The 64,517-nt window shown below is 39.0% G+C and overlaps 2 protein-coding genes across 2 annotated transcripts; both read right to left on the bottom strand.

Annotated features, from left to right (window-relative positions):
• Positions 1 to 37,030: 37,030 nt before the first annotated feature.
• On the bottom strand, positions 37,031 to 46,859 carry tnfsf13b (TNF superfamily member 13b). Its single transcript, XM_051711267.1, is given in 8 exon segments — positions 37,031 to 37,414; positions 39,994 to 40,156; positions 41,884 to 42,027; positions 42,030 to 42,051; positions 42,190 to 42,205; positions 42,774 to 42,861; positions 45,768 to 46,049; positions 46,623 to 46,859. Coding segments are annotated over 8 exon segments (918 nt in total). The 5' UTR covers positions 46,713 to 46,859; the 3' UTR covers positions 37,031 to 37,301.
• Positions 46,860 to 47,267: 408 nt separating this feature from the next.
• Positions 47,268 to 58,837, bottom strand: abhd13 (abhydrolase domain containing 13). Its single transcript, XM_051711266.1, has 2 exons — positions 58,693 to 58,837; positions 47,268 to 51,883 (listed from the first exon to the last, which is right to left on the bottom strand). Exon 2 carries the CDS (start codon positions 51,843 to 51,845, stop codon positions 50,832 to 50,834), a length of 1,014 nt encoding a protein of 337 aa, XP_051567226.1. The 5' UTR covers positions 51,846 to 51,883; positions 58,693 to 58,837; the 3' UTR covers positions 47,268 to 50,831.
• Positions 58,838 to 64,517: the final 5,680 nt, after the last annotated feature.

Raw genomic sequence — 64,517 nt, forward strand, 5'->3', positions numbered from 1 at the left:
TACAGCACCATAGAGAAGGAGTGCTTGGCCATCAAGTGGGTGGTCCTCACTCTCTGCTACTATTTGTTGGGATGAGCATTCACCCTCTGTTCAGACCATGCCCCGCTCAAATGGCTCCCCTGCATGAAGGATGCCAATGCCCAGATCACCCGTTGGTATCTGGCACTCCAGCCGTTTAAGTTCAAGGTGGTCCGCAGGCCAGGGGCACAGATGGCTGTTGCGGACTTCCTCTCCAGCAAAGGGGGGTGGGGGTGGGGGGGGTTGGCAGGCCAGACAGTTCGACCGGCCTGATTCGGATGGTGGGGGTATGTGGAGGCGAGGGCGTGGTCGAGCATTCGTCTGGGGAGAGAGGAAGTGGTAAGGGATTTCACCTGAGATTAATTGCTGGTAATTGCTGTTTCTTTGTTCGCAGTGAGAGATGGGGGAAATAAAAGGGGCCAGACCACAGAGTGAGGGAGAGAAACCAGCTGAAGCTTTGAGTGTATTGGCCACTGCCAGTCCCACTTTATATATAGCATTTGAGTGTTTGTGTGAAGTTTTACCATTACACAGTCAAGAGAATGTGTTTTTGTGTGAAGAATAAATCTACCATTGAGTTGGATTCACTGTCTCCCGCTTCCTCATTCCTTGAACTTTGTTACATTGGTGCCTGTGATGAGGAGGAGGGCAGGGCTGGGCTATGAGGGTGCATGGCCTGCATTGAGTCAACTAATCAGTGGGAGAGAGAGATAAAGGGGAGGCGGAGACGCCAGTTCGAGGGAGAGAGAGACACACGCAGCCGCTGTGTGCATCTATGTGTTTTATGTTGTTTTGAGTTGAGTTAATGTCATTAAAGTTTACGTTGACTGTTCTGCTGGTTCCCACTTCTTTCTTGGCCATCATTTACCTGTTACAGTGCCGAAGCCTGAGAGGGAGGAGGGATGCACTGTCGGAGAGCCCTTGCTGCTGTTGGAGGGTCGCAACGCTGAGGAGATATGATGTGGTGGTACTGGAGCGATTCGCTAGAAGGCAGAGGAGCCCTCTGACATCTGCCAGGAGGCAAGGTCCAGTACCATCGCCCGGCGTCGCAGAGGACCACTGCCCAGCTGGCCAAGGACCAGGCGACAGCATGTCTTTTGTGACTTTTTCTCTCTATCTCTCTCTCGTTCTGTCTCTCCCTCTTGCTCTTTCTCTCTTCCCTCTCCCTCCCCTCGTCTCCCTGGCCTGAATTTGGTGGTGGAGGAGTGTGACGAGGAGGGGGGCGTGGCTGGGCCGTGATGACACACAACTGGCGCTTAGATGACTTATCAACGGGAGAGAGATAAGGGGGTGCTGGAGACGCCAGTTCGAGAGACAGAGAGAGAGACGCACAAAGCTGTATGTGTGCGTCTTTGTTTGTTTTGCTCTTTATGTTATTTTTGAGTTCAGTTTGTTATTAAAGTTTTAAGTTGACTGTTCAGCTGGTTCCTGCCTCCTCCTTGCCCCATCTTAAGAACCTTGTTACAAACAGTATGACTTTTAATATAGTGCACAAGTTGTATGGAAGGATAACTTTTATGATACTTCTGTGGTGCCGTTGGTGTTTGTAGATTGACATGTTGGGCTCTTGCACAAGCGTCAGTCTTTGATGCCTTGGGAGTGAGAACATGTTGACATACAAGGTTTTCCACATTTTAGTCTTATCATTAGTTCATATGGTCTTTATGACTAATATCTGTCCAGCTTTTCATTTATTACCTCATGTAACAGGGCTGGCCAAGTTTTTGAACACAGAATAAGCTTTGTTGATGTGTAATTGTGGGTGTTACAAATGTGTGAAAAGTGTACTCAACTCAGTAAATTGTATTTACATAGTATTTATAATAGTATTTATAGAATAGTATTTTTGAAAAATATGTTTACATTTATGATGTACACTTACATGAGATGAAGACTCATATCAGTCTTAGTCACATATGCTGGGTGTACATTCATGAGCAGCACCATGTTGAGATCACATGACCAGCCGACTATTACTGGATTTATCTCAATAATCCCCTGCAATTGGATGCTTTCACTCATTAATAAATTAATCATGGCTGGTATCAGAAAGTAAGAGTTCAGTTCATGTTTGGAATGAGCATTTCTGAGACTTAGTTTGAATAAATGTTTTTTTTTTTTCATCAGATGGAGTTTTGAGTTCTGAAAGTTACAGTATTTGTCACAGTACAATGGACACTTATCTCAAGAGATCAAGGACATTTATATTACTCAGGAATTATCCCTTAAAAACTGCTAAAATGCTGAGCTGTATATATTATTCAGGCTAGCAATGAAATGTGCTCTTGTGTTTATTATCTGTTGGTTTCTGAATAACTGTCATTATCTCAACAGATCATGCTCAATAATCACCTGAGTAACTGCATGTTGTGCATTTTGGAAAAGTACAGCTTTACTATTAGAGAGTGCTCGTTATTTAAATAAATAACCTTTCCTCAATTCTGCCCACTCATTCTCATTTTTATTATCACTGTGGATTTACTGGACAATTACTTAATTTGCTTTTGCTTTAATGACTCATTTACCTTTTTACTGCTTTCCAGTGCCATACCAGTTAACCTGTTCCCAACAAATCTAACTCATATAATTGTTAACAATAATTATATATAGCCTATACATTTCATGACAAGGCCTAAAAATCAAGCAATTTTAAATTCAATAATATAGCTGCAAGTAGCGATGACGGGCCCAAGCACAACTGGTCCATTTCCTCCCGGTGGCTTTTGGAAACAATGCGAGGTGGACACATGCCTTTGGCATTTGACATTATTCTAAACAATTCTGAAGCAATTTGAGTAAATATAAGAGGACTATTTTAAAGTATGTTGTAAGAGCCACACTTCTTGCTGCCAGGTGGTGGTGCTATGACCGTGACATAAAATAGTCAAATCCATGTGATTAGCCCCAAGACTAAACATACATCTCAATTTTGATCTAAATCACATATTGCACACAGAAGATATGAGACACTTCCTGTTTCCCATTTTTCACCATTAATTTAACGCCTTGCCATGACAACACTGTTTGATATATCAAAATCTGTTTGCAATTTGGCATCTTCAATGTCTTGGCATAATGTTGTCTAAATGTGGTGACAATCTCATGAATCACCTAGGAGGAGTATTTAAAAGTTCAGAGATGGCAATATTCAAAAAATCCAAAATGTCCAACTTCCTGTTGGGTGGACCTAATGACAATAATTATAAAAGTTGTCCAGATTGATGAGAACTATATATGTACCAATTTTGGTGACTGTAGGTGAAAATGGGTGTGCTACAGAGGCCGTCTTACACACTCATTTTAAAGGGGGCACTACAGAAGCCGTCTTACACACCCATGCATGAACATTTGCCCAGACCTAATGGCCAACGACTGTGATGTGTGTGCAAAATTTCATGACATTTTAAGCTTGCCAAGTGCCTCAAAAACACCCAAATATAGGAAGAAAGGAATAATAATTAATGCATTGCCATGGCAACAGTATTTAAGATATCAAATATCCCTTTACAAATTTACATCAGCAGTGTCTTGACATTATTCTAAAGAATTTTGAATTAATTCATGTAAACATAAGAGGACTATTTCAAAGTCTGTTAAAAGTGCCATACTTCCTGCTGCCAGTTGGTGGCGCTATGACTATGACCCATAATAGCCACATTAATGTGATCAGCCCCATTACCAAACATACAGCTGAATTTTCATCAAAATCATACAATGCACACAGAAGATATAAGGAACTTCCTGTTTCACGTTTTTAGCCATAAATGTATTGCTTCGCCGTAGTGATACCATTTAAAATATCAAAAATCCGTTTGCAATTCAGCAACTACAATGTCTTGCACAACATTTTTATTGTTTTAAGCGGATGGTAAAACTTGGAAAATGAGTGTTGAATGCTCCTTAGTGTTTGTTTGTATTCACACACATACAGTTCACCTCTGGAATGCCTTTTGATTATTTTATCAAGACATTTCTCATGGTACACTGTTACACACACACACACACACACACACACACACACACACACATATACAGTATATGCCAATAAAAGAGGTGAATGAAGAGGGATCTTCATTTGTTTTCTGTGGGTGTTTTTATGGGAATGTGGATCTTTCAGATCAATTTGAGGAGTGCCTATGGTTTGCATGTTCCACATTTTAGCGAAAGTGTATCATGCAGTGTGGGACTCGCACTGGTCTTGGTCTCAACTTGGTCTCAACCCCTTAAAGTTTTGGTCTTGTTTTGGTTTCAATACACTCTGGTCTTGGTCTTGACTTGGTCTTGGTTTAGGTGGTCTTGACTACAACACTGATTAAAATGTATAAAAACATTATTAAAACATTTAAATATACAACTAAATATACATCCAAATGGATTACTTAGGTAAGAGGTAAGGTAAGTTTAGAAAAAAAATAAAAATCAGTTTGTCACAACCAGGCATATGAATGGTCCTCTGCAGCCACGTGTTGGTTATATATTGTAATTTCACTTAATATTAATTAAAAAGTTTTTTTTTTCTTACCAGGAGTTGGCAGCAATCTGCCCCTAACACATAGCATAATCTCAGTATATATAACTGAGCAATATAGATGTTCACTAAAGTGAATTTAACATAATTTTAACAACATTTCTTATTTTATATGCAAATTAATTGTATAGTTTAGTAATTTTGAGGTAAATCAGGCAAAAAAAAAAACAAAAAACAAAAAAAACAAAACAAAAAAAATTAGAGTTTTTAAATAATTGAAAATGGTGATATAATATTTGTAAAAAAGAAAAAACCTCATTTCGGTACAATCACTCTGTTAGTGTGTGGGATCAAAATTGACCCCCAGTACCTTTAAAGTAAAATATGAACAAAGAGAATACAAGGGTGAAGCAAGACAAGTGCCAGAATATACAAAGAAAATAATAATATTTAATGTGTTGCCATGGCAACACTATTTAACATATCTGGAATCCCTTCAAAAAAATGTAATCAGATGTGTTCTGACATTATTCTAAAAAAAATGTGAAGCAATTTGGGTAAATGTAAAAGGATTATTTCAAAGTCTGTTGTAAGTGCCACGCTTCCTACTGCCAGTTGGTGGTTCTATGACCATGACCCACAGTAGCCACATCCATGCGATCAGCCCCCAAGACCAAACATACAGATCAATTTTGATCTAAATAAAACAATGCACACAGAAGATATGCAACACTTCCTGTTTCCCATTTTTGGCTTTAATTTATTGCCTTGTAATGGCAGCACCGTTCAATATATCACAAATCCGTTCACAATTTAGGATCTTCAATAATATTGCCTAAGTTTGGTGCCAGTCACATGAATCCCCTAGGAGGAGTATTCAAAAGTTCAGGGCCTGCAAGTTTCAAAAAATGCACATTCAATCCAAAATGGCCAACTTCCTGTTGTTTTGAAAATTGTTTGGATTGATGAGAACAATATATGTAGCAAGTTTGGAGACCATAGAAGAAACTGACACCACCACTTTTGTCAAAATGTGGCACTACAGAACTCCCCAGCCACGCCCATGTGTTAACTTTGCCGAGGCCTAATGGCCGACATCTCTGATATGTGTGCAAAATATCATGAAAATTTAAGCATGCCAAGTACCTCAAAAACATGTGAATATACATAAAATTAATAATGACATGTATGTGTTGCCATGGCAACACTGTGTAAGATATGAAGATTCCCTTCAGAATTTTAAATCTGCACTGTCTTTACATTATTCTAAAAACAAATTAAGCAATTCTGGTAAATATAAGAAGTCTGTTAAACGTGCCAAACTTCCTTCCGCCAGTTGGTGGCACTACGACCGTGACCCACAATAGCCACAGCAATGTGATCAGCCCACAAGGCCAAATATTTGGCTAAATTTTGATGTAAACCATACGATGCATGCAGAAGATATGAGACACTTCCTTTTCCCATTTTTTGACTTTATCGCATTGCCATGGCAACACAGTTCGATATATCAAAAATCCATTCGTAAATTAGCATTGTCAATGTCTTGGCATGATATCGCCCACATTTGGTACCTGTAACATGAAATACCTAGGAGGAGTATTTCAAATTCCAGAGCATGCATTTTTCAAACAATCCAAAATGACTGACTTCCTGTTGGGCAGAGCTTATGATTGTCAGCCCAAAAGTTGTCTGGCTTGATGAGATCTTGTGTGTCCAAAGTTTGGTGATGGTAGCTCAAAAGGGATATGCTACAGAGCCCCCCAAACATGCCCATTTTCTAGGTGGCGCTATAGAGCCCCCACCCTGCAACTTTTTCCAGCCCTAATGGCAGACGACTCTGATGTGTGTGCAAACTTTCAAGAGTTTTCACACGTTAAGTACCCAAAAAGTACCAAAAACCTTGAAAAGAAGAAGAACGAGGGGTCCCCCTGTCACAGGGGGATGTAGGGCCCTGCAAAATGTAGCTCGTGCAAACTGGCAAACATGTGAGATATGTCCTGAGCAGGAGTCAGAGCACTTGGAATGTCAACAAGAAATTAGAGATTCATCAAAAGAACTTGATGAGCATGTTGATATAATTCCTGATCTATCCATTAAAAATGAAAGAAGCAATCGATTTGAATCTAGTTTCAATGTCTGTGTAGATCAGATGCTTTCAATCTACTTAGGTCTCTGAACTCCAAACAAAAATATATTTTCTATCAGGTAAAACACTGGTGCTTAGAGAAAGTTAGAGGTAAAAAGCCAGAGCCTTTCCATGTATTTGTTACTGGAGGTGCAGGAACAGGAAAGTGACATTTAATTAGAGCTATTCATTATGAAGCGACCAGATTATTATCCCAAATTGCAACTGCACCAGACAAGTTTCTGTTCTATTGACAGCACCTACGAGAATTGCTCAACTTGGGTGCCAAGACCATCCACAGTACTTTTTCGGGACAGATGTAAAATTGACTTACACACCTTTAGGAGAAGAAAAAGTAAATACAATGCATGTGGTATTTAGTGACTTGCATATACTGATTATAGATTAAATTTCTATGGTAACCGCAGCCTACTAGCCTATGTCCATGGTAGGCTTTGACAAATAAAGCAGACGGGTGACATCTCTCCATTTGGTAAAGTTAGTATAATTGCTGTTGGAGATTTTTTTTCAATTGCCACCTGAGAGGAAAACCATTGTATTTGCAAAATGCTCCAGTGGATTTGTGGAACAGCACATTTGCACTGTCAGAATTAACAATCACTGTTAGACAAAAAAACTCAGCTTTTGCAGAAATATTTAATAGATTGCGTACACGTAGCAAGAGTTCCCCACTATCACTTAATGACATAAATATGCTCAAAAGAAGGGAAACTGGTCAAACCTCTTCCGCTTTATCCATTTTCCCAACAAATACGCAGGTGGAAGGGCATAACATCAAAAAGACAATTGCATATTACCCAGACCACATTTGTGTAGAGGCTCAGGATTTTGAGAAAAATCAACAAACTGGATAAATGAAACTTAAAGAGGGACACTTTCCAAAGTATTTAATTCCTGTTTACCGGAAAAGTTGCTATTAGGTAAATGTGTGTGAGTCATGTTAATTAAGAATATTGACGTCACTGATGGGATTGTAAATGGTGTCTGTGGTACTGTAACAGATATGGCCTTTAATACAAACAACACAATTGTGAATGTAGTATTTGTCCAGTTTGATGATGATAAAGTTGGAAATACAACTAGAAAGCGTACACCACCACCTAGAAACATCATGAATTCCACTCCAATTACTTTAGAGGAAGAGCGAGTTAACAGCAAGGGTGGGTTGCGTAAGCAGTTACCATTGAAGTTGGCATGGGCTTGCACTGTACACAAAGTGCAAGGATTAACTGTCAATGAAGCAGTCATATCACTAAAAAAGATTTTTGCAGCTGGACAGGCATATGTTGCTTTAAGTCGAGTCAAGACTTTAAGTGGGTTGATCATTCAAGATTTTGCTGATAAAGCAATTTATTGCAAAAACAACACAATGCCACAGTTTGAACTTTATCATATTTCACCACATAACACCAACAACTCTTTTTCAATTTTCCTAATGAATGTTCAGGGTTTACACTGCCATTTGCTAGATTTAACGGCTTCACTCCAATCCTATAATTATAGCTGTATAGCTGTAACAGAGACATGGCTGCCTGCAAACATATCAAGTGAATCCACTTGCATTGAAGGCTACCACTTTCACAGTGCTCCACGTTGTTTTGCTTACAGTACATACAACACTCTGTTAAACACAGTATGACACCAAAAACATGGTGGTGTTGGCATATACTGTAGAACTGATATTGATTACAATATTTTGTGCATTCCCAATGTTAACATAAGAGTGCATAATATGTCAACTCAACAAACTTGATATAATCATAGTTGTTATTTACAGGCATCCACAATATTGCTTATCTTTGTTTCAAAAATATATTACCAAACTCTGCAATAAAAAATTAAACAATATCTCAGATAATATATTTTTGAATGAATGAACGTTGCATTTATATAGCACTTTTCTGACACTACATTCAAAGCGCTATACATAGTGAACAGGAGACTCTCCTCAACAACCACCAGTGTGCAGCATCCACCTGGATGATGCAACGGCAGCCATAGTGCGCCAGTATGCTCACCACACACCAGCTATTGGTGGAGAGGAGAGAGTAGAGTTACAGAGCCAATTAGTGGATGGGGATTATTAAGAGGCCATGATTAAGAAGAGCCAATGGGGGAATTTAGTCAGGACACCTGGGTTACACCCCTACTCTTTACGAGAAGTGCTCTAGGATTTTTAATGACCACAGAGAGTCAGGACCTCGGTTTAACATCTCATCTGAAGGACGAACTCCAATTTTTAATTGGTGATTGGAACCATGATGAATTGAAAACACACACAATGTCTACATTCATGGCAAACCTAGGCTATGTTCAGTGTGTCAAAGAACCTACCACTGAAAATGGAACATTGATTGATTATGTGTACAAGAAAATGACATCTAAATATACTACCATTGCACAAGTTATGCCAGAATATTTCAGTGCACATGAAGCAATTCACTGTACATTTTCACAAACATAACCGTGTTTCTATAACATATAAAATTGTGTAACTGAATACAGTGTCTGCCAAACACCATAATCATATCCATAAATTCTAAAGTGTAAGCTTTAAGTTTATTCCAACTTATATTGCCTAACAAATGTGTATGGTAACAGAGTAATGTTTATATTAAAATCTGCAGTATTATTCTGGTACAAATTTCATATATAACATGAACAAAACTTGGGTCTGACTACTTGGTGGTTGAGGCAAATAGACCACGAACATAGTATTAGACTGTGCTTATGGATCCTTGTTAAACCAATACCAGACCATAAAAGTTCTTGTGTTCTGTCCACAACAACATAAAAAACATACTCAAAACATACTCCTAAATATTTATGTTAACATCTGCAATGCTAGTTTGACAAAAATGGTCTTGGTAAAATACAAAATAGGTCTGACTACTTGTGTGTGTTTTCAATTCATAAGCATTTTTCATGGAAGCCAAATAGGTGTAATCAGGAGTGGATGTTGAGTAACTGCTTGAAGTCTGAGACCCATCATCCTAACCAGCAGAGAGTTATTACCACTTCCTATTTGGCATGCATTAATTCATTGCCATAGCAACCCCTTAATGACACATCAACAGACTGTATTCAGATTAATATTGCACCTTAATTTGTAGGGTTTGGTGACTACTTTTCAGGCAAATGACATAAACTCTCTGGTACCCCAGATAAACCATAAAGACATATCCATATAATCTCTACTTCAAAGTGTAGCATAACTATTTCAGTATAGATGGTGCTATAACTATGACTCGTAATTGCCATGTTGGTGTAATCAGGAATGGCTCATTGGTAACCACGAACAATTTGAAGCTGATCAGACCAAGCATGACCATGATATACTCACTTCCTGGCCAACTTCCTGTTGGGCGGATCTTAAGACTGTCAGCGCGAAGTTGTCCGGCTTGATGAGATCTATATATGTACCAACACTGTAGCTGAAAAAAGGTGTACTACAGAGCATCCCAAAAATACATATTTTAAAGGGGGCAAAACAGAGTCCCACGTCCCACCCATGTGAACTTTTGCCCAGCCCTTATGGTTAACAACTCAGATGTTATGAAAATTTAAGCATTCCAAGTGCCTCAAAACACACCTAATATATAAAGAAAGGAACAATAACATTCAATGTGTTGCCTTGGCAACATTATAAAAGATATCAATAAATCCTTACCAATTTCAAATCAGCATTGTCTGACATTATTCTAAACAAGTTTGAAGCAATTCAGGTAAAAATGAGAGTGCTATTCCAAAGTCTGTAAAAAGTGTGACACTTCTTGCTGCCAGTTGGTGGCACTATGACCGTCCCCCACAATAGTCACATCCATGTGATCAGTCCCCAATACCAAATATAAATCTCAATTTTGATCTAAATCACACAATGCACTCCGAAGATCTGAGCACTTCCTGTTTCTCATTTTCACAATAAATTGATTGCCTCGCCATGGCAACACTGTTCGATATATCAAAAATCCGTTTGCAGTTTAGCACCTTCAATATCTTGGCATGATGTTGGCCAAGTTTGATGCCTGTCACATAAATCTCCTAGGAGGAATATTTCAAATTCCAGAGCATGTATTTTTTCAAACAAACCAAAATGGCCGACTTCCTGTTGGGCAGAGCTAATACAAGCCAATGGAAAATATGTCTCTCCTGGTGAGAACAATGTCCCCGCCAAAACTTGTGAATATCAGACAAACACTGTGGCAACCACAACGATAAACTCATTCAGAAATGTTAGGGGGTGCTATGGAGTCCACTGTCCACACCCAAGACAAATGACAAAAGAATTATAAAATCTTGCCAAACTTTGACAGGTGTGCCAAGTTTCAAGAGATTTTGAGTATTCCAAAGGCATGAAATATAGATTTACGAACTAGGGGGCGCTGTGGAACCGATGAGGCACGTCTATGCTGAATTGCAATATCAAATCAAAAAATGTCCTAAGACAAATTTATGTGTAAACTTTCATACTTTCAATCCCACATTCCATCCAACATGGCTGACTTCCTGTTGGGCGGAGTCAAATACAACCAAGTAAACTTTGTCTTGTATGATGAGAGCAGTAACCATACCAAATCTTGTGCACATCTGAGCAAATTCATCCCAAACATTGCCTGCGTTTGGAGGCGCTGTAGAGCTCCTCAACCACACCCAAGCTTAAACACTACATACATTTACAGTCTGATGTGTGTGCCACGTTTCTTGAGTTTTCAAGCAAGATGAATGCCTAAAAAAACGGGTGAATGCGTTAATAATAATAATAATTGTGAAAAATAAAAGTGCCTCCGGTGCTCGGGCCCTAATAAAGAAAAATCTTTGGAAGAACAATAGGGCCTCACACTTTCAGTGCTTGGGCCCTAATAATCCTTAGAAGAACAATAGGGTCTCCGACTTTCAGTGCTTGGGCCTTAATAATAATCTTTATAAGAACAATAGGGTCTCCACACTTTCAGTGCTTGGACCCTAATAATATTCCTTAGAAGAGCAATAGGGCCTCCGCACTTTCAGTGCTTGGGCCATAATAATAATAATCCTTAGAAGAACAATAGGGTCTCCGCACTTTCAGTGCTTTGGCCCTAATTAAGCATATGTAATTTCAGTCCATGAAAATGTTCTTCTGTGAATTTTTCTGTCATCTCTCCACTCTCCCCCATATCGTTCCCTTAATGGTGTGTTTGGGAATTTAAATTTCTCAAGCATACACACAAAAAATGAGGCAAAAAATGAACAAAATGCTAATTTTTAAAACGCTAAAAGATCGAGGGAGCATAAATTTGAGTTACAAAGAGCAAAAATCATGCAGCTTTTAATTTTTTCATGAGAATGAGATTGTTGAAATATTTATTGATCTAAAATGTGATTTGTCACTATAAATGTAAACTGTGTACTGGAGAGTGCTTGTGGAACAGTTCATATTGTCAGTGTGAAATCAAAATAGTCCAGCGTGTACTTGTGTGTTTGAAGTGCACTCATTGGACCATTTGCACCATTTGCAGTGTTAAAAAAGCACATCTTCTATATATATTATAGAAAATATGCAGAATAAAATGGATGGTAGTAAAACAAACAAACAAAAAAAAAAAAAAAAAAAAAAACAATGCTAAATGCACAAATAAAATCCAACTAACCATATAATTGTGCACAGTTAGAATAGCAAAATAAATTGGCTTAATATTTAAAAGGGAGAGGAAAATGTTTTCCATATCTTTGGTTGTATTCCGGGTATAATGTGTTTTGTGCAATTAATTATTGTCTGCTAAGAGCAGGAAACCATCAAAATGTAAGAGATATTAAAAAACTAAACACTAAATAATTGTTGATAATTGTGAGCCCATGCAGGTTATGGTAATATTAATACATAAAACAGAAGGAAATTTTTGTTTACTTTTGGAAAGTAAACTATTTTGTTTTGTTTTGGGTGGGTCACCATTTGATGTCTAATGTAAAATCTGGGACCTTAAACAAAACCAGTTGAGATCCTCTGCCTTGAGTGTATTCCTACACAAATATAACAGATTGATCTCACAGTGAAATCACAAACAGTATGTTGACTTTTCTTTAGCTAAAATTGGTCTGTGGTCACCCAAATGTGAAACACTGCACCCAGTGGCCAAAATGGTAAGTTTTGTTTGGCGTGTGGGCACGTGTGAGCTGCGTCCATGGAAGAACGGCAAAAGCTACTTATTTTCAGCTGAACAGGCTGTAATACAGTAAAGAAAAATACATGTTTCATAAATGAAACCCCTCAACCCAAACCCCAACCTAAAGCTAACCATTAGTGGAGTACAAATGTAACCACTGCATCACATTCGTCACTGATGCAAAAACAATTACTTCCTGGTTACAACATAGGATACAAACCCAGACTCCCACATAGCTGATGCAACACACTTCTGGTCGCACCACATGGGGAGCTAAACACACTGGAGCTGCTGCAAAAATGTCTGATTGGAGATGCCGTTTGTCAGTGAGTCAGGATAATGTGGCCGTTCCTACAAAACTGGAACACTCAGAAACAACATGCTGACTTTCAGTGTAATCATGTTGAAAATAACATACAGTAAAAGACTGATGAATACATGCAAAGACCACCACATCCTGCACTAGTCTGAACCCTGCAGCCAAACCTGTAACTGGTCATCCTTCTGCTACACCTGGAAAAGACAATCTACAAGTAGAAAATGTGGGAAGTTGTCAAAGCAGCCTTTTTAGTTGTTTTATATTTATTCCCAGTGTTCCCTTCTTTTCTTCCTGCAAAGTGTTGTGATCGAACCATTTTTCATTGGTCTGTCTGTGAGAAAGTTTTGATAAATAGACCTTAAATTCCCCTCTGTTTTCTTTCTTTCTTTCTCTCTCTCTCTCTCTCTCTCTCTCTCTCTCTCTCTCTCTCTCTCTCTCTCTCTTGCCACATGAACACCACACAGACACATTAATTAATAAAGTCAATTTCAACAGCTCTGACTGCAGCACTGAAAATGTAAAGCCACAAACAGCCCATGAATAAACAACTAGCAGAGATACAAACAACAAAACTCTTACATTTTTAAGACATGGACATGCAACAAACCTGAATGTTTTAGAGCAATCAAGGTCTCTATTACTACTAAAATAGAGATACAAAAGCAGTTTAATGAAGACCCTGCTGAAAAGATCAGCTTGGACCAATGTGAAATTCCATGCTAGTCCAGGCTTTATGCTAGTTAATTGCTGGTTTAGCTGGTTCACCAACCAAACTTAGCTGTTGATGCTAGTTGACATGCATGACTTTTCTGGTGAAGCTGGTTGACCAAGGATTTCTTACTGGTAAGCTACTGAACAAGTCTGGTGGGTACACCAGCACACCAGCCTGTTTGAATCATGGCACAAAATGTCCATTTCTAAATAAATAATATATATATATATATATATATATATATATATATATATATATATATATATATATATATATATAGTTGACTGGTTTTCCCTCAGTTTTTGCTCCAACTCATCTATTAAAGGACTTTAAAAAAATAAATAAATGTATATATATATATATATATTTTTTTTAAGTCCTTTAATAGATGAGTTGGAGCAAAAACTGAGGGAAAACCGGTCAACAGGTGTCCAGCATACATAGAAACGCCTTCAATACTGCTGGAGAAGCAACCCAAATTACTGTCTCTTGAAGTTAATGTTGAGAGAATGCCTAGCCCGAGTGAGTGCAAAGCTGTATAATAATTCTCATACTTGCATATGTGTTACTTGATCGTTCTAAAATGTGGAAAATGGTAATCATAATGAAAGAGTAGGCGTGTCCAACCTTTTTCTGGAAAATGAATGTAATGCAGTACAAACAAACACAATCTTGGCAGGGAAAGACTCACAGGCGATTGAGTGAGGGATTCTGGGATTCAGAGCCAGCCAAAATGAGTTTGGCCATCATGAGCAAGTGTTGTGGGGCCTACAACAATGACATTTATATTAAGAAATACTGTTTGGACACCTAAGACAGGTGTAATGTTTAACAGTCCATCTAGACAGTAACGTTGCTTTAAATGAATGCAGCACTGTTATTAGTGTTGCAGTCTTGTTCTGGGGCAGGAAAGGGAATTAGGGTTGATGGCAAGAGAGAGTTGGAGGCAACTGTGATGTAGACAAAGAATAATCAAGATTTAGGGTCCACTTTCATTCATCATACATCCCAAAGAGGATACAACAAGACCCCGCAACAACAGCAAGGATGCAGAGAGACACTCAGTGGGATGTGAACAGGGGGCAGGGCCATCTATAGACTTAGGCTGAGGGAGCTGTTGTCCCAAACCTTTTCAGTTTAAAAGCAAGGGCACAGAATGTACATTAAATTGACTATTATTTATGGATCATTATAAAACAGGTAGTTCAGACTCGAAATTCTGATTGGATGAGTTTTTCGAAGCTGCTGTTTATTGATTATAAATGTACACATGTGACCACACATTCTATATTAAGAATGCCTAGTTGCTACATTGCTTGACAAGTAAACAACCTAAGAACAATGAATTATTTTACTTGCCGGAAGGATTGTTTATTCCGATAATAATAAAGGTACCTCTTCATTGCACATTTAAAAAAGGATAGTTCAGAGTCCGACCCTGAATTCTGATTGGTTAAGCCCCATTCAAAGCAGTTGCCATAAAATGACTTTAAACTCACACCTGGCATAGCACATAATGTACTTTAAAACCCATTAAAATTGGTGTCCTTCATCAAAATGCTGTTGCTGCTGTATTATCAAAGCAACAAGCCACTCGAGTCTTCTTTACAATGATTATTACCACAGGTAAGGGGGTTTTAGTCACTCTGCTTTGCATCGTGCCCATGAACCCTACCATTGTCAAATCATGGTAATAGATAGGCTCTTGTGGCTTATTGCTTATTATAGTAAAGCTAAAGCATCAATATCAAATTATTTGGAAATACTGTATCAACCTATTAAAACCCTACACTATAATCCTTCTCAGTATTATTTGCAAAGTCATCATGACCCTGAATCCAAACATATAGACAAGGGCCAATTGTAACAACTTTCCCCTTATAGTGTGACGACATTTCCCACTATTAGGGCATGTTGTCACAAAAGATCAATGTGTGTTCAATGCACTGTATTATTATTTTTTATTTCCTGGGCAATAGCAGTGAACATGTTTAATAGCTTTTTTCTGTAGCCAAGACAGAATAATAATAATAAAAAAAAAGTTCCATTCATTTCATAAAACAAAATAGTTTTTCTAGTTAAAAAAGGATCTTTTTTTCTAAGAGTAGAACTCGATACCTTAGTCACCACAAAAAAGTGATACCACGGACATCATTTTATTTTTCATTTATATTCTAATTTAATTATAACTCTAATATCTCTGTGTCTTAATTCTTAGTTGATCATTTATTTTATTATATATTCTATCAAACCTGATGGCAGCATTAGTAGCCAAATTAAAAATACTACACAGACGGAGATTTGGTTTGAATCATTTATACTTGTACGTAGCTTTGCATTATGGAATAGCTCTTATGGGTGTCATTATTTTTAGCGACACCCCATTCGCCTTCCTTCTCCTCAGAAGCACACTCACAATGACACCAGCTTCCGCCAACACACCAGCAGTTGCCATGACAGCACACAAAGACATTTTCAGGGTGGGGGGGTGCATTGCTTGGCTGACACATTCAGATATGAGGCCGACCAATCCTCTCACCCTGTGCTCAATAGACATTTGCACCATCAGATGCTCTGTTTGTAATGCCTTTAAAGGCATTAGCTGATTGAATGTTTGTCCTTTCACTTGGCTCGGCCTTTTCTCTGCTCTCTATTATAGTTTGAATTTCAGCTATTCCCCTATGCTCTGTCCTTTTCTATTGTTTTTCTGATTGTGCTTCTCAAACTGAGGTATGTGTACCACTGGTGTGCCCATAGGTGGTAAACTACATAACCATGGAAATAAACAATACATACAAATAAAGACAGATAATTTCTGATCTACTGTACATTAAATTTGAATTAATTTCTTTATAGCTTTTTGCATCTTATTTCAATGGAAATCAAACCTTAGGCCCGAAACATACGCAAGTATGTGATCGTGAACACTTCTAGCCAGTGGCGGCGTTGGGTGCAAACAAACTGAAAATTAACTAAAAAATGGAGAAAAAAATTCCAACAAAACCAAACACACTCAAAGCAATATTAACCCATTTAAAAGCACCAACAATATTTGAAACCTTAGAAAATAATTACATTTAAAGAACTAAATTAAATGTAAATCAATCAAATTATCAGTTGTAACATATATTTTTAAAACTCAAAGAAAAACACTTAATGCCAGTGCAGTGAGTCAGATTTAAGACTTTTTAATGACAAAACCTTAATTTTTGCTAAGCTTATACACATTTTAGAAAATATTTGTATTCCCCATCTTCACACCTATAAAGTGCAGTGCAACCAGAATAATAAAAAATACCTTGCTAAAGAACAGATGAAGCTAACAATGCTACATCAAAAAGACAATAAACTGTGGGAAAAAAACAAATGAGGTTGTTATTTCTGATGAAAATGCCTCCAGTTAAACTGCATTGTCCTATTTTACCTTCTATGGGCATTTGTAAATTGCTGGCCTAACATACCAAATAAATACATATTTTTCATCCTTTCATTCTCTATCACCTTTTTGCCTGTGTATTTTTAATTGCTTTCCACTCTTAATTAATCTACAAACAAATAGAGAAAATTTTAAATGTATCCAATCAGAAATGATTCCTTGATGCTTACAAGCAAAGTGTGACAACTGTTTCACAAATTGCATGCCCGAAGCCAAGCTCGTTAGCCAAAGCAGCACGTGAGTCTGAGCTCCACCCCCTCAGGCCTTCAGAATTTCCACAGAATCCCTCAACAGTGCAAATAAATGAGCAACTAAAGTCAGATTGTCAGATTCATTAGCCAATCAGATTGATTTATCCTCTTCCCAATCCTGTAAAATGAGCCTAAAATGCCTATTCAAGGCATACCCAAAGTAAATTTAAAGCTGTTCTTGAACATTTTGGAGTAGATGCATGGTTTTGGTCTCTTTTGAAAGGTGACACTCTGAAGTTTTTTCCCCAGCAGTCAGAATCACTGTAAGTGGTACTGGTTTTGAGTAATAGAAATTTGAACACATTGAAATAGAAGGTTTTTTTTTTTCCACCTGAATTTATTTTGTGCATACAGATTCCTGCAGATGACTATAATTGGGAGCTATTAGCTGGAAGCCTTACCTAGTCCAAGTTCAAATTTTATAACAATACTACAGAAAATGAATATTTTACACGTGTTTCTAAGGGTATGTCCAGATGTTTTCTAAAAGTGCCTTTTGGATACTCCAAAGGACCCTTGGTAACCATGGCCACATAATGAAGTTCCTAAACGTAAGTTCAGGAGGAGCGAGTCCATCTAATCTTTCAGTTAATAGCCAGAGTATATAAGCAGCTGTTTACCTCTCTTCGGTCTCAGCTGTTTCCAGCGTCTGGTCATTCCATCCTCGAAACATGACCGACCTCCCGGAAATCCAGCTATTCCCGTCAGACGAACTCTCCATTCTTTCTGACACACCAACAACCTCCTCTCATGCAAGATCGGATCCTCCTTTTGCAAGCATGGATAGCCCTTCTGAGCGTTCAAGCCGCAAAATCCAGCACTCCTACAAACCACGCTCCAGAAGACTGCTCTCCCCTCCTCCTTCAAGACAGCCAGCTTTAATCGCATCTTGTTCCCCATCTGCCCGGAATTCATCTCCTCATTCTCTCGCCATTACTCCATCATGTCCACCCATTTCAAATTGGTCTGTCAACAGCCTACGTCAAGCCCTCTCCAGTTCCAGAATCCATTTCTCCTGCAGATCTTCAAAAATCCAACTATATGAACTTTTTGCAAGCTCCCATAACTGTCCAAACATTCCTCCTAAGAGCAAAACTCAGCTCTCATCCACCTCTATCTCCTTCCCGTCTCGGCGCTCGGGATGCTCTCGTTCACAGTGCGCTAATCCGGACGCAGCCGCTCGCACTTCCTCATCCGCCACTCTTTCCTCCCGGCCTAATACAGCGGCCATTCAAAATAGTTCCGCTGCCAATCCAGCCCATACCAACCCCTCTACGCCATTCCCTCCAATTTCCAGGCAAGAACCAGCACTCCCAACACGTTCTACTCTTCTTCCTTCTGTTTTTCCATTTAATTCTAATCCTTTATATAGAGCTGACACTAGCATGAGGATGCCTCTGCAAACTGTCACCCCCCCCATTCAATCTAGTGCATCTAAGCAGAGAGCGGACCCTAGCGTGAGGCTGCCTCCGCAAACAGTTCTGCCCCTCCCCCCCACCCTTCCACTCCACTTCACTACATACCACTCTTCTCCCTTCTGTTCCTACATTTCTCCCTAACCCTTCTCACAAAGCGGACCCTAGCATAAGGCTGCCTCCGCAAATGGTCCCCCCACTTTACACTCCACTTCAGATGTTTTTGGTGCTATTCCTTGCTCAAGGACGCCTCCCCAAACGGTCTCACCGCACCTTTTTTCCTACCCCACCCCCCTTCCTCCAGCACCAACCCTTACCAGCCATGCTGAAGACCCGTCAGCAAGGAGGCCTCCTGATCAGACTCCTTCTCTCTTTCCCTACCCTACTTTCCCCTCTACAGCTCCAGCTCGCTTGCCAGCCCATACACTCAGTTCTGCAGCTCCTCTTCCAGCTCCTTCCCATGCAATCGCCATGGAACCACCTCCAGTCTCAACCCACCTCTGCTCCCTAATCCTATCAGGTGCTGACATAGTTCTTCCTGCTCTGCTCACATCAGTCCTCACTAATGAATCCCATCGTTCCTTCGACTGCAGCCCCTTAACCATCAACCTAAAAAACTCAACCCCTTCTACAAAACAAGTGCTCACTCTTGCAGAATTCTGCATAGCTTTTGGTAGATTTACCGAAGTAATATGCTCTGTTTTTCCCACAAGACGCAAGGAGCTAAATGATTATCTCTCCATTATAGCAGAGCTCAGCCTCTCCTTTGGAGGCAGCCACTTCTAAATGTACCATAAGCTTTTCGCAGCAAAATATGCCGCTCGTGTTGCCCATTGGAATCAGTGCCCATATTGGGGGGCACTCGACCTAGAACACTACAATAGAGTTTTCTTAGGATGTCAAAGCCTCTCTTGCGCCATCTGCAGATCCATAGTTCACACAACTCCGTTATGCCCCCAAATCAACCCAGATCCACCAACCCTTTCAGCAACATCTCAAGCTCCTAAGTCTACCTCATACATCCCCTATTCCCGGAGTGACCGCAACCAGACTCTCACATTTAACTCATGCAGACAAGTGTGCAACAGCTTCAACAACTCGGTGCCGCTTCCTCCACATTTGTAATTTCTGTGGCGGAGCCCATGCCCGCTCTGTTTGTCCTGTACGTCGCTTCTGCTAATCTAAATAAAAATTTCAAAAAGTACCTATCGTCCCCTATTATTGCTTCCACCTTAGCAACTGAACTTAAAAATCACCCAGATGAAAAGTTCACTCAGTTCCTCATTTCAGGTCTGAAAAAAAAATTCGACCCCAGCCTGGAAAGTCTAACCAACTCCAGTTTGATCTGCAACAACTTGCAGTCTGCGACAGCTGAACCCGACATAGTAGAAGCACTCATCAACAAAGAAATAGATTCTGGATTCATGACTGGCCCTTTCAATTCCCCCCAATTTGAATTGTTCTGCATAAATCCAATTGGAGTAGCCACTAGGAAATTCTCTGGTAAAAAATGCTTTATCATCGATCTCTCTAACCCCTCACGACAATTCCCAACCCCGCATCAACAGTCTAATTTCACTAGTTGAATTCTCCTTGCACTTCCACAATATAGACCAAGCTATCACCCTCATTAAAAATGCCGGCTTCGGAGCTTGGCTAGCAAATGTAGATATAATGTCAGCTTTTAAAGTTATGCCCATTCACCCCAATTTCTGGCATCTGTTCGGCATTCACTGGCGCGATCAATTCTACTTCGCAGTCCATTTGACTTTCAGCTGCAAAAGCAGTCCCAAAATATTCAACATGCTCTCCGAAGCACTCTGTTGGATTCTACAAAATTATGCAATCCCCTACCTCATTCATCTCCTCGACGACTTCCTCCTCATTTCCCCAAGCCATTTTCTGGCAGTAAAACATTTGACAACAGTCCAAAAAGTCTTCTCCACACTAGGAGTTCCCCTCTCTCCCGAGAATACCTCAGGCCCATCTACATCCCTGGAATTCATCGGAATTCTCCTAGATTCCATCAAATTCCAAGCCTCCCTTCCCAAAAAAAATAGACAGAATAATCGCCATTGCATCAAATCTGCTAGAAGCAACCAGGTGCAGCAAGTTCCCCACCTGCTTACACTCACTACCTCAGCTCCAAGTCTAGACGACACCATTAATTTAAGCCCCCCCTGCTGGGCAGACGTGAAACTCTGGATCATATTCTTAAAGCAATGGAACGGGCTAACCTTTTTCTATGACAACAATTTGTCCCAACCTTGCGACTTCACCTTATTTACCAACGCCGCTTCTTCCATAGGTTTCGGAGGTTACCACAAAGGACACTGGTTCGCCTCGATCTAGCCACCCAAGCTCACCTCTTCCCTCCAGTCTGCCAAATCGTCCACCCTGTTTGAGCTGTATCCCATCCCCGTAGCAGCCCATCTATGGGGTTCCGAATGGTCAACAAAAACAATTTGTTCTATTGCGATAATTCAGCCACTGTCCACTGCATTAACAAAGGCCATTCAAACGCTCCAAAAATCATGATCCTTCTGAGAAGCCTCACTTGGATTTCTGCCTGCAACCAATTTGTCATTAAAGCTGAACATATTCCAGGTCACCAAAATCAAATCATTGACGCCTTATCTCGTTTTCTCTTTCAGAAATTCAGAAAATTGGTTCTGGAAGCAGACACCAACCCAACTCCAACCTATTCAGAGCTCATATTTCCATAGACCACCCTCTCAGACTCCACACCCTATCTATGGGTTCTATACTTCAAGCCGTCTCTCCTAAAACACTCCAAACTTACTGGATAGCTTGGAGTTCCTTTAAAAAATTCCACAGAGCATACAACTTAGTTTTTTCCAGATACTTCCCTTCTCTCCATATCCTCTTTCATATCTCACCTCCATAATACCAAATCATTTCAGCCAGGAACAGTCAAAGTCTACCTCAGCGGCGTACATTTCTTCTTTAAACTCATCCGCAGCCAACAATGCCCTTCCATTACAAACCCACAGATAGCTCTCCTTATTAAGTGTTTACACAAAATTAATCCCACATGTCCGGACACAGGCAACCACTAACCATCGACATCCTAACCAAATGCCTCATTACTCTTCGATCTGGTCTATTTTCCCCCAAAAAAACAAGAACCCTAGACGCCATGTTGAATTTGGCTTTCTTCAGCTTCCTCAGAGTCTCAGAACACACCATCAACTCCACCTTCAACCCAGCCATCCACCCCAACTTCTCTGACCTTCAATTTTTAAACCATGACACAATCCGTTCCTACATCTGTCAGAGTAAAACCGATCAATTGAAACGTGGACATTCAGTTTTCATTTTTCAATCTGCCAACCCCCATTCAGCCATACCAGTCCATGGCCTTATTTCTACTCCAGAGAAACTCCCAAATCACCTTTCCGCTCGACCCTCTATTTGTTGATGACAAAAACCTCCCTGTATCTTGACATTGGTTTAAAAAAAAATCTAAAAATTATCCTCAACAGATCTGGCATTCCTACCAAACATTTCTCTTCCCATACCTTCCACATAGGTGCCGCTATTTCAGCCACCCAGAAAGGTCTATCTGAACACCAAATTAAAATGCTTGGTCGGTGGTCATCCCACACCTTCGAAACATACATTTGATCCAACCTCCATCACATCAGACAAGCACACCAAACACTCACATCTTTTTAGGCTCAGACCATGCCACCCTACTATTATGCACCTTGCTGCTAACCTAGCCCTGCTGGGCTCGTATCCATCTGGACACAGCGAGGGCCCTCCTGTTTGAGTGCGTGTGAGCTACCATGCCTGGCATGGACTTTCCCATTCGAATCGCCGTGTGGGCCCTCCCGACCAGATGCAACGGAGGCTCTCCTGTTCGAATTGCAGTGTGGACTCCCCCGTTCAATCGCAGAGTGAGCTTTCCCATTTATATATCAGGGGCTGTCCCTTTCGAAGCGCAGCGGGAGCTCACCTGTTTGAATTGCAGTGTGAGCCTTTCGTTCAGGCGCTGTGGGGGCTCTCCTCTTCCGAATCGCAGTGTGATCCTTCATGTTCTTGACCATGAGGGATCTCCCATTCAGATCCCATCCGGACACTGTGGCGGGACGTACTCCAGCTCTACTACTTTAAACCCTCCAGTCCAAACGCTGCTCCTGCAGGAGCATTTTCAGAGTGTCACTGCTGCAGCAGTGCTCGCTCACAACTCTTGGTCAATAAATGCAGCAGCGAGATGCATCCCAGCACTAAGCTTACGAAATCCTAATGCAGCCCCTTGAGCTTCCTGCCTTTCACACTGCCGCAGCAGTACCTCAATCACAGCTTTTGCCACAAACACATCGCTGGGACATGCTTTCCAAAATGTAGCTCCCGCCGGAGCCTCTTTCAAAATTATACTGCCGCAGCAGTACCCAGCTCATAGCTCCACATGGTGGACATAGTAGGGAGACGTTGGTCCAGCCTAAGCAGCAGCAATGCCAGCTCACAACTCCAGGTCGATAAACACAGTGGTGAGATGTGTTAGCCTTTCAAATTGATGTATCCCCAGTTGACACTGCCACTGCAGTACTCGCTCCAATATACAAATAGAAAAAAAAAACACAGCAGCATAATGCGTCCCAGCATTAAAACTCCATACAGCTCCCCCGCAAATGGAAACTCCCGCAATAACTACTGTCAATGCGCAACAGTTGCCCCACTCACAGCTCCCGCAGAAACTATGAAACCACCATCCCTCATCATATATCTTCATCCCTTTCAATTAACTTTTTTGGGGGGGTTCTTCTGTACTACCAAGCCTAATGATCATCTACATCAATTCAACCTCTAAGCATCCAACTTTCTCTCCTAAACTCCTCCTGCATCTTTTTGGGGGGATACTTCAGAGCTCGAGTTGAAGCTGCTTCATCGAGCCCCTCCTCCATGGACAGCAAGCCAAATAAATTTAACCTTAATAGCTTAAAGATTATATGGGCAAATTAACTTGTGAAATGAAGTTCCTAAACGTAAGTTTGGGAAGAGCAAGTCCATCTAATCTTTCATTTAACTGCCAGAGTATATAAGCAGCTGTTTACATCTCTTCAGTCTCAGCTGTTTCCAGCATCCCTCCACCTCCCCAACTCCACCTTTACCCTAGGCATCTTGCCCCATTTAATCATCTATTAATAGTCCGGGGAGGGGATACTTCAGAGCTCGAGTTGAAGCTGCTTCATCGAGCCCCTCCTCCGTGGACAGCAAGCCAAATAAGTTTAACCTTAATAGCTTAAAGATTATATGGGCAAATTAACTTGTGAAATGAAGTTCCTAAACGTAAGTTTGGGAAGAGCAAGTCCATCTAATCTTTCATTTAACTGCCAGAGTATATAAGCAGCTGTTTACATCTCTTCAGTCTCAGCTGTTTCCAGCATCCCTCCACCTCCCCAACTCCACCTTTACCCTAGGCATCTTGCCCCATTTAATCATCTATTAATAGTCCGGGGAGGGGATACTTCAGAGCTCGAGTTGAAGCTGCTTCATCGAGCCCCTCCTCCGTGGACAGCAAGCCAAATAAGTTTAACCTTAATAGCTTAAAGATTATGTAAGGCTGGCACCAGGATGTCTACAACCAAAAGACGCCATTTCCGGTAAAAGTCAAAAAACTCTGTGAGAATCAACGTCATAGAACTCTCTCACAAAAGCTGAAATCTACACCTGAATATCACCACGTGTGATAAATTGCAAATCACCTTGCTGCAACCCCCCCCCCCCCCCCACCCCCTTTCAACAGCTCTGGACCAACACAAAGACACAAGATTTATATGTAAAAATATAACAAATACCATGAAAACAAAGAATGCAACTGTATGTGTTTGATATCATTTAAGAGGTCTATGTGTGACTGGTATAATGGTCTCTTTCCCATGTTGATAAAACTAATGGTAACAAAGTTATAAGGTCTTTGCCAAATACTGCATAATTCTGGAGGTCTATCCCCCTCCTTGACCTACAATTGAAATGATCTCCTGTATGTTAACAAGGTTAAACCCCAGGAAGTCAAGAACCCATTCACCCCCAAATTCTCATTGTTCAAAGGATAATACCATTTGGTACACAATGTTTATTCTGTCTAGATATTTAAGGAAAGTTGGCAGGAAGCTCAGGGAATCTGTAAGCAGATCTCACATGCTGTACCGCTGCATGTAGTTTTGTCAGGTATGTTTCTTTGACTTGTCTTTTATTTTTAGAAATGTTTGTTTATTCTGATCATGTGAAATTGGCTTTGATTTGAATTTCTGCAACAATGTTTTATATCCTACCTGACAAATAAATAGTTATTATTTGATTTATTCTGAATTCCTCCGAAATCATTACTGGAGCTTTAATATAGGAGGAAGCCATTTAAAGACTCTCATTTTGAATTTAAACCACTCAGGATAACCAGGTAGGACAACCACCTAGGACAAACCGGGTAGGATTTAAATTTCATTAGACCAGTGTAGACCATACTGGAGCTTTAATATAGGAGAAAACACTGGACAACCAGGTAAGATAACATCCTAGGATAACCGGGTAGGAGAAAGCCATTTAAAGACTCTCAGTCACTGCTCACCGCCCGTCTTAGCAAGTTGTATGTACGTGACTAAGCGGCAATATTGTCTGGTTATGAGACAAGACAACCAGACGATATTAGTTAACCCTACAACCGCTGACTAAGAACGGAACTGGCTATCCATTTTCGGGAGGTTTATGTAATTTAATAACGGCTGGCATAAGTCTCCAAAGATTGAAAGGACAATGAATAGAAGAGGATTTAGAGTAATCAATAACCTAAAAATGTTAAATTAAAAGAATGATCAGAAACTAATTAGAGCTTAAATATAAATTAGAGGTCAACTTAAAATTGGAGTCAGATAAAGTGAATAACGGAATCAAATATGTGAATTAACAATAATTGCTTTACTTCAGCGCTCAGAAAAGACAGAACAACGCAGAGACCTTCAAGGGCAATTTACTGAAGTTCCACTCCGGAACGGATCGAAAATTATCCCTTTTTACAATTATATGGGCAACTGAACTTGTGAACCTAGGACAAAAAGGCTACTACTTTGGAACGCTTTAACGTACAGTCATAATTTTGCACTCTAATGAAAGGTAACACTTAGAACTATTATATCCCAGATCCACTATTAGTATTGCTGACACAGAGTAACTGAAGCATAAACACATTAGAGTGCTTTTTTCCTTTCTTGAATCTAAACATTGTGCATATAAAAGAGTCAAAACAAGTGCTATGGTGGAGTTTATATAAGAAATACACACCTAACTATTTACATACTTTTTTACACAACATATTTACATATTTATACATATTTATAATTATACCTTTTACAGGTTTTTGGCAACATGCCAGTCATTGTAGCAGTCACGTTTGGGGACAAAGCACAAAGGCACATCACAGGAGGAGCACTTCACTTGTGTCTTTGCATGGCACTGCATGCACTTCAGTCGACCAGTGGTGCTGAGTCCACTGATATGCACTGACCTGTGATGTGCTCTGTGTGGAGCAGGAGATACAGCTCTGGCTGTGGAGTGAGACCCTAACTCTGCCAGCTCCTCAGCAAGGGTCTCTTTGAATGCCTTCTGGTGCATAGGTAACTCTCCTTTACCTTTTGCAATGTCTTTGTGGAGGAGGAAGGAGTTCGCAATTGCCATGTCCATGAAATGATAAAAGAACGTCTTGTACCACTTCTGGGTCTTGTGGATGACTTTATAGTAACCTATCAGGGCGTCAGAAAGGTCTGCTCCACCCATGCACCTGGATGGACAGAAAGAAAACAACATTGAGAAAAATATACCAAAACATAAATATATCAACCACATATATTATTACATTTCAAAGAGCATAAAACATAATTGAATATATAGCACATACTGGTTGTACTCCTTTACCGCTGGTGGAACTGGGATGTCCTTCAATGCCCAGTGCTGATCTGCACCTTTGACCCTTTTTACAGCTTGCTGGCTCACATCTCAGCAGTTCACACAATGAAACAAAGAGTCACACACACACCTCCACCACAGGTCAGCAGTAACACCTCAAGACACACACAAACAAACACAACTTATATTCAACTTATATATAATATTTTTCTTTTCATGTGTGTAAATATGTATGCATGTATGTATATTTGCTCTAAATAATGTATGCTTTGGCAATGTAAAAAATCTTTATACCATGCCAATAGAGCTATATGAATCTGAAACAAACAGTGAAACAAAGAGGTAATAAAACTTCACACACGCACAAACAAATACAAACACCTCCCACAAACAGTTCAGCAGACTCACTGGGGAAACACACGACAAAAAGTAATTTACAAAATGTGTATTCACAATTCAAACTAAAGCTTATTTATGTGGAATATACAGTAATATATGTTATATAATATAAGAAAATACTTTCTTGTCGACAGTAATGTCTCCTCCCTCCAGATAAATTGCCTCTGCCAATTTAATATCAATAGTCAATATATGATTCATCACTATTTACTTCTGAAACTTCATCCCCAGACTCGTCGCTTTCATGGCGAGTACATTCTTCCAGCACATCTTGGAGCGAATATTTTGTTTTCCTCGTCTGTTTCGCCATAATTCACTTTCCAGAAGCGTCAACAGTCACAAAACTACACTTTTCACCTTTTGCGCATGGACGCACAAAACACTTGGCAATGGTTATCCAGCTTTACGCATGGACTTCTTAGTTGTAGCTTTAAAACTTCCTACTAAAGCGGCATATCATTGTTTTCAGAATTTCATTGGCTATACGACGTGCCAGTCATCCACACAATCGGTTGCAATTGGCTCAATCTTTACACCAAGGAAAAGGGGCAGGCACTTCCTTTCGATGCGGAATCTTGTTGGCTATTGAAGGCTATAGACAGGACAGGGAAGCTCCTATTGGGTCAAATGTGGTGTCAATCGAAAGGTCAGAGTGTTGCAGCCATTTTGATACCAAGATATCAGAAATTTTTACATGTGAACTGAAGTTATGATGGAGAATACGTGAAAGATTAGGCACATCTGCCGGATACTTTGAAATGATGCAACAAGAGTCCATGGGTATTTATTGATGTAATAATATGTTTTGGACTAAATATTTTACTTGAATGGATCGTTTGGACCTTTGCCAATGTAATAAGACCATTTTTGTCAGGATGTTATGGATCAGTGGACTATTATGAGGCTTCATATGTGAGTTGCCTCAATTTTGTTATTGTTTGTTTGTATGTTGGTGGCCTGACAAAGACGTTGATTGTACCTGCTGTTGTGATTGTATCTTGAAGTGGTTTACATCAATAGAATCACAAGAATCTTAGCTTTCCAAAGATATGTGGCATGTGTACCAACATACACACAGCAGTTGTGTACATCGCATAGTTTTGTACTTAACAATGCGACAGCCCACCCTTGGTGGATGTGATCTTTAGGATATGTCCCAGTCGAGGCCTTCTAGCTTGAGTGACGCAATCACACTTTAAGTGATGTACATAATTCAAGAGCGAAAAGCGTGAGATCCTGCATCTTGAAGTCAGAATTACAACTTGTAAGCTTGTGCAGAAATTCTCAACTCCAATTTCGCCGAGATGCAGGGGCATGATGTCACACAAACATGTCCACACTCAGGGAGATATACAAAGTAAGTGATAAACATTCACTTTATTAAGTAATATCAATAAATGAGTTCGTTTCCACATTACGTGATATTAAAGCTTGTTTAACAAACGCCTGCAGAAACAGGTGTATAAAACATTATAAACTCTTTTGATAATCGTACACTTGAAGCACAAATGCTAGCGCTGCAGCATTGTTTATCAGTTGGGTTGCTAGGAGACATCTCTAATGAGAGTCAAACCTCTGCTAAGCTAATGGGAGTGTTGCAGTTCTGAATATCGGGGAATGGAATGCATTTATGGTCGGAGATATCAAGTAGGAATATCCCACATCCAACTTGAATGGAACGCAGCATAACTGTGTACCCTGACGAAACAAAAATTATTGCAAGCAACATTTAAATCGCAAATATTATTAGATAGGTTTTTCCAGGTATTATAGTCCTCCTTGGTAGATTCATATGAAAAATTATGATTTTTGAATGTCTGTTCAGTCATGCTGCAGTTAAAATTAGGCTTGCTTGAGAATCAAGTGTCGTTTCAAGTTCTGGTTTCATGCGTGGACGTGTTTTTAAAATGTCAATTGGTATTACTAGTCAGCTGCGACATAATGCATGATGCCCAAAGGCATAGGGTGTCTTATTCATTGTGAAACTGTGTTTTCTTAATGGCGTGAATCACACTCAAGGCCTAGACATTTAAATGCACGGCCCACCACTGTAAGGGGTGTTACATTTCTGACACATGCTCTACACAGTTGACCAATCACAACAGATTAGGCCAACTGACCAATCAGAGCAGACTGGGCTTTTCGGAAAGGGGGGCTTTAAAGAGATAGGACCTAAATCAGAGCGTTTGAGCCAGAGGATGAAAATAGGTTTAGCAGAAATGTACATATGAGAAAATGAAGGGCATTGCATGTAGTTACCATCAGCAAGTAAACTTTGAAAACATGTGTCTTAAATCATCCTCATTATTAAAAGCATTACCTCTGTACAAATTCACCGCATTCAACAATAAATGTAAATTTTAGTCATGATCAAACTTTAAATTGCCTGCTGTAAGCAATGTTCCCATTATTATTCATAGTCCAGAGGTTTACTTGTAAGGTGCTGTGGACAGTATTTAGAGTCTGTTGCCGATTCTTTGTGTTGGGGTGTCTGACAGAACAATGGATTGCTTTAATAAACTGATGCAGAAGAAAAAACTGTTTAATGCCATGAATTACATGTTGCGCACCCACAATAATCTTACATTTAGCCTACGCACTTTTGAAGCACTCTGTTTATACTTAAGCACATCACTGGGATGCGCATAAGCGGTGTTGTGCCCTAGATTGGAGCGTCGCTTATTACGTCCTATTTTTTTTCTTCGTGTGTGTGTGTGTGCATTTATCAGTTTTCTTGTTATAGGGCTTCCCTTAGTGTCCACATATCCCCCAGAAATACGTCCACTTAGACCTTTAGACAATTGTTATATGATATGCAGTTTTTGCATCAGTGCTGTTGCATAATAAGAAAATGTGCATGTAATTGTAAAACCGGTTAACCGCGATTTTTCAGACGGTAATCTAACCGTCAAAAACTCACACTGTGACAAGCACATTGTTCTTGACGGGGGAAATAAACACCTTCTGCAGGACTACCTTTTACTCAAATTGTTATTCAGATAATGTAATTGGTGATGAAAACATTTGTATTAAATTATAAGAGTTTAAAATTCTTCACTGTCTCGCAAAGAAGCATTTTCACTATAGTGAATGCCACTTTATATTTGCTAGAAAAAAATTCCAAATGAAACAAAAACACAAAATAAAAATAAATGCTGAATCAACAAAAATGGAGTACACATTTACATTTACATTTACATTTATTCATTTGGCAGACGCTTTTATCCAAAGCGACTTACAAGAGAGGAAAACATAAGCGAATCATCTTAGGAGACGGTGGTATGAAAAGTGCTGTATTACAAAGTATCACTAGCATCATAATAGTATTCAAAACAGATAAAACAGATTTTTTTTTTTTTTTTTTTTTTAATGACTGGTTAAGTCCTCATGGAAAAGATGCGTTTTTAGTCGTTTTTTGAAGACAGCGAGTGAGTCAGCTTCACGGATGGAGTTGGGAAGGTCATTCCACCAACGTGGTATGATGAAGCTGAAAGTCCGGGAAAGTGTTTTGGTGCCTCTTTGTGTTGGTACAACGAGGTGATGTTCCTTAGCCGACCGCAGACTTCTAGTGGGCGCGTAGCTCTGCATAAATGATTTTAGGTATGCTGGAGCAGACCCAGTAACTGTTCTGTATGCCAGCATCAGAGCCTTGAATTTGATACGTGTATCAACCGGTAGCCAGTGGAGAGAGACAAGGAGTGGTGTAACGTGCTCTCTTTGGTTCATTAAAGACCAGATGTGCTGCTGCATTCTGGATCATTTGGAGGGGTCTAGTTGCACATGCAGGGAGGCCTGCAATGAGAGCATTACAGTAGTCCAGTCTAGTTATGACAAGTGACTGGACAAGCAGTTGTGTGGCATGTTCAGAGAGGAAGGGTCTTATCTTCCTGATATTATAGAGTGTAAATCTACATGATCTTGTGGTCTTTGAGATGTGGTCTGTGAAATTTAGTCTGTTGTCGATGGTTACCCCTAGATTTCTGACCGATTTGGAAGGCGTTACTGTAGTTGCACCCAGCTGCGCAGTGATGATGTGTTCAACATCAGGGTTGGCTGGAAAGACAAGGAGTTCAGTCTTGGCTGGGGTGAGTTGCAGGTGGTGCTCCTTCATCCAGGCCGAGATGTCCGCCAGGCAGGCAGAAATTAGAACAGTCACTGTGGTGTCATTGGGCTGGAAAGACAAGTAGAGTTGTGTGTCATCAGTGTAACAGTGGTAAGAGAAACCATGTGCCTGAATGATGGGTCCCAGTGATGTTGTGTATATAGAGAAGAGAAGTGGCCCAAGCACTGATACCTGAGGTACCCCAGTAAGTAGCTGATGTGGCTTGGATACCTCACCTCTCCAGGCTACCTTGAAGGACCTACCTGAGAGATAGGAATTAAACCAGTCAAGCACAGTTCCTGTGATGCCCAGCGAGGAGAGGGTAGAGAGTAAGATCTGATGGTTGACTGTGTCAAAGGCTGCAGAAAGGTCCAGCAGAATCAGGACTGATGATCTTGATTCAGCTTTCGCCCGCCTCAGGGACTTGGTGACAGACAGCAGGGCGGTCTCGGTGGAGTGTCCACTTTTAAAGCCTGACTGATTGTCATCCAGCAGATTGTTCTGTGAAAGATAGGCAGAGATTTGATTGGAAACTGCCCTTTAAAGTGTTTTTGCCATGAATGGGATGAGAGAGACTGGTCTGTAGTGTTCTATTTGTGTGGGATTAAGTGCGGGTTTCTTCAGCAGCGGGGTTACTCGAGCCTGCTTAAATGTAGTGGGAAAAGTGCCTGTAAGTAGTAATGTGTTAATTATGTGTGTGAGTGCAGGTAGGATGGACGGAGAAATGGCCTGGAGAAGGTGAGAAGGAATGGGGTCAAGGGAACAGGTGGTGGGGTGGTTGGAGAGGAGGAGTTTAGAGACCTCAGTGTCAGTCAGAGGAGAGAACATGGAGACAGAAGAGTTGCATACAGAAGACAGGTGTTTGACAAGGTGTGGTGCTGAGAATGTATTGCTGATGGCTGCAACCTTATTAGTAAAAAATGTGGCGAAGACATCTGCTGTCAGTGATGTGTCAGGCGGTGGAGGGGGAGGGCAGAGAAGTGTGTTGAATGTTCTAAACAAGCTGCGAGTGTCTGTGGTGCTGTTGATCTTGTTCTGGTAATAGGAGGTTTTTGCAGATTTAACATTATCTTAAAAAGTTGCAAGCAGGGACTGATATTTACCTAGATCTGCTGGATCTTTAGATTTCCACCATCTCCTCTCAGCTGCCCTGAGATCAGTCCTATTTTCATGTAGGACGTCAGACAGCCAGGGGCTGGGTGGTGTAGCACGTGCTGGCCTAGAGGAGATAGGACAGATGTTGTCTAGACAGGTTGTTAAAGTAGAGCTTAGTGTGTCTGTGGCAGTGTTTACATTAAGCATGGTAAATACATTTTGTGTAGGAAGAAGTGTAGAGACAGCAGTGGAAAGGCGAGAGGGTGAGAGGGAACGGAGGTTACGGCGAAAGGAAACCAATGGTGGAGTCCGTTTTAACGTAGATGGGAGTGTCATGTTGAATTGAACAAAGTAGTGAAAGTAGTGTAAAGGAGTAACAAGTTGGTACAGTTACGTGTAAAGATGAGGTCCAGCTGGTTGCCCAACCTGTGAGTTGCTGTGGTGTGTAGTTTTTCCAAGTCAGATGAGGCCAGGAGAGTACTCAATTCAGTGGCCTGGGGCTTGTTTTGGTGTATGTTGAAATCACCAAGAACCACAAGTGGCCTACCATCCTCTGTTAAGGAGGACAGCAGGACATCCAACTCCTCAAGAAAGTTTGTCAGCTGACCTGGAGGTGCCACTCTCATATTCTGCCTCTAATTTTTTTTTTATAAATTGTTTTTTTTTGTGTGTTATTTATTTATTTATCACACATTATACATTTGCACATATACAGTGAAATTCTTTTTTTTCACATATCCCAGCTATGCTGGGGTCAGAGTGCAGGGTCAGCCATGATACGGTGCCCCTGGAGCTCAAGGGCCCAACAGTGGCATCTTGGCAGTGCTGGGCTTGAACCCCTGACCTTCTGATCAGTAACCCAGAGCCTTAACCGCTGTCTACCAGTGCCTGCAACTGACTAGAGCGAAGCATAATGAGCTTGAAAAATTTTGACCAAGTACACTTGTTAAATTGAGATGGAATGTGTCATGGGGATCAAAAATAAACTGCATCGGAAAATACAATAAATGGGATGGATTGACAAACAAGCATTTTATTTTTTTTTTGGTTCTTTTTGGAATCAAAGGTGCTGGAACGCCATTCCAGACCGTACCAGCCCAATTTAATCCCTGCCCCTACCCTGTTTTGTTTAGGTGCAGTACTCAAAATGACATCCAAACTTCATTTGCTAATCTTAAAGGGTTGAAATTCATGAATGCTTTGGACTTCCAGCCTAATTATGGTATCTTTTGAATTTATTGTTGAAGTGAAAGCAGAAATATAAGTGTTATACCTGTATAATATATATATATATATATATATATATATATATATATATATATATATATATATATATATATATATATATTTTAATAGAGCCACTTGTCTTTTGTCTTTGAAGACTGTAGTGTACATCTTTGTATGAAATCTTCGTTTTGTATTCAGTTTCAAGCATTGTATTGTCTTCATTCCTCAAAACAATGATTGACTGACGAGTTTCTAGAGAAAGCTGTTTCTTTTTTGCCATTTTTGACCTAATATTGACCTTAAGACATGCCAGTCTATTGCATACTGTGGCAACTAAAAAACAAACACAAAGACAAGGTTAAGCTTCACTTAATGAACCAAATAGCTTTCAGCAGTGTTTGATATAATGGCAAGTGATTTTCTAGTACCAAATTAGCAATTTAGCATGATTACTCAAGGATAAGTTGTTGGAGTGATGGCTGCTGGAAATGGGGCCTGTCTAGATTTGATCTAAAATGACTTTTTTCAAATGGTGCTGTTTTTTACATCAGTAATGTCCTGACTATACTTTGTGATCAATTGAATGTCACTTTGGTGAATTAAAGTACCAATTTCCTTTCAAAAAAGCTAAATCTATATATATATATATATATATATATATATATATATATATATATATATATATATATATATATATATATATTATATAGTATTGTGCAAAAGTTTTAGGCATTTGTGAAAAATGTAGCAAAGTGAGAATTTCTTTAAAAATAATAACATCAAATAACATAATAGCATCACCTGCCTAATATTGTGTAGGTTCCCCTCATACCAACAAAACAGCGCCAACCCGCATCTGAGATGATATTCTTCTCACCACAATTGTACAGAGTATTTATCTGAGTAACCGTAGACTTTGACAGTTCAAGCCAGTCTGGCCATTCTCTGTTGACCCCTCTCAACAACAAGGCATTTCCGTCCACAGAACTGGATGTTTTTTTGTTTTTGGCACCATTCGGAGTAAGTTCTAGAGACTGTTGTGCATGAAAATCCCAGGAGATCAGCAGTTACAGAAATACTCAAACCAGCCCGTCTGGTACCAACAAGCGTCCATGCGATTATCTAATCAGCCAATCGTGTGGCAGCAGTGCACTGCAGTGCATAAAATTATGCAGATACGGGTCAGGAGCTTCAGTTATGATCACATCAGCCATCAGAATGGGGAAAAATGTGATCTCAGTGATTTGAATCATGGCATTGTTGGTGCCAGACGGGCTGGTTTGAGTATTTATCTTACCCAACACATTTATTGTAACATGCATGTTAACATGAAAAACAAAACTATTGATAATATGCATTTATTTACATTAAAATAGTATGTAATTACATAAAAATAATAATAAACAAAATAAATAAAGGTATTTAATTACAATGTTTAAGGTCTTGCTGTTAATTTTAAGGTCTGGCTGTAAATGAAGAACAAACATGACCTCACACCCTCAAATAACAAATAGGTTTTAATTAACTTTACTATGAAAACATCAACCCACATAAGAGACAATTTAAACAGTTTGCATAAATAAATTTGATAGAATAAGACTCGATAAAATGCGCTCACCTAAAAGTTGCTGGTTCATGTTTTGGAGAAGAGTGTAACTGAACTATGGCCAGACAAGCTTAATAAACATGCGCGCTCCTCCGGAACTGGCCACAGATCGCTTGACAGCCACTGATGCTGTTGCACGTGTCGAATGTGGTTAAACTCACCACTGAGTTTTGCGCAGAGAGGGCTCGGATGTTTACCGCAAATTTATCAAAATCAGTTGGAAGGTCAGATAAAAGTGATTGGCTGGCCTAATCGCATCATACCGGGAGACTCTGTCGGGAAAAACTGCCGGTATGCTGTTGACAAAATTAGAGAAGTACAGGTACTATGTATTGCTGCCCCACTTCAAGCACTGCTCCTTTCTAAGAAGACTATCTAAGATTTTAACAGTGCTGAATGATCTAAATCAAAGAAAAGATCCTGTCTTGGAAATGGCTTAACAAGCATTGGCTTTGAGGGTTTAAGGGTGAAAGACATTTTACTCAGATTCAACTGATGAAACTTTATTTGTAATTTTTCAGACACAGAGTAACTATTTTGCACTTTATTTTTCCTCAGTGGCAGTTCAGATTAAACTAAAAATAAAAGTTAGTATTGCTACCAATGGATGGATGGATAAACCATTTATCTGGGAAACAAGTGTCCTCTAGTGGCAAGTCATGTTATCACTACTGGTGCCATGAAGCCATAAAGCAAAGCAAAGCTCTATTTTTCTATTATTGGTTTCTGTTTCTAACAGATAAGCTGTTGTTAAGAGAAATTACATTGCATTCTGATGTAAATTCCATTATCATTTTCAGGCACAGGCTATCATCTGCTCACAGCTAGTGATAACGGTTGTTTCCTTATAAGGTGTAAAGAAAATTCATATATTGGGGAACATACTGCCTCCATCATTAAAAAAAAAAAAACTGCCTGTGTGAAGTATACAACACAAAGCTAGTGTTGTCCAATGCCAGTCTCTGTCAATTATCCAGTCTCCCACCATGGCTTCCACATAGCTCCACAGTGTGATTTTGTTGCCATCTGCGGGTAGAATCTTAGAAGCTGCATCTTCAGTTGAAATTGTAAACATGTGAAAGGAAACATTTGTTGTTGTTGTTTTTGTTTTTTGTTTTGAAAATCAAAGTGCTTTGTTCCCAGATAACACATGTACATCTTGAGAAGTCTGTTTAAGAGTGTTCAATATGTATATCATCACAATCTAATTGTGATCTATCACAATCTAAACATCTGATAAACATCTTAAAAAGGTCTGATTTACAAACAATCTAAATCATAAACATCTCAAAGGCATCTTCTGAATGCCTTTTTGACATCCGAGAGGTAAACATCCTATAGGCGTATATTGCAGATGAGCAAACAACCTAAAAAATACATCTTCCAAATGTAAACACACACATCACATAGATGTCTGGATTATGTACATGTGCTATCAGGGTTTGCATTACAGTTTCCTTATAATTACCAAAATGCACACATGGGTAAATCTATAACAGATGTTCAGAATCATAAAATGTTTGTTTTATTTGTGTGTTAGAAATGAAGAAGAACTGTCTGTCTTGACAGTACTGAAAAATATAACCAAGATGTGTGTGTGTGGTTGCATGTTTACAAAGAAGACTAAAAATATCCAAGTGAACATGAAATGCTGTTTGCAACCCATTTTAATTTTGTAATGTGACATATTTCCAAGTCAAACAGGATATTCAGTGAGGGACTCTATTTCATTCATAGGGAATTAATTGAATCATAAAAAAGTGGGCATTACATAATGGAGCCAAAGTAACAAGGATTTGTGTTGTCAGCTTGAAAGGAAAGTAATTTCAGAGGTGGTGGTGGAGAGGTTGAGATGTCACACATCCATTCACATCACTGGTGCAAGTCAGACAAAAAAAAAAAAAAAAAAAAAAACACTGGGGTTGGAGAGTTCATCTTCCAGGATACAATGCACAGGTATGACAATAACACTGCCACTCTCTGCAGTAATAAGATGTCCAGACTGCAGTTCCAAGATAATCAAACGTCTGTCCCAAAGTCAAGCCAGTTTTATTGCTCCTAAGTAGGTGGAATCCCCATCCAGAGAGATATTTGCAAGTGTACAAGGTATCAGAAGCTCCAGTCTGTCTCCAGAGTCCAGCTTCACTATGCCTGCAATTCACACACTAAGTAACCAGAACATACTTACAATGTAAATATAAATGTATTACCGTTTACTGTACATTTATCCATATATGCATTGAACTTTCTGTTTGAAATTTTCATGGTTCATGGCGTGCACTGCTTATCAAATTAGGAAAATTTCTCTAATATTTGTCATACATTTAGGGCTAATTCATAATTTAAATTGTAAAGGATTATTACATCATGGTAGTATATGCTGTACTGCCTTTTAATTTATACTTATTTAAATGAAAAAAAAACCCATTGTATTACAGTGTTTTCTTTACAGTAAAGAATCTGAGGATCATCATGGAGAATATTAGAAATTACAAAATAAATAAACAAATAAATTGTCCAGATGCACTGAAGTCGGGGCGGATCTAGCGGGGTGTCAAATGGTGGCCTAAGAAAAGGCATTGCTACCCCATCTGCCACCCCAGTATAAGTACACAAATTTATAAAATATAAATGTAAGATTTTGACATAGTGTAAGGGTTTATTCATGTCGAACTGACTCAACTCTCACCAGATGCACAAATGATCACACAGACTGATCGTGTGATTGATTACAGAGGCAGCCAATCACATGAAAGTATATCAGTGGTCAACTACATAATAGGTTAAAGAAGCAGCCAATGGTGTGATGGGTTACAGCAGCAGCTAATCGCGTACTTGCTGCTGCAGTGCATGTGCAGTGTTTGGGTACTTGCGGACTTAGGTTTTTTGAGCTTATTTCCTCAACCACAACAACAATATGACAAAATGGACAAATACATGGAGAAAAAAGAGGTAAGAGATTAATTTCTCAGTTTTTTTTTTTTTCCAAGTCTTCACTGAATGATTATTCGATATATTGCCGTCAGTTGAGACATGTCCTCAGCACTTTCTGAAATACCTTTTGTCCGGTATGTGTATAATCCAGATGAAACATCTCCAGCTCTTGAGTAGGAGTTTCTATTTCATCTGATCTGTGTATGTTTTGAGTGAGGAATCCAGCACTGGAATGTCTCATTTTGAATTTTATGATAAATGTTTGTTTTGGCTGTTATCAGTGTCGTTTAGTGTCAGCAATTTTTCTTTTCTGGGAAATAGAAAAGTGAATATGTCCCCCCATTGTGATGGCCTTCTTGGCCGTATTGTTTGTGTGTATGTAGAGCGTGTTTTGTCTTTAACTCTCTCTCTCTTAATCGCTCTCAGGTGTGGGGTAACCAGGTGAGCTGATTGTTAATGGGGAGCACCAGCACGCAGTGTATTTCCTTCCTATATAAACCTATATAAAAAGTGTTTCATGGCTGGGTTGTATGATGGGAGACAGGTGTTCGTGAGCTGTGCCATCTTGGTCACCGATGCTCTCATGCATATTCCTGCTGCTGTAGAGTTTGTGGTTGTCGCTGTCTGAACTTCGGAGTTTGCTGTTTTTTTTAAATACAGAACGGTCAATAAATGTGTTTCTGCTACTCTCGTTTCCCTGCATCTTTTATTGCATTTTAGTGTAACAAAAGTGTAACACCCATCCACTGACATACAGATGCAATCTTGGTTTATTACAATAAAAAGTTATATTTGGGTGAATTAGAAACCAGAACCTCTAAAAACTAGATGCAAAAATTAACCACTACTAGATCAATCAGCCATGTTCTTGATTAAATTGCTGATCTGTGTTCATCTACTGACTAACAAAATCCCAAGACTGATAGCAGCAGATGTAGAGATGAAATTACCATATTATGTGAAATATCTATTTGAGTGCTTGAATCGGTCATTAAGAATGACTGTTTATCAAAATAGGTGATTTAAAAGAACATTTTATTGTGCATAAAACAATTAATATTAATGGGTTTCGCAGCACTGCCACACAAAGTACAGTTTTCCTAGAGTTTATTTTTATTTAGAACTAAATTTGTGTTATTGTTCCCTTTCAAATGACTTATTCCAGCTGTTACAAAGTTGATAGGCCTACAGGATTTTATTAGCAGAATAACATTAGGTATGCATGCACTCTCATGGGTACACTTAACAAAATAAAACAATTTGGCCTGCATTATGTGAAGTTTATTCCAGATTGCCAGTTTTATGTCAAGCTAAGGAACATTTAGAATTTGTTGATGTGTTTAATAGACAATGTCTTGGTACTCTGGAGATTTTTTTTATGTTGGCAAATCAGAAGCAAAATGGTTACTACTGTATGTGTGGTCCCTGTGGAAATGCAGTTGTATTGCAAATTCTTGGATTTCATTTATAATTTGATAGTGACTCCAATTAATGAACTAGTACTTGTTGCAATGAAGCTTGGTACCTTGATCCATAAGAACTATGCATGGGTGCTTGCTTTGGTGTTGCCACCCCTCATAGTCTGCATGCCTCCCCAAGAAAAAAAAATTCTAGATCTACCCCTGACTGTAGTAATGAGAATTTGGGTTTTTTCACAATAGACACAAAAACAGTCACAATGCAAATAAAAAAAAAAAAAAAAAAAATGTTCTTGTAAGATTCAATCAACTGCATATTTTAACGCTTTTGTAACACTGCTCAAGTTAGAGGAATTTTTTTTTATTTTTTACACTGACCTCCAGTGTAGCAGGTGTTGAAGTGATTGACTCAATTCATACTCTGAATATAGTGGAACAGAATGACATGCTGACTCTCATTTCCTACAACATTCTTCTTTAAACGAATCACAATGTGGCCCATGTTCGTAGAGTCAGTGTAGTACACCTGGGAAAAGGAGAGCTTGAAGTAATGAGAAAAAAAAAAACACCCAGAACTGTGTTGGGATGTCAAAAATTCTCAATGTGTGATAAAATAATGCTGTTATTTGCTGTGTATTTGTACCTGTTTGCTGTGTATACAGTGCATCCGGAAAGTATTCACAGCGCTTCACGTTTTCCACATTTTGTTATGGTACAGCCATTATTTTCCTCAAAATTCTACAAACAATACCCCATAATGACAACATGAAAGAAGTTTGATTGAAATCTTTACAAATTTATTAAAAATTATAAACGAAAAATAATCACATGTACATAAGTATTCACAGCCTTTGCTCAATACTTTGTTGAAGCACCTTTGGCACCAATTACAGCCTCAAGTCTTTTTGAGTATGCTGCTACAAGCTTGGCATGCCTATTTTTGGGCAGTTTCTCCCATTCTTCTTTGCAGGACCTCTCAAGCTCCATCAGGTTGGATGGGGATCGTCGGTGCACAGCCATTTTCAGATCTCTCCAGAGATGTTCAATCGTGTTCAAGTCTGGGCTCTGGCCGGGCCACTCAAGGACATTCACAGAGTTGTCCCATAGCCACTCCTTTGTTATCTTGGCTGTGTGCTTAGGGTCGTTGTCCTGTTGGAAGATGAACCTTCGCCCCAGTCTGAGGTCCAGAGCGCTCTGGAGCAGGTTTTCATCAAGGATGTCTCTGTACATTGCTGCATTCATCTTTCCCTCCATCCTGACTAGTCTCCCAGTTCCTGCCACTGAAAAACATCCCCACAGCATGATGCTGCCATCACCATGCTTCACTGTAGGGATGGTATTGGCCAGGTGATGAGCGGTGCCTGGTTTCCTCCAGACATGATGCTTGCCATCCAGGCCAAAGAGTTCAATCTTTGTTTCTCATGGTCTGAGAGTCCTTCAGGTGCCTTTTGGCAAACTCCAGGCGGGCTGTCATGTGCCTTTTACTAAGGAGTGGCTTCCGTCTGGCCATGCTACCATACAGGCCTGATTGGTGGAGTGCTGCAGAGATGGTTGTTCTTCTGGAAGGTTCTCCTCTCTCCACAGAGAAATGCTGGAGCTCTGTCAGAGTGACCATCGGGTTCTTGGTCACCTCCCTGACTAAGGCCCTTCTCTTCCGATCGCTCAGTTTGGCCAGGCGGCCAGCTCTAGGAAGAGTCCTGGTGGTTCCAAACTTCTTCCATTTACAGATGATGGAGGCCACTGTGCTCATTGGGACCTTCAATGCTGCAGAAATGATTCTGTACCCTTCCCCAGATCTGTGCCTCGATACAGTCCTGTCTCGGAGGTCTACAGACAATTCCTTGGACTTCATGGCTTGGTTTGTGCTCTGACATGCACTGTTAACTGTGGGACCTTATATAGACAGGTGTGTGCCTTTCCAAATCATGTCCAATCAACTGAATTTACCACAGGTGGACTCCAATCAAGTTGTAGAAACATCTCGAGGATGATCAGTGGAAACAGGATGCACCTGAGCTCAATTTTGAGTGTCATGGCAAAGGCTGTGAATACTTATGTACATGTGATTTTTATTTTATTTATTTATTTTTTTTAATAAATTTTCAAAGATTTCAAACAAACTTCTTTCACGTTGTCATTCTGGGGTATTGTTTGTACAATTTTGAGGAAAATAATGAATTTAATCCATTTTGGAATAAGGCTGTAACATAACAAAATGTGGAAAAACTGAAGCGCTGTGAATACTTTCCGGATGCACTGTACATATACCTGACTGTAGATGAAGAAGAATCCATCCTCTTTGACTAAAATGGTGCCCTGCTCTTCCTCCAGAGCTAAGCCTCGCTTTAGACCCATATGCCACGGGATGGCTGTGCATATTTCCAAAGCAAACTCTGGCCAAAAAATAAAAAAATTTTACTTTCACATTTCATCTGCCTTTAATGGAGAAAGAAAGAAAGAAAGGCACTTTTAAATAGTGTATCAAGGTTTGCATTCAGTTCTCAGACAATGAAACACTAAACACTGCTATAACACTACATTTTGGACATTTGAACTCCTCTGTTACCTAACTACAAACAGGGTTGGAATTCTGTGGAAATGCAGAGCAATTTATTTTCACACAGGCAAAGCAGAAAGCAAAACTAATTGTTTTCATTATGTACCACTATTGCATTCTTTTTTATGAAGTAACTGAACAATTAGATGGATTTCATAACTGCAAGGAATTTTCTGTAGCTGTCTGTAAGTGATGAAAATTATAACAGCTGTGCAATGATAATGATGTTTCCAATTAAACAACTTTGCCAGCTCTAATACTAATATAACATGGCTTATACATTCAGTGACTCATAAAGGAAAATGATATGTACTGTAAATGTCTAATGGTGCAGTTTGCACAATATGCATGTTTTTTTTGTTTTTTTTTTTTGTTTTATAAATATATTGAGTGGTTTTCATCTGCCTGAGTTTGTGTTTGACACTGTTCCTCAGAACACTCAACCCACAGCTCCTCTCAGTAAACACCCATCCATAACATTGTCTTAGCAAAAGCTTGAACAAAAATCTATAAAACAGTGTCTGCACGAGGAAGGTATTGTTCTTTTGTTTTGAGAATATACTGATCACGACAATACCATCATAGAATTAAGAGTGCTTGCCTGCTTTGTGTAACACATGACCCAGTCTTCTTTTTGTCATGCCATTGTGGTCTGGTGTGGTATCATCCATCTGAGTCTGCTGCAGACACTGTGAAAACACTTTAAATGTGATACATCTTAAACACATCCAAGAACCATCCCTACTGAAAGAAAACAGCTTAGACCAGTTTGGACAAGCTTAACAAAGTGTGAAATTTCTGCGCCACGAGCGGAATTGCAAAAAAAATTCAATAAAAATAGAAATCAAACAGCCTTCCGAATACTCCCCCTATCCACTATTGATCAAAGAAACAGATAGTCCTGCCACAAACTCCCACCATTGGTCGAGTCAATGTTGTTTTGTCGGGCTTGATGGTTGCTCAAAACAAACAGAGGACTTTTTACAACATCACAGAGACAAAGAGTTTATCTGTTGTATGGAAAATTAACCTACAAATAGATTACTTATAGATGTCTCTGCAAATCAAGCTGGGATCAGAGAAAGTATTTTAACTAGAGCTGTCGAAATTAACGTGTTAACACGTGCAATTAATTAAAAATGTTTAATGCACTACTTTAACGCATTTACCAAGCTGACTGTAAGAGAGTTCAGTGGAAAGGAGGAGGCGAGAACCGGCTTGACAACTTAATAATTTAATAAACAATTTAACCAAAAACACACCACCATAAACACACAGAGTACAGCTGCCTGCAATTCTCTCTCTCTCTCGAACTGTCGTCCCCGGCCGCCTTTATCCCTCGCGCGCCCCATCAGGCTGATTGGGGATCGGGCGTGCGTCATTCCAGCCCGGCCCCGCCCTCCTCGGCTCTACACTCCTCCCGGCGTTGCCTCAGGCCGGGGAGCCCCCGGCATGACGTACATGCCCCCTTCCTCTCCGGGGGGCGTGCCTTGCGCCCCGACTGCCGGCGGATACATTCACCCTGACCAGCAATACATTCTGGTGATGTGAATTAAAACATATCAACTAAAACCTCAGTAAACAGTCAAAGTAAGTTTTTAATACACATTTGAGTGATTTTGAGAACAAAGAGTTCAGTTTACCCAAATTTTAAAATAAAAAATAACTAATTCTCTCCACAAATGTCATGTCAAAAATATTAAACCCCCAAAGTCAGTCATTTGTGGAGCATCCTTTATCCTTAATAATAGCAAATAAATGTTTCAGGTAAGTGTTCTCAGGCTTCGGACACCTCTCACTGACATTCTTTGGTTTCTCTGCTGCCACTGCTTCCTTGAAATCCCAACAAAGGTTTGCAATGGGATTTTAATGATGGACTGAAAGGGCCATTTAAGGACATTCCACGAGCTATCCCTGAACCAGATTTTGGACAACATGGATGTATCCTTGGTATTTTTGTCTTGCTGGAAAGTCCAGTGATCACAAGCTTCAATTTACATACTGAAGGCATCAAATTTTTAGTGCCAAAATGGTCTGATATCTGAAAGAATCCATGGTGTCGGTCACATAGTCAGGATAGCCATTTACTGCAGCTGCAAAACACCCCCATAACAGGACTCACCCACCTCCATGCTTGACTGTGGGGATGGTGTCGTTCTTGTCATCACCTTGTCATCTTACTCCAGACGTACTGCTGACCCATGGGTCTAAAACTCATTTTCAGTTTAGTGTCATACGTCTATAAAACCTTCTTCCAGGACTCCTCAGGTCTTTCCTAATTACTTCTTGAATATTCAGTCAACTGGAGTCAACATTTCCCTTGGTGAAGTTTTGCTTTCTTCCACACCCCAAGAAGGTTGCTGTTGTACCATATTTAAAAAAATGTATGAATGGTGCTGCCAACTTTGTCTATTGGAAATTGAAGTGCCTTGGAAATGTACTTTTAGCCATGACCTTTCTTGTGTAATGAAATAATCTCCTCTATTAGCTTTTGAGACAGCTTATTTTTAATTGCATTTTTTGCATAGAAATACACTTTTGCTTGCAACGCTAAACTTACATTTTAAAACTTAAATAAGTGCCATTGCAGATTGATGACTTAATTTTGTTTTAAAACAATTACTTGTGTAGCCTTACATATTTAAGAAACAGCTACATGCAATAGGGGTTGAATAATTATGACATGGCTGGATTTTAAAAAAATCCTGCTATTTAGAAATATTAGGTTATTTATTCACACTATGACTTTGTGTCACTCAGCTGATACAGATGTAGAGTTTAAAAATTCTGGGTCATCAGAAAAGCTTACCTTTGTAAATCCTTACTGTCTTGGGGAGGGAGGGGGGTGTTGAATAATTTCAATTGCAACTGTATATGTGTTCAGTGGCGTAGTAGTGTCTGAAGAGGTGGGCTTACTGTGAATTTATGAAGGACATTTGATATAATTACGGGACACAGTTGTCCTGTATCTGCAGAGAGCATAAAAAACTAGCACGGGTGCAATAACATGCAGTGTTTTCACAGTTTAATTGCATAAGTTAAATGTAAATGTAAATATATATAAATTATTTATGTTTAGAAGGGAAATAAATGTACAGCACAAATTATGGTTACTCCGGGGATGCTTGTGCATCTGCATTAGATGCTGGAAATGTCCCACCGTTTACTGAAACAGAAAATATTATTGGTTAGCAAATATCCAGTCTCATCTGATATAAATGTTCTGATTGGTGGATCAGCTTCGTCGGACTGTCTGTCTTGCCAGTGCCATCAGTTGCACTCCCACCTCCTGCTGCTCCGTGACCATTTAGAGAGAATCTCTGTACACTTTTTAAAACAATAATAATATAAAAAATAATACAGTTCACTCAACGGTGCAGTGGCATAGTGTTATTAGATGTTCCGGGTCAAAAGCCTACTCGTTGTTCTGGCGGCCATTCGTATCATCACTTATTTTAGGTGGGCATACGCAAAATCCTAAGAAAGATAGGAGGGCATACGGTGTATGCCTAGGTATGCCCTAGACCACACTACTGTATGTGTTCCACAGAAAAAAATAACTGCATATATTGTAGACTGGGAACAACATACTAACTTCAATTCCGTCTTTGTTCTCCTCTTGTTGTTGCTCTTGGGTCTGTTTGTCTGTCCTCTTCACAGGTTCCTCTAGTGTCCTAATCTGCTCCTCCCTCTTGTGGACAACCTCGGCTATCAGACCCTCCACCTCAGCCTGCAGGGCCAACACATGGTACAGGGACAGCACAGACAGCGAGGAGGAGGTAATGACGGTGGGGATCAGGACCACAAACATCCAGGGCAACCTTACCCCCTCACCCTGGCCTGCGCCAACATCTCCAGAAGGCATGGTGGAAAGTAACTTTAAGGAAATAGGATAATTAGTGAGTGGATATAAAAGACAAATATACAAGAACCTGATTTCTTTAAAGCAGGGCTATTATAGCTTGGAATAAAATTTTATATATATATATATATATATATATATATATATATATATATATATATATATATATTCAATTTGACTTTAATTTAGTTTAGTTTTCATTTTATCTCGATGACTGTTAGTTTTAGGTTTTTTATTGTTTTTAGTTTCAGTATATTTAGTTTTTATTTTAGTATTTTTGGACTGACAAAGTTAGTGTTAACTACTATAATTTAAATATGGTTACCAGGGTTCCATTTCTAAGGGTTGAATAGTGTCACAACCTATTAGCATTTACATGCCTCATGAAGGCAGGTTGTAAAGGTTACAATTTTTATAATATACTGCATATGTAATTTCTCTTTTATTTAAGTTAGTTTTGGAGTCATGAAAATGTAAATTTGTTTTACTTTTAGTTATGTCCATTTTAGTTATGTCCTAGCTTTTATTTTAGTTTAAGAAAATGTTTTCATGAACAATAACAACACTGCTTTAAAGATCTCAACCCACCTCAAAACAGTGAGATGATTGCGTGTACTCAGAGAGTAACTGGTCTGGAGTTCTTGTATTTGTCTTGTCCAATTCACCTTGATATGGCATGAAATTTGCTCTTAGCAAACATTTCTCTCAGTACAATGCTGGATCAGAGATAATCCACAGACTAAAGCTCTTCTGCATGACTACCCTTTGTCTCAAAGCTGCCTATCTCGGTGTAGCTGATGCTTGTTGATGTGGAAAAGAGGAAGACCTTTGGGATCTAGCTGTCAGTCTTTCTAAAAAAGTGGCTTTAATTACTATAAAGTCTTGTCTGCAAGTCTTCAGTTAACGGTCTGCTTTTTGCATCAGAAATTCTCCCTCCAATGTGAGCATATGCGCAGGTTTCCTGCCAGTCTGTCCACACCCACACTTTTCTGCACTGCACTGCTCAAAGTTGCTTCCTAGACGAGAAGTTAAAGTGTCAGTGTTGAAATAAACTAATCATAATTAATAGCACAAAAGGAAGTTTGTAAATTACAATGACAAAGTAAAATGAAACCAGAAGATTTTGATAAACAAGAAAACCAGTACACTTTTATTTCTTTAAAAGTCTCCACAGTCAAAACCAGAAACAAGAAGCAACCACTTCAAAAAATAGACACTTCTGCAGCCAAGATATCAGAAGGGTTTGATTTCTTTATTGCATGTCACCATACGGAAAATAGAAAGTGATTCAATTGCATTTACATGGATAAATGATTTGAATAGAAAATCCATAGCTCAAAACACAAATGTTGAAAGAATAACCCCCTCCTGAATCCTTCAGGTCTGCTGTGTACTGGTAAAAAGCAAATACAAAACATGAGCAGCGCTTTATATTATTCCATTTTTTTTTAACGTTTATGAACAAGATGAAATGAGATTTCAACATACAAACTAACCCGAGATTGGCCAGAACATACCGATGATTAGTCAAATATAGTAAACTGTAGTATTTTGATTATTTCATCTTGATATTTCAGCATCTTTGTAACAAGTTATTGATCCAAGGTTTACACTCAACCACACAGACATTCAATAAGGTATCATGGCACATCACTGTGAGTTCAACTAAATGCATTGCAACTATACATGACATTTGACAAAAATAAGCATATATGAATTTGGAAAAAATCCAAGAATTCTTGGTTTTTAGAGGCAGTTCATCTAATTAGGCCTATACTATCAATAATGGCCAAGCAATGACCCTTCAAATGATCAAACTATTTATTTTATATGAAAAGGCCAATAAACTGTTTAACAAAAGTAACTCTGTAATTTATGTTCTGAAACCACCCAAATTCCTGCATCTTGGGAACAAGATGTCTTGCACTGGCTGATTCCACTTGTCATTCTGTTCAGTACTGTCTGTTAATAACCATACATAACACTGGACACACTACTGTACAAATCTCTCAAGCACCCTTGAGAACTCAAGCCCGAAATATCCCGTCGAATCTTGAAAGGTGGACTTTGGAAGCCTGAGAATAACCTCTGGTTTATAGATATTTACATTTGCATGCAATCTGTGATAAAATCACTCTGTCTTGAAGTCTTAACATTCACAGGCAGTTTTGACGCATTACAATTAAGTGTAAATGTGTTTTTAAGGTTAAACAAAATATACTGAGCATCTACAGCAGGCAATAATTACAGACATGGATGTGCACTGATCCAACACTTATTACATGAGTCAGATTTGCAAGGTCCACCATTCATGATCACTTTATACTTGGTGGTAGACCATCCACCACCAAAATTAGACAATAGAAAGGACAAACCGTCGCTGTTCTGGACCTCCTGCATGTCTTTACTTCTGATTCAGTAAGTTAATTGTTGAGAATGATTTTTATTGAGATAGTCACCCATCAATGATTCAGTCATCATTTACTTACCCTCATATCACTGCAAACTGAAATGATTTCCTTTTTTCCATGAAACACAAAAGAAGATGTAGCAGAATGTTGATGCTCTTCTTTTCCAAACAATGAAAGCTCCAAAAATGACAAAAAACACCATAAAATAGCTTATACAACTCGTGCACTATATTCCAAGTATTCTGAAGCCATATGATAGCTTTTGTGAGGAAGAGACCAAAATTTTGCCTTTTTTCCAATGAGAATCACGAACCGTGTTTACATATATTCAAATATGTTGATTCAATTCATGCCAAGGCAATTTTGAATTTTGCAAAAGTGCCAAAAATGCCTCTGAAATTCAAAATGTGGGGGCATAACATTGTTATATATGAATTCATAATATTCAACTCTAAGCCTAGTTATACACATTATCACATATACATTATTTTTAATATATTTTGAATATAAAATTCCGATTGAGAATGTACGTTAATGAATTGATTAAACTGATGTATTTAAATAAAAAGTTTCAGCATATGGCTATATATTTTATATGTTTAGGAAAAGAAAAGCCCTCTTAAACATTTAAAATGCACCTGAAAATCAAATCCAGGTGCAGTTTTTGCTCCTTTATGAAAAAGTTAATTTCTGACACGGTGGCAAACGTTGTTGGTTCTTGCATTTCCAGTGACCAATAACAACATGCAAGTTTGAATAGACCGTAGTGCGTTCAGTAGGTCTCCAGCAAATAATGATTCAAATAGAGTTGTACGGACCACTTTTATGGTGCTTATTCGTAACTTTTAGAGTTCACAATTTACTGCATGCGAAAGAGCAGCATCAACATTCTTAAAAATCTCTTCTTCGAAAGGCATACTGTTTGGAACAACGCAAGTAAATGAAAACATAACTTTAATTTTAGGGTGAACTATTCTTTAAGGGAACTGTAAACAGTTAAATAAAATGGGTTTGTTGGTGCAGTGGGCAAGTTATCCAACATGATCCAAAACAAAACAAGTCCTAGGCAGAGATTTGATGTTAAGCTCTTGCCCTGATTTAAAAAAGAAGAAAAAGAAAAATATCTTATTTACAACTTGTGCAAATGGACTGTGCTTGGAACACTGTCAAGCAGCTGGTATGTGCGATTTCACTCCAACTTATAGAAGATCACTAAGCCTGAGATGGACAGAAAACATACTTTAGGCTTTTTGTGATGGTATTTTGTTCAGTGCTCACAATGTCCTGCAGCCCACATGAAAATCAGTGATAGAAATCTATACCTCTCACACACAAGCTCCATATGCAAATCCAAAGCATGGGATCAAACCACAATGAGTCGATTTCCTGAGTGGATTTTAAACCTTCCGTTTAAAAAAAAAAAAAAAAAGGCAGTGAGATCCAATAAAGCTATAACACAATACAGGTACAGTAGACTGAATGCATGAAATGTCGAAGACAAAGATGTCTGAACTAGGATCAGTTGCCCCTGGTTCATATAACTGTATTCAGTGGTATTGAAAGGCAGAACATGATTTGAAAAGTATCAGTATGAGCCCTGTTGTTCTGTTTCAAACTAAATATAAGACAGAAGTTTGGACAGTTGTGATTGGGCAAATAACTTAATTTTCTAGCAGTATTTGCAGGTGACTGGGCATTTAGTATCCTTTTGAGGGTAGATTTCTGTATGTGAAAAAGGAACATTTGTGAGTCTATAAATGAAAAAAAGGGACTGACAGGATATCAAAATATGAATTCATATTTTAAAAGAACCATACATCCAAAAATGAAAATTCTGTAATTAACTCACCCTCATGTCGTTCCAAATCCTTTGATTTTCTTTCTTCATAGAAACACAAAAGGGGAAGAAGAACATACACAATGCTTTTGTCCATACAATGAATTTGAAAAGGGACTGGGGCTTTCAAGCTTCAAAAAAAGCACTATAAAAATACCACACAAGTAGCCCATTTGAATTAGTCCCCATTCACTTTCATCATCTGGAAAAGAGCAGCCCAGACATTCAGCCTAACATCTCTTTTTGCATTCCTTGGTAGAAAGTCAGTCATACAGGTTTGGAACGACACGGTGTTTAAAGATTACAGAACTTTAATTTCTGTGTCAACTATTCCTTTTTTAAAAAACATAACACAGAAAAAAATCTCAAAGGTATTAAAAAAGCAATCTTCTCCATTACATAAATGAAGCTGTAAATAATGAATTTGTGGTGCATGGTCAATGAAAAGAAAGAGTCTAGGAAGTTGGGGAGAAGACAAAATAAAAAGAGAGAATTGTACATTCTATTTTGGAGGGTCCGGATTTCTAGCAGTCAACAGTAGTTACCGCTCTAGATTATAGTGACATTAGTTGTCCCCTGCGCGGTCTCTTCCCGTGCATGACTTTTCAGCAGTTCCTTCATAAACTGCTCCAGAGCGGCAAAATAACCCTGGCACTGCCAAGTGTCATTATGCGTACCCTCTGGAAAGACTGCGAGGCGTTTAGTCCGAGACGGAGACAGCTCATACAGCTGTTTCATCATGACAGGTGGAATGAGTTGATCTGATAAGCCCGAGATAAAGAGAGATGGAACACGGCAGAGTGCCACGTGTCTATAGGACAGAAACTTGTTCTTGTAGCACCAGAGGGGCAGGTAACGCATGGGAACGAAAGAAAACAGTGTGGCCGCCATGTGCGGGATGCTGAGGAAAGTGTTCTCCACCATAATGGCAGCCACTCGATGTGGATTCCCTGAAGCCAGGCGGATGGCCACCGCACCCCCCAACGACCGACCGAAGAGCACCACTTTTGTTTTGTCGATGTCTGGCCGGGTCATAACATAATCCAAGGTGGCCTCAGCATCCTGGTAGAGTCCCTCTTCGCTTGGTTCTCCTTCACTCTTACCATAGCCTCTGTAGTCCATCAAAACTACATTGGCTTTCAGGTTGACCAGCATGAGTAGGGCGTTAGGCACACGGTGGCCAATGTTTCCTGCATTGCCGTGGAAATACAAAATGGTGGGGGCAGAGGCAGGGTTCTCACCAGTGTACCGAAGCAAGATAAGGTTGAGCCGCACACTGTCTTTGGTGCGGATGTACACATTCTCGTGCGGGATTCCCGTCGGCATGGGAACATAGAGGCGCGAGGATGAGGGCTGATCGGGAAAGTAAAGCAGGACGTCCTGGAACTTGTACAGGATTCCGGCCACAGAAGCAAAGATGAGTGCCAGCAGTATGAACCCTCCATACAGGTGGAAGGTCAGAATGAGGGCCAGCAGAGAGATGTGGCAGGCTCTCCATGACCACGAGCACATGGTCAGCAAACACGCCTCCAGTGCCCCCCATAACCTCCATGGCTTCTCCATGACAACTAGGATGTCTCCAAACTCACTGCAGATGCAACCTGGGTAAACACAGAAGGTAAGATTGTAGGGCTGGGCAGTGCGACCATAAATTTTTTTTTACATTTTGTTATGTTGCAGCCTTATGCTAAAATGCTTTAAATTATATTATTTTTTCACATAATTTTTTTTTTAAAAGAAATGAAATATCACATTGACATAAGTATTCCGACCCTTAACTCAGTACTTAGTTGAAGCACCTTTGGCAACAATTACAGCCTCAAGTCTTTTTTTGGTATGATGCGACAAGCTTTGCACAACTGGTTTTGGGGAATTTCTGCCATTCTTCTCTGCAGATCCTCTCAAGCTCTGTCAGGTTGAATGGGGACTGTATGTGGACAGCCATTTTCAGGTCTCTCCAGAGATGCTCAACTGGGTTCAAGTCCAGGCTCTAGCTGGGCCACTCAAGGTCATTCACAGATTTGTCCCTAAGTCACTCTTGCGTTGTCTTGGCTGCATGCTTAGGGTCATTGTCCTGTTGGAAGGTGAACCTTTGGCCCAGTCTGAGGTCCTGAGCACTCTAGACCAGGTTTTCATTAAGGACATCTCTGTATTTTGCGGTGTTCAGCTTTACTTCAACCCTGACCAGTCCCCCCAGTCCCTGCCACTGAAAAACACCCCCACAGCATGATGCTACCACCACCATGCTTCACTGTTGGGATTGTATTAGGCAGGTGATGAGCGGTGCCTGGATTCCTCCAGACGTGACGCTTGGAATTGAGGCCAAACAGTTCAATCTTTGTTTCATCAGACCAGAGAAACTTGTTTCTTACAGTCTGAGAGTCCTTTAGGTGCTTTTTGCAAATTCCAAATGGGCATTCATGAGTCTTGCACTAAGGAGAGGCTTCCGTCTGGCCACTTTGCCATAAAGCCCAGATCAGTGTAGTGTGCAGTGATGGTTGTCCTTCTGCAAGTTTCTCCCATCTCCACACGTGATCTCTGGAGCTCAACCAGAGTGACCATCGGGTTCTTGGTCACCTCTCTTACCAAGGTTCTTCTCCCCCGATTGCTCAGTTTGGCTGAGCTCTATGAATATTTATGTCAATGTGATATTTCAGTTTTTTCTTTTTAATACATTTTCAAAGTTATCAAAAATCTGGTTTTTGCTTTGTCATTATGGGGTATGTAGTGTAGATTGATGTGAAAAAAAAAATAAAATAATTTAAAGCATTTTAGCATAAGGCTGCAACATAATAAATTGTGAAAAAAATGAAGGGTTCTGAATACTTTATGAATGCACTGCATTATGTTGTGTCGTGGTAGATACATCAACGTGGCTATTAGTGGGTAGGACAGCATTACGTTATTTACATGCAAGAACGATGAAAACACATGAAAAAATTTGTAAAAATAGAGCAAGAAGTGTCTCATAAGAGTCAAGGCAAGAATTATGAAAGAAAACATCTGGGGTGTTTGTTAGGCCAAATGCAAAATGGAGTTTTGTTGTTTAAGGTGTTCATGCAACATTACAACTTGCTACATTAGTATAGAATTCAACTGATGTGCAGTCAGGTGTGCATATATCAACAGTTTTACAGCTTTGAATATGGCCAGAGACGGGCCACTTCCATTGAAATTAATGAGAGAAATTGGAATGGCAAACGGTTAACAGATGTAGAAATGGAGTCCCGCCTTACAGGTAAAAGAGCCAATCACCTTTTAGATGCAGACATCGCCTGTCAATCAACTCGAGAATGCGCATGTACATTAGCTATACAAGCCATGAAAATAGCGTTTTTTGTTTTTGTTTGTTATTTGCGTAATCTGATGTAAAGCCGCACAATTTATGAAACTCTCGACATTAATGCTTGTCCAGGGCAAGTGGATTTTTGAAGAGGCAAGTAAAAGAGAATTTTACTTGCCCAACCGGACAAGCAGACAAATTAAAACGTCAATAACAAAAAAATAACCAGCTATATTTGTGATAGCCTAGGCCTGTGTCTCTTATTAGAAAGTTCATATTCTTATTCTGCTGTTGAAAGTAATCCAGAGCATGCAATTTTATAATTCGGTAGTCATCTAGTAACAGCTGCGCCCTGTTTGATTGACAGGCGGCGTATGTGTGTGTGTGTGCTGAACATACTCGTGTGTTCCAAAAATACAACGGTCAAATACATTTCAAAATGCCGCCAAAATGCCCATCTTGGTGAGGCATTCATGTAAACATAGAGAGTGATGTCTAAAGTGAACGTAAACAGCAGAGAAAAAAGTGGATTTGTATTAAAATGTCAGACTTGTAAGTATAAAAGTCCTGCTGCTGTCTAGTGTGTCATTATAATAATCAAACAACAATAACAAGAAAACACTCACTGCTCTGGACTGAAAAACTTTAGTAGCTAAAGAATTAATATATTATAATCATACAGTGAAAGCCAGTAGTAGTTTTATGTTGCATTTCATTCTGAATGTTTCCTTGAATACTTGATTCTGCTGTTAAAAACTTTTAAATCTGTTAAAAAAAGCACTGAATTTTCTTAATTTGTATTTTTTGTTCTATTATTTTTAATATATTTCTATTCATTGCTGTTTTTTATTGTTATTTTATTACTGAATGTTTACTAGTCTTAAATAATTACTTGAAACTATTCTTCCATAATTAAAATTAGTTAGTGTTATTATTTGCCCCTGGTTTTGAAGCTCGTATTGAGAATCGTCAAATTTCACTACCGACTCCTGAAACTTTGGTATTGTTATAATGTATAGCCTTTATTGTACATGGTAGATCTAGCTGCAATAACATGATGAAAAAGTAGATTTCATTCCATAGAACTATGAGCACCCTTGCTGTAAATGATGGCGATGGATCCTTTCCTTTATTGACTACCATACGTAACATAATATAATTAACATATGACAATAGCCTCCTCCCCTACCTAGTACAGTTTACATTTCTGTCGCAGAGAATTGAGTTGTTGCATAGGTACGCCATAAGGTTGGGCATCAGTCATAATTTTAGAAAAATATACAACATAAACTTTGACATGTTACTTGAGCATGTAACTTAAATGTCCTTTGTTCTCTCCGGACAAGTAACTTTTTTCTCTGAAAAGTGAATGACCAATTTACGTGCCCGGAGGACAAGAACATGACAATGCTTAATGTGGAGCCCTGACATTGTTGTCAGATTTTACTGCTGATTTGAAACAGTTCTTTGATTGTAATCTTGACCAACCATTTTGGAGATTTCGGTTTTCCCCCATTCAAGTATATAGGAGCTTGCACTTGTATGCCCCTTGTTTACATTGAAAAATAGCTTCCCAGCCTGCCCGATAGCGTTCCTAAGATGGCTGCCGATTGGACTGACTTGCTAAAAAGACTTTGATATGGCTCATCCAATAAGAATGTTGGGTCAGAACCATCAGTTTTAAAAGTGCACTCAGTAATTTTTATGCATGTCATCTTGGACTTACACTGACACCTAGGGGCCTGGATGCAGCATCATTGAAACACAATGGCATTGTTTTCAGGTTTCAATGCCATTGAAGAAATTCACTATTCACAGTCAGCCATGATTAATTTAATCCATAAGTGAAAGTGTCCAATAACAGGGCAGTTACAGCAATGAGATCCTAACATGGCAGCCCCCATGACGGGACCCTCTCTGTGTAGATTTAAACAGCTTACTGATATGAGTCTTCATCTCATATGAGTAGTCATGTCAAAATTACAATACATTTTTTAAGGAGTATTTTTTTAATAAGGCAAAAATTACTGAGCACACATTTAAAATATACATTTTATTGGTTTGTGTCTCAGGCTGTTTTTTAATTCAGGTGTTACACACTTTGTACATTTACATGCACAGTTATAATTAGGGATGCACAATATATTGCGGCCATATCGGTATTGGCCGATAAATGTGAATTTTTAAAGTAGCCTAACTGTTATCAGTCTGATAAAAAAAAAAAATAATTAAGCCGATATGTCAAAGCCGATAAGTTATGGCTGAATCCCTCTGATTGAACCATTTCAGGCACACACAACACACCATGAGGGTTTTGGTTGGTGCCTTCCGCATGACATGACAAGTCAGCATGTAAAGTCATGGTGTCAAAGTTTACAATGGGTTTGAAACTTATTTGCATCCCTTTCTTTGATTGGTTTGAATTAAGCATAATGCACTTTATTTTAGAAAATAGCTTACTCACCAAATCTATTATAAATTGCAGAGTTAATAGACAGTTTATATAAAGTAAAAGTTGGCCATATGAACGTAAAATGTGTTTAGCTGGTTCAAATTATGCTACATTTGGTAGATTATTATGGGGAAAAAAAGATTTAGATGTTTCCTTAAAGTTTCCTTGATTTCTGTTTTAAAATAAAAGCAGCTAACCACTGTACATTTTTGACTTTTTAAGTTGAGCCTTTTGTTTTTGTAATCCAGCACACAAAATGTAGATTTTTATCTACATTTAGATTTATCTGCAAATACATGAGTTATCGCCCTCAAAATATTTATCGGTTATCTGTATTGGCCAAAATTACCATATCGGTGCATCCCTAGTTATAATTTTATAATCTTTTCTTTTGGTTTGCATTTAAGTTATAAATTAAAAGAGAAAACAGTTAAAGGGAATTTTCTAATCATTTACTCACCCTCATGCCATCCCAGATGTGTATGACTTTCTTTCTTCAGCAGAACACATTTGAAGGACCTACTGAGCCAATATATTGTTTCTATTTTTCTTCAAATGTGTTCTGCTGAAGAAAGAAAGTCATACACATCTGAATGGCATGAGGGTGAGTAAAAGATGATATAATTTTTATTTTGGATGAACTATCCCTTTAAATGAGACAAAGCCCCTTTTATTGTCAAATGCTTCATTCAGTGGATTATCAAAAAAAATAGGCCACATCATAATTTGGTCTATAAACCATTATTGGGTTCAATTTCCAACAAAAATAACTATATCGTACTGTAATTAGGGCTGCACAATGAATCGAAAAAGTAATCGCACTTGGCTGCCACGATTATGTAATGGTGAAAACTGCCGATTACAGAGTTTTGTTTCAATTTACAATGTGTTTCTGCAGCGGTTGAGTATTCTAACCAATTACAGACATGTCCGATGAGCAATGAAGTGGCATTGGCCAATCAGAGACGCTAAAATTACTCCTCCATCCTAAGTAATGACAACTGATCCTACTGCACAAGTATTAAACAGTCTGATGCCCAGGTGCTTGCTTTATGTTTCACCTCTGTTCACGGTGGCACATGAAAATTAATACTGAAGAATTACTTTTTGGAAAAATGAATACTAATCACCTGACACTCGAAAAGAAGCTGTAGAACAAAAGTGAAAAGCACTTTGAAGTTATTTTGCATTCATTGCATATTGCGGTGCTCGCTAGCAACGTAGATGATAAATACACTGCAAATGAGCAATGCAACAAAACTAAAATGCTCCTGTTCTAATCAAGGCATAGACGCGGTGTAAATAATTGATTTATCATGCTGATTAGACTGCTTTGTTTTTATTAAGAGCATTCTCGAGAGTGCAGAACTCTTTGCAGAGGGTCAGTGAGCTCGTGTTGAACTGCAGGTCTCAAACAGTGTAAACCTGCAGTGAGTGACAGCAGTCATTGTAATGGGAGAGTTTGTCGCGTTGCTCGATTTCTGTGTACACTTTATTAACATTTTTATAACGGTTTAGTTTGGCATGTTAATAAGTAGGCCAATGTGAATTTGATTTGTATAAATCAGCAATAAAGTAATTCAGCTTAACTGCTTGTTGTGGAGGTGTATCAGCATAAAGAATATGGCATGAATAGGACATTTCACGAATCACTGTCCGCTCTAATAAGACCCATTTGCCACGCAGCTGTTACTGGAAGATTTACCATTTTCACAAATCGCACAAACTCTGATTCCATACTGATTTCATGCTGTAATAAAAATTTACTGTGGTAACTATAGTAATAAAAAAAATAAAAAAAATGAAGATATAAAAAAATAACAATAATAAAAAAATTAAAAAAGGCGTCCAGAAGGCTGTTCTTAATTTCCAAAGTACAACCACTGAGGCCAAAAATGATCTAGAACAAGATCACCATTGAAGATCTAACGGGATTAATGTGCACCTGTCTCACCACCACAGTCTTACTGAACGCAAAAGGTAACTTGGTCAGTTTAAATCGGCAGTTTGAATATTGAAAATGTCTTATTATTTAGCTACTGTAAGTGGACCAATAACCTGAGCAGCAATTTAGCAATAATTTAAAGTTCTTCTATACTATAGATATCTATTTCAAATAACTTTGATTAGGCCTAACATTAACAAACATTATTACAATATTTAAAGCTTATAAGAACCTGGAGCGCAGCTCATATCCACCATTGAAATCTGCTCCTCTAAAGAACCGCACAGTCGCCTGCTTTGCGACAGCATGGTAATATAATCTTTTAATCGACATTAATAATCGCGATTACAATATCAAAGGCATTAATCGACAATTATGATTTTAGGCATAATTGTGCAGCCCTAATTGTAATACACAAAATCAAATCATATACAGCAGTAAAACACTATCTCCTTTACTGTATACAGATCACAGCATATGCGGACTATACCACTCGCATTTAGCTAGAGATGTGGGTTGGCTTTTCAGCCAGCTGTTGACAGGGTGAGAAACACCCTAAAGTCCAAACACAGCTTACGCGATTAATAAACAGAAGAGATGGCAGATTGATGTTGACAGCGTTTGACAGCAGCTTTCCCCTCTAGACGTCTTGTAGCGTCCTGCACTGCTAATATTCTGCTAGCCTTGTCAAAAACACAGATGATGATAATCTCACAGAAAACGTACTTACATGTATCGCATTCTTTAACGGCACATCTTCAGATAGGTGAGGTTACTAGCAAGTGAAAGGGTAATCTAAACACACATCACGAACAATAGCAGCTGATCCACTGAGGCTAGCAGCAAATCTAGCCGGACTGCTGCTGTGTACTGGTGTCGCTTCTTGAAAGCTCCGGGCGGAAACAGCGGAACCAATCTATTGACGGATAGGACGTTCCAGATTGTCTTTTATTTTATTTATTTATTTTATTTTTTACTGTGGATCAAATCTCAAATGTCCTTTACCTACTAAACATTTACTGTGGTAACTATAGTAATAAAAAAAATAAAAAAATGAAGATATAAAAAAATAACAATAATAAAAAAATAAAAAAAGGCGTCCAGAAATATTTTTGCAAAACATGGGGTCACTTTCTGGACTTTTTAAAAATGTAAGCTATTATAATAATGATGATAACACCCTAGTAGTTTCCCTACTTATTTTTTATATATATTTAATTCATACTTTCAGATTTATTTTAGGCTATTTAATATAGTTATTTCCCTTACCAAAAATCCTGCAGGACCTGCACGCCTTCATCCCTGTATGAATCCTACAGCTTCCCACTGGATTTTAGTGACTCCTGCAAGATCACTGCACAGAGAACCACAATTCTAAAGGATTCCTGCAGGACTTTTGTTGTTGTTGTTATTGTTGTTGTTGTAGGAATTCTTTTTTCTTTTTAATTACATTTTTATTTTTTTATTTTTTATTTTTTTAAATACACAAAGACAGAGATTATGAAAAATATTTTCATTACTTGAAGAAACAGTAATAACAATACAGGCTACACACATAGGCCACTATGTGTGCACTTTGGCTATGGTTATCACGGTGATCTTTTGTTAAGGATTAAATAATTGTGTAACAAATAGGCCTATTGATCCACATTATGTTGAATGCATTTTCGTTTTTCATTAATAACGTGCATTTTCATTATTTCCCATGCACAATCGTTACAGCAATTTTGTAATTAAAAAATATATATTTTACAAAATGCAGTTGTGACATGCTCAATGGGAAAGCAAGACTATGCAGCTATTTATATTATGTATGGAAAATTAACTTAAGAATTTGAATACACAAATAAAACAAGTATTCTACTGTATTAGTATGCCATCTGATCTAGCAGGAAATTTAAGTGAGACTTAAGAGACTAATGTATGAGCAATTAATACATTTTAATCAAAAGACTGAGAGACTTGCTGACTTAATCCGTGTTCGTACTGTATAAAAACTTCTTGGCTGCTGTCTAGTTTTTTGCTTTAAAAATGGTTTCAGGTAATTATCTGCACAAAGGGATATGCTCACTAACAGGTATAACTTGCCAGATCCATTTCTGTGTCAAATGATATTACTGATGGCTTTTGTCTCTTTGGAAACTTTTCTTTGTTATGTGGCTTGTGTGTTCAAGAGCCTTAGTCAACACTCACTGTGAAATTCCAGTTGATCAGGTCTGACCTCTAAACCTGTATACTGTAGCTAGTAGATACAACCCCAATTCCAAAAAAGTTGGAAGACAGTATGCAAAATGACAATAAAAACAAAAAGGAGTGATTTGTAAGTTATATTCACCCTTTGCTATATTGAAAGCACTACAACTAAACATTATATGATGTTTTACCTTGTGAATTTCATTGTTTTATTTTTTATATTTTATGTGCAGTAATTTCAGATCAGATGATTGCAACACGCTCCAAAAAAGTTGGGACACTTGAGTGTTGACCACTGTGAAATATCACCATTTCTTCTAATATCACTTATTAAGCATTTAGGCACTGAAGACACAAGTTTGTTAAGTTTAAAAAGTGGAATTTTCCCCCATTCATCCATTATGTTGGTCTACAGCTGCACAATTGTACGGGGTCTTCGTTGCCGTATTGTGCGCTTCATAATGCACCACACATTCTCAATTGGAGATGGTCAGAACTGCAGGCAGGCCACTCTAGCACCCGCACTCTCTGCTTATTCGGCCAGTATGTGGTTTGAAGTTGTCTTGCTGAAAATGCCGGGACGTCCCTGGAAAAAACTGGTGCTGGATGGCAGTATATGCTGCTCCAAAATTTTTACATATCTGTCTGCATTCATGGTGTTCTCACAGATGTGCGAGTTACCCATGCCATTGGCACTGACACACCCCTGGCCCATACAGACACTGGCTTTTGGACCTGACACTGATAACAGCTTGGATGGTCCTTTTCCTCTTTAGCCCGGATAACATGATGGCTGTGTTTTTCAAAAATGTTTTGAAATGTGGACTCATCGGACCAAAAAACACAGTTCCACTGTTCTACTTTCCATCTAAGATGAGACCGAGCCCAGAGAAGTCGGCAGTGCTTCTGGACAGTGTTGATGTAGGGCTTCTGCTTTGAATAGTAAAGTCTTAACTTGCATGTGTATGTTGACTAACAAAGGTTTACTAAAGTAATCCCAAGCCCATGTTCATGGTATCTATTACAGATGAATAATGTTTTTTAAGACAGTGATGTCTGAGGGATCAGAGATCACGCACATTCAGAAGTGCTTTTTGTTTTGCCCTTTATGCACTGAGATTTGACCAGATTCCTTGAATCTTTTAACTATATTATGCACTGTAGAGGGTGAAATGGCCAAAATACTTCCAATTTGTTTTTGGGGAACATTATTCTCAAAGTGCTGGATTATTTGTTAAAGCATCTGTTGGCAAATTGACAAGTCTCAAATGATCCTTGTTCTTGAAGGACTAGGCTGTTTTGGAGGCTCCTTATACACTATGACATGATTGCCTCACCTGTTTAACATCTCCTGTTTCACATTGCCTTGTTATTTTAACTCGTTTAATTGTTATTAGTTTTAAATTGCCCCTGTCTCAACTTTTTTGGAGAGTGTTGCAATCATCTGATTTGAAATTACTGTACAATAAAAACAATGAGATTCACAAGGTAAAACATCATATAATATGTAGTTGTAGTGTTTTAAATTTAGCAAAGGGTGAATATAATTTACAAATCACTCCTTTTTGTTTTTATTAGCATTTTTCATACTGTCCCAACTTTTTTGGAATTGAGGTTGTATACCGCACATTGTATTATATTGTTTAGTACTGTATATATTGTACTGTATAGTATCTATGCCAGACTGATGTCACATTGAAAAGAGTAGATTGAAAAGAGTATGTTGACTTTCTTTAGCTGAATTCGGTCTGTGCACTGTGCAATTCAAAACACTGCACCCAGTGGCCAAACTGATCCCAGAGAAGTGGACAGTGTTGATGTAGGGCTTCTGCTTTGCACAGTAAAGTCTTAACTTGCATCTGTGGATGCAGCGGTGAATGGTGTTGACTAACAAAGGTTTACTAAAGTTATCCCAAGCCCATGTTCAAATTTTTTGGAGCGTGTTGCAATCATCTAATTTGAAATTACTGTACATAAAAAAAAAAACTAAAAAAAAAACTAAAATAAAAAAATGTGAAATTCACTACGTAAAGTTGTAGTTGTGGAGTTTTCAATTTAGCAAAGGGTGAATATAATTTAGAAATCACTACTTTTTGTTTTTATTAGCATTTTTAATACTGTCCCAACTTTTTTGGAATTTGGGTTGTAGAATAAATACAGGTAAAATGGGGTAACTGGCAAGGTAGTACACTTAAAGGGATAGTTCACCTCATCATAAAATTCTCTCATCATTCACTCACCCTTATACCATCCCAGATGTTTATGACTTTCTTTCTTCAGCAGAACACAAACAAAGATTTTTTAGTAGAATATGCCAGCTCTGTTAGTTCACACAATGCAAGTGAATAGTTTCCAGAACTTTGAAGCTCCTAAAAGCATATAAAGGCAGCATAAAAGTAATCCATACAACTCCAGTGGTTAAATAGCTATCAAAGTATTTTTTTTTTTTTTTTTTTTTTACTGTAAATCAACTTTCAAACAGCCCATCTAAGCACATTCATGAGAAAACCAAGTTCTTCTTCTTCTGTTTTTTGGCGATTCGCTTTCTTCATGCACATCACCCCTTGCTGGGCAGGGAGAAAAAAGAAAATAAGGGAGACATAAAGGAAAGGAAAAAAATAAATAAATCGTATTTGTACAACAGCCCAATAGGTGGTGATATGTACGAAGAAAGTGATTTGCCAAAAAAAAAAAAAAAAAAGAAGAAGAAGATGAAAATGTGCTTAGGACGGCTGGTTAAAGTGGAGATTTAAAGTAAAAAAGAACTTAAACATTGACCTGTTTCAAATCAAATCAAATCACTTTTATTGTCACACAACCATATACACAAGTGCAATAGTGGGTGAAAGTCTTGGGTGCAGTTCTGAGCAACATAGCAGTCATGACATTGATGAGACATATACCAATTTACAATAAACAGATTTACACATCACAGTTTACATATCTAATAAACACATAATTACACATAACACAATATAGAATACACATTATACAAAAAAATAGTATATATAGTATATATAAAATATACCGTAGGTTGTATTGTACTGTATTGACATTCAGGCTGTCAGTTGATAGTCAGTTGCCAGTGTGTTGTTAAGAGATAATATAATTTATGACAGTCCAGTGTGAGATAATAAGCTTAATAAAGTGCAGTGCTGATGTATATTGATCGTGAGAGATCAAGAGTTCAAAAGTCTGATTGATTGGGGGAAGAAGCTGTCGTGAAGTCAGCTGGTGAGGGTCCTGATGCTGCGATATCGCCTGCCTGATGGTAGCAGTGAGAGCAGAGTCTCTGATGATCCTCTTTTTTCACACACCGCCTGGTATATATGTCCTGGAGGGAGGGAAGCTCACCTCCGATGATGTGTCTGACAGTTCGCACCACCCTTTGCAGGGCTTTGCGGTTGTGGGCGGTGCTATTGCCGTACCAGGCAGTGATGCAGCCAATCAGGATGCTCTCTACAGTGCTGGTGTAGAACCATGTGAGGATGTGGTGGTTCATTCCAAACTTCCTCAGCCATCTCAGGAAGAAGAGGCACTGTTGGGCCTCATGTATTCAGATAGAAGACAAAGGCAGGCCTAACACAGTCGTAAAAACCTAACTCGTGCCCCCACATTCCAAGTCCTAAATTATACTGATAAAAATCGCGCCAAAATCAAACAAAGGGAGTCCAAAACAGACTACAAATCCCATGAAGCCTTGCTCACTAAAGGATCGAACTCTCAACTCCTATTGGATGACAGAACGTCACAACAGAACGTCCCTCAAACATGACATCATCAGGAGTTGAAATACCTCTGAAATGCTTTCGGGATTTGCTTCCAGCAACTTTGCTTGCAGTGTGTGGATGCAGTTCAACGCTGCTCTCATGTGCAACCTCGTGGCACAAGGAAGTAACGTCCGACTTGAAACTGTAGCCATACAATCTCCATCTCGCTGGACGAGTTGAGATTACTCTGTGTTCAACCGAACACTCTAACGGATCCGAAGGAGACGGCCGAGCAATTCGCATCTTCATCCGTTTGCCTGCAGAAGTGAAGAGATTAAAGATTTCTCTTCCATCTTCAATCAAGTCGACATTTCTGAGTTCTCCGCCAGCCCGCCGAGAATCAACAGCCGTACCGCCTGCCGACAGAGCGAGGAAACGGCCTCCCGTCATCACCCGAGCCTCAAGGAACCGGGTCAGAGTTAAAGGATGGAGGAAAACACATTCTAACTGTGTCCTCATGCAATTCAAGTAAGAGGTTTACATCTGGGCAGAGATTGAATATTATAGTGTGTTATTCTTGTGTTTCAAGGTTTTTGCTTGTACAGTTTACGGACCACTATGTCCGCTCATTATTAATACTCAGGGTATTAAT

The sequence above is a fragment of the Myxocyprinus asiaticus genome, chromosome 11 (assembly GCF_019703515.2).
Source record: "Myxocyprinus asiaticus isolate MX2 ecotype Aquarium Trade chromosome 11, UBuf_Myxa_2, whole genome shotgun sequence".
In the NCBI taxonomy this organism is placed as follows: Eukaryota; Metazoa; Chordata; class Actinopteri; order Cypriniformes; family Catostomidae; genus Myxocyprinus; species Myxocyprinus asiaticus.

What these genes read in the sequence shown, in the direction of transcription:
- abhd13 (XM_051711266.1), bottom strand. Translation starts at nt 51,845, where the DNA reads ATGGAGAAGCCATGGAGGTTATGGGGGGCACTGGAGGCGTGTTTGCTG.